This window comes from Zingiber officinale, chromosome 5B (genome assembly GCF_018446385.1).
Source record: "Zingiber officinale cultivar Zhangliang chromosome 5B, Zo_v1.1, whole genome shotgun sequence".
Classification (NCBI taxonomy): domain Eukaryota; kingdom Viridiplantae; phylum Streptophyta; class Magnoliopsida; order Zingiberales; family Zingiberaceae; genus Zingiber; species Zingiber officinale.
The window spans coordinates 127,602,271-127,663,218 of NC_055995.1; the positions used below are offsets into that span (position 1 = coordinate 127,602,271).

Below are 60,948 nucleotides of genomic sequence, written 5' to 3' on the forward strand. Positions count from 1 at the left end.
ATTTAAAAGAGAGAAACATGATACCTAAGTGTTGGTTCCATTCTAATTCTTTTAAGTACAAAAACTATGCATCCACAATTTTATTAAAAAGACAAAAAAAAAAAAAAAAAAAAAAAAAAGTAAGAATAGAACCAAAAAAAAGGCTACTCAAATCCAACAATTCAAAGTCATTTTTAGGTTGTATAAAATTTAAATAATAATAATAATAATAATAATGCATTTTCATCTAAAATCCGAAATGAAAGTTTAAAAACACAAACTAATTTTAAAATTTTGAAAAAGATTGTTGACATATTGTTTGCATCAAAATTATAAAAATTACAAGTATTCATATAAATTTATGAAAAATCTAATATCCTAAATTCTTAATCTTTCAAAATTTAATCAAAGTCACACTAGTTTGAAATCGATATTGTATTTTTTTTTTTTTTAACGAAATTATTACAGTCCATCCGATTATCAATATGGCGTTTTAAATTTTGAATTACAAAACAATCTTATATTTTTTTTTTTCAAAATTCCTTTCGCGTTAAACTAAGATTTTTTTCACATTAAGAATGACGTTTATTTGTTTAATTACTTAAATATTTTATTTAAAAAAGAAATCATTATCAGTGATGTTTTATCTTTCTTCTTAGAAAAAAGAATATACAACTTCTATTCAAATGAGGTTGACGAGGGCATAACTTGAAGCATCAAGTTTATACAAGCTTCATAAAATGAGAGATCATGGCCTTTGCAATGTGCTCGTAGGCCCCAAACCCATCTCCATTTACAAAGGCAAGATCGGGCTCTCTAGTTATGTCGTGTGGATGGTCGCTCGGGCATATCTCTCTTGACAGAAACGCAATGGCATTATCTTATTTCCAAGAGAAAACGAGATCGATCTCATATCCTTTCATGATTTGGTATCCTTATGGACACTTGTGTGATCTTAGGCATGTTTCAATGCCCGCGAGATGAAGAGATGACAAGGTGCTAGTTGGATTCCCTTCATGGTAAACGCTAGATCCTCTTGCCGGACTTGAGAACTATGAGATTGGTCCTTGTTTGCCGGAACCGGTGATGGAGTAGTAGACAAGCTCGAGTTGCTAATCTTTTCAGCTAAGTTTGAAGTTCTGTTTCTACACGTGATCACCAAATTGGAACAAGGTAGCATGCAAAGAGAATGAATCAGAGGCCTAGAAACTTGGAGGTTTTGTGCTATGACATTTCAAAAGGATGTAACAAGAACACTAGCATCCAACATACAATTTTCATATATCAAACAACATGCGATAAAACCGACATCTAAATTTCATAAAGCAAGTTAAAAGAAAGAAACATACTCCATTTGCAGTAGAAATGGATTCATCTTTCGAGTTTGCTGAGCAAAGCTTCTAGTGGTGGTAACTCTTTGACGATCTCTTGCCAATCCGGCATGCCCTGGAGAAAGAAACCGTAGAACCGTGACATAATTTTTCTACCTTATTGCCTTTTCACAAAATAGGGCCTGTTTGGCGGTAAATGATAATCTACTGGACAATCTAGTACGAGAATGAAAATGGTGACTTGTGAAAGCACAATGTTCTTGCTTTGTATCTAAAAGAAATACCTGTCCTGATTTTCGAACACGTCCATCGAGACGTAAAACTATAAAAACATCGTCACCTGGTTCAACTCCTTCAGATTTTTGCTGGTCGCGTATCCACCTGACCATTGGTAAACACGGTTATTACACATGGACTTTGCCAAAAAAACACAAATGATGGTTTCTTGAGATGGTTTGATTACATTTGGTACTGAGAGCATACAGATGAGCAGTTTACATATCAGATGGTAAAGTGAATGGCGCTCGACTTAGATTGCATAACTATCCTATTAGAATCTTAAGTTCATATTCAGATAGCAAAAACTGCATGTAATCTATATAGAAAATCAATATCACTAACCTCTCCCATTCATAAGGTGAAACTATATCAGCCTTGAAGCGCACTTCAGCTTTTAAACGTGACTTCACAGTTACGGATTGAGTTCGCTTATCGAAATCATCCTAAAAGTCATGCACAACATTATGCAACGACCTCTTCTCAGCATTTAGCTTCTAAGCTACATGGTCATGTACTCTGAATTTTAGAAAACACACACAATGAACTAACCCCAATGGAAGGAAGAGATGATGCAGATTTTGCAGGACCACCGAAGCCTTTTTTCTCAACAATACCCTTGCTGTAATCACCCCAAACAACAGGAATTATAAGCACACCTCGCTTAAGCAGTTCAGTTCGGAACCTCTCAGCTTTCTCCATTGCCCTTGAGACAGTCTCCTTCTTCCCTGCCAAAATTACCTAAGCCATTGTTCAATAAGACCTCCAGTTATTTTCTGTCATATGCAACTATATTCATTAGAATGTGAATCTTACTTAAGGTAATCAGTATTCTGACCAAAAGGAAGCTAAAAAGCATGTGATACTGACCGGTCGACAAGTGTCACGGAGCTGCACTAGTTCAACAATCCGATTGGTTGAAAGACGCAACGGCAATCTTGATAGAGTTTCATCACGTGATATTTGGGCAAGTTGTTCCTCTTCTTTCTTGTTGTCCCAGATAAACAATGCCACAAGAATAATGATGCCTAGAAAGTGCTGATTCAAAAGCTTGATAAATTCAAACAGATTATTTACTAATGTCAATAAAAGTGCAAATTTGAAGAATTGAAGGAAATCATAAGAGCTTGACAAGATGAATCCCAACAGAGACTAATCATAAACAATTTACTAAGTAGCAAATTACATTCAATTTCATATTATACATTTGTGGAATGGAACAGTGGCTTTTTAACCTCAATTAATTGCAGTATCGGTAACTTCCAACCGTTCCACAATGGAAAGAGTTCCACAGTGACCTATGAGTAAAACCAAACCTACTATCTAAAGAAATTCCATTTTATATCTCAATCTAACTAGATTTACTTGGTGCAGACTGTACAGGACAAATGGCAATGAACAATTTCTACCAGAATATAGGGTGGTCAAAAAGTGGAATTTGTCTACCAAAGAAATTGCTAAACAGGTCACATTCATAATTGAAACTGTTCAAAAGCTTGTTTCAGGGATTTTAAATAAGTGCAAATAGCATAAGGCTAACAAAGAAGCATCTATGACAACTTCTACTGCATTTATCTTGTATGTTCATTGAATCACACCACGCTGAAAGAAAATGATAAGTGATTCATGATAACGAGCTTATGCCATTTACCGCCAGCATTAATGGAGACATTTCCAGCAGTCTCCCATAGATCAGGAGCACCTTCACCACCATTAATTGCAAGAATAAGCCGTGGAATGGTAAAAAACAATGAAATTCCAGCTGCAGCAGTTAAAGCCACATAAAAGAACCTTCTCACACCACGAAATGGTGCTTGAACTTCACTAATAAGTTTCAGATCCCTTCGAAATCCATAACCAATTTCTTCACCACCCAGCCTGGCCTACAAAACCATGGGAAGAGATGAGTTGTAACCATAGCTGATAAGAGTGAATAGAAGTATGGGGAACTAATGAAGATGACAAACTGAGCAGAGATAATTGTCATCACAGATTGTTCAAAGCAAACCTCTTCTTGCAGTTCTTTGAATTCTGGCAATGCTCTGAATGAGGCCAAGTCAGGATCATCGAGAATAGTGCTGAATTTGAGATTATAATCTCGCAAAGCAGTTCGCAGACATTCTGCTGCTTGCCTACCTTCACCTCTGAAAGTAAAAAAAAATATTAAACAAAAATTACTTGATGGAGAAAATAATGCAGACAATCATAGAAAGGAAGAGTTGGATACTGTGGTTCTAGGAAAAAAAGAAAAGCGCAAGACAGAGAATGCTAGAACAGAGTTCTACCATTTGCTCTCAAGGATTATGTTACATTAGAATAAAGTGAAAAAAACTTTCTATTTAATTTCTCAAATGCAAAAGAAGAAAACAGAGTTTCTACTGAACATATAAGTTCTTCCATCTTAATATAATCCATCTCTCTTTTATCAAACAATTAATCCGTTGACAATGGAACAAAGTTACCACTCTGCAAATTCAACAAAGAAAGTTATGCTGAATTCAAATGTCCTAAGCAGATTTAACACACCTGTATGCATGGCAGCATGCTTTGTTGTACAATGCTGCTTGCGATTCCTTGGGATTTGGATTTAAAGTCAGTGCATTCTCGAACTGCATTAGGGCTTCTTTTACCTATCACATTTCAAGCATGCTAAAAAATTTAGATAAAGATACAAGATTATGCAAGATGACAAAAATGGAATCAAGTTTTTCTTTGAATCAAGGAAACAAAACCTACTCTGAACCTGAAGGCTTGTCCGAGCAGAAACAGGAGAGAACTAAAAAAACCTTTAATTTTATTGGAACCATCAAATACATGGACATAACTTGGGAAATCACAAAATAGAATTAGTGAGTTCCTTCCTTTGTAGTTCTCTTTCTTGAGATAATTTGTATCATTCTATAAACTATTCTTATTGATACAAAAGAAGCCCCTCCTCTATTAGTTTATCCTATAATTCATGAAATTTGTAATCCATCAGGAGGAGCAACTGTAAAGATCGGTGTATATGGCCAGTATTATCATCAGTTAGAAATTTTCTAATGTTCTTTTCTCTTTCTTACAGTTCTATCTATTATCTTCTTTCCTTATTTTCACATACTTGGTCCTCTTTGCTTTAGCTTCACCTGGTCACCCCTATCTTGAAGCTGGTTCCTTCATGCCTCTGGGTTTTGGAATTGTTCAAACCTTCCTTTGAATGGTTCACAGCTTCATCAGATTCTTTGTCATCTTACACACCATAATTCAAGTCTTCCTCTCAGTCGATTATAGAATATAATTAATCTTTCCCCATTCAAAGAAATCCAACTAATCTTTAAATTAATTTAGTCCATTTTATCTACACTATATCTTTCCTATTTGTCACTTTGTTTTTCTCAGTTGCAGACACATCTCATCCTAAACTACAACTCAGAACAAGTCCTTCCCTTTCCTAATGTAGAAAAGGTATTTGAAAATTCCAAATTTTGATAGATTTATTCAACAACTTATCAAATCTATGGTAGACACATTGAATGAAATTAACCAACCGTTTAAATTAAACAACGATTTAACAACAGGGAACTCCACAAAAAAACGACACTTAGAAATATTTCATGCCTCGGTAGTTTTCATGTATGATCCTAGAAAAACCAAAAATGATAACAAAAAAAAGGCATAAAGGAGCTTTAAGTACCCGCCCTTTGGAGAACAGTTCGAGTCCATCATTAACGCACAACTCCGCCGTCTGCGCCGTCTTCTCCGGGGAGGAGGAGGAGGAGGAGGGCGGAGTGGAAGAGGAGGGGGAGGCAGCGATGGGGATAAAGCGACGACGGATTCTAAGATGAGACTTGCGAGAAGTCCAAGAGTTCGACTTGGTGCCGCTGAGGAGATGTTGCTGGAGAGCGAGGGAGGATGCCATGGCGGCCATCGGCTCTCGCCGGAGCTCGAAACAAGACGACGAAAAGGATTAGAATGAATAAAACAAATAAATAAATAAATAAAACAAATAAGAAAAAACATTTTTACAATTATTCTTATCCACATATACGGCGGATGGAATCCAGTCGTCAATATCAGCAGCTCTTTCATGGGCCGTCGATATAGCGATCGTCGGAGAGAACCCCGGAGCTGTCGGCTTTTTGTATTTTACCTTTCAGAATTTTCATAATAACATTTTGCTCCAGCGCGGCGATGGCGGTGGCGGAAGAGGAGGAGAGGCCGGAGTGGTTGGTGTACGGGCTCTCAGCACGGGGGACTATGGTGCTCGCGGAGCACGCCGAGCGCACCGGAAACTGGTCAGAGATACCCTACGCCGATGAGCTCTCTGCCTAGACCTACTGCGGCCACACCTTCGTCTTCCTCGTCCATAAAAGGCTACGGTAATTCCCCAATTTGTTTCATTAGATGGTCGATAGGGAGGCCGTCTTAACCATTCGACTGAAAAAAAAAAAAAAATCTTAATAATTTTTAAAAAATAATTTGATGAGAACTTTTATGGATCTTTTCAAATAAATCTATTAACTTTATTTCCTTTTTAAAATAACTTTTAGACTTTTTCTTTTTTATTTTAGATAAATTTTAATTTGACATTTTCTCATGAAAATGTATTTTTATTTTATTTTTCTTTACACCTTTTCTTTTGAAAAGGTAATTTTATTTTATTTTATTTTTAGACCTTTTCTTTTTGAAAAGATAGTTTGAGTCTCTATTTAAAGAGATGTTATGTAACTTTGGAAGATAAGTAATTTCCCTTTTAATTAATCAATTTCGTTTGATTATTGGAGGCCGATCCCCTCGAAGCGATCACCCTATCCCCTTTTCCCTTTCTCTTTCGATTTTTTCACGTGATAGGCCCCCGGGTTCCTATCAACTTGGTATCAGAGCAGTTCATTTCATCTTCGTCCTATAGTATCTCGCAGCAACTTCAACAAGCGCATGGTCTTAACCCGACTTCAAGAAAAGAAAATTCACTCTGTCATGACGACCGGAGGATCTCATCCTGACGCCAAATGGGCTCTGGAATTTGAAGCTAAGCACGAGACAAGGATGGATAAACTCGAAAAAACTATGGCATCGTTGGTCACAGTAGTGCAAGAATTGAAGGATCGTTTAGAAGCAGATTCCAGCTCAAGCATACTAATCAAAAAGGGAATAAATCAACAATCTCGACAACAACATTATGACCAAGGAGCAAACTCAAATGAAGATCGAGAGCACAACCATCTACGTATGAAGGTGGAATTTCCTTGCTGGGAAAACAACGATCCGATTGGATGGATTTCAAGGGCTGAAAAATATTTTCGCTTCCACGGCACGTCAGACAATGCAAAGGTAGAACTAGCATCTATAAATCTTGAAGGCGATGCCATCCAATGGTATGACTGGCTTGAAGCATGCCATGGGCCTCCAAAATGGGAGGAATTCAAGGAAGAACTCATTAATCGATTTGGTCCCTCCGGTTATGAGAATGTTGATGGAGAATTGGCCAAAATTCGACAGACTTCAACCGTACTAGAGTACCAAGGGTGATTCGAGCGACTCTCTAATCGAACTCGTGATTGGTCAGAAAAGCAACTACTGGGCACTTTTATTGAAGGACTTCGCCTTGATATACGACGAGAAGTAAAAATGAATCAACCCCGCACCATGAAGGCTGCCTTATCCTTTGCACGACTACAAGAAGAGAAGATCAATGAGGAAGGAAGAAGAAATAACAAGGTAATTCGTGAAAACCCATCACATTATTCAACACCTCGTAGATTGACAAAAGAAGAGATCAAGAAAAGGATGGCAAAGGGATTATGTTGGCGTTGCGATGAAAAGTGGCACCGTGGTCATCAATGCAAGCAAAAGAGGATACTGATGATTGAACCAATAGAGAACTCTGAGGAAGAAGATGATTTCTATGAAGGTGAAACACAAGATAATATCAACGAAGTACAAGATGACTCTATGGCAATATCAATACATGCCTTAGAAGGACTACAAACTCCGCAAATAATGAAGGTAAAAGGATTCATTAAAAAGCAACCAGTAATGATACTTATAGATTCAGGAAGCACCAACAATTTTCTAGACTCAACCTTAGCAAGAAGGCTTAAACAAAAAATAGAGCGAGCATCTACATTTGATGTTAAGGTGACGGATGGAAGATCACTTACAAGTCCAGGAAAATGCGAAGGTATTAAAATTATCTTACCAAATTATGAATTAATCACAGATCTTTTTCTTCTACCCCTGGATGGATGCGATGTTGTACTTGGAGCACAATAGTTGAGAACATTAGGAGACATAATATGGAATTTCTCTCAACTAACAATGCGCTTCCAAGATCAAGGAAAAGAAGTTTGCATCAGAGGCAAGAGACAAGATACTATCACATCAATCAGTAGTTATCAGGCAGAGCGGCTATTAAAGAAAGATTGCTCCATTTTTCTCATGCAACTCTCCATCAAAAAGGATCCTAAAGGTACCTCATATACCCCTCCAGAATTAGAGACACTTCTTTCTAAATTTTCTATGATATTTGCTGAGCCAAAGGGACTTCCTCTATCACGTTCACATGATCATCGTATACCTCTAATACCGGGGAGTGCACCAGCAATTGTTAGACCTTATCGCTACCCTTACATACAGAAGGAGGTAATTGAGAAGATTGTACAAGAGATGCTTCAAGCTGGTATTGTTCGCCCAAGTGTAAGCCCATATTCATCTCCAGTATTGCTTGTGCGAAAGAAAGACGGAAGTTGGCGAATGTGTGTAGATTATCGGGTACTCAATAAAATTACGATGAAAGATAAGTATCCCATCCCCATCATTGATGAATTACTTGATGAATTAGGAGGTTCCTCATTCTTCTCAAAATTGGATCTTCGCTCAGGCTTCCATCAGATAAGGATCTATCAGCCGGACATTCCAAAAACAGCCTTTCGGACTCATAATGGTCATTATGAATTTTTAGTCATGCCTTTCGGGTTAACTAATGCACATTCTACATTCCAAAGTTTGATGAACGATATTTTCAGGCCTTATCTCCGCAAGTTTGTTTTGATTTTCTTTGATGATATCCTTGTTTATAGTTCATCATTCGAAGATCATTTGCATCACCTTTATAAAGTACTCACTCTTTTACGTGAGCATTCTCTTTTTGTGAAAAGATCTAAGTGCAGCTTTGGGACAACTAAGGTGGAATACCTTGGTCATATTGTAAGTAAAAAAGGAGTAGCTACTAATCCCTCAAAGGTGCTAGTTATAAAGGAGTGGCCCACCTCAAAGAATATCAAGGCATTACGTGGTTTTCTGGGTCTCACAGGTTATTATCATAAATTTGTAAAAAATTATGGAAAGATTAGCGCTCCACTAACGACTTTGTTAAAGAAAGATGCATTTAGATGGTGTCCTGAAGTGGAAAACGCATTTCAAAATTTAAAGGAGGCTATGACGACAACACCAGTTCTTGCACTACCTAATTTCAATAAGCAATTTGTCATTGAAGCCGATGCATCTGGAGTTGGAATCGGAGCAGTACTTATGCAAGAAGGACAACCATTAGCTTTTACTAGCAAGGCACTATCTCCTCTACATCAACAGATGTCAATTTATGACAAGGAAATGTTGGCTATCATACATGTCGTTACAAAATGGAGACCCTATCTTCTTGGCCGACGCTTTCAAATACCAACTGATCATAAGAGTCTTAAGTTCATCTTGGATCAACGTATCTCAAATATGGATCAACAAAAATGGATCAAGAGACTTTTAGGATATGATTATGAAATCGTTTACAAGAAGGGAACGGAAAATACAGTAGCTGATGCTTTATCTCGCCTTCCTAACCAAATAGAGTTCACTGCTATATCCTTAGTAACTTGCAAAAACTTGGAGAACATAAAAAAAGAGCAAAAGGAAAATTCAGCGGCACAGGCTCTCATCCAAAACATATTACAAAATTCATCGCCAGAACCCCACTATTCTTGGGATGGATAAATTTTACGATATAAAAATAGAATCTTCCTTCCAGCAAACTCAGCTGAAAAGGAAGTAATACTGGAGGAATTTCATTGTTCACCAATTGCAGGGCATTCTGGCTTCCTACGCACGTATAAACAGATTTCAAGAGCTTTCTATTGGAAGGGAATGAAGAAGGATACCAAAAACTTTGTTGCTGAATGTGATATATGTCAAAGAAACAAAGGAGAAAATGTAGCAAGACCAGGTCTTCTTCAACCCCTTCCTATACCTGAATAAATTTGGACAGACATTTCCATGGATTTCATAGATGGGTTACCCACTTCACAAGGACAAAGTACTATCATGGTGGTCGTTGATCGTCTGACAAAGTATGCCCATTTTTGTACATTATCACATCCTTATACTGCTGCCCGTGTTGCTCAAGCATTTGTTGACCATATAATCAAACTACATGGTCTACCAAGATCTATTGTCACTGATAGAGATCCGGTTTTCACAAGTAAATTTTGGAGAGAATTATTCCAATTGCAAGGTACTAAACTTAATTTTAGCACATCCTACCACCCACAGTCTGATGGACAAACAGAGGTTGTTAATCGATGTTTAGAGAATTATTTACGTTGCTTAACTGGTGATAGACCCAAGGAGTGGGTTCGTTGGCTTCCATGGGCAGAATGGTGGTACAATACGACCTACCACTCAGCTACTAAGATTACCCCATTTGAGGCTGTTTATGGATGTATACCACCCTCAGTTAGCTCATACACACGTGGATCAACAAATGTGCATCAAGTCGACCAAAATCTACGCAAAAGGGACCAAATATTGTAACTTTTGAAAAACAACTTATGCGATGCACAAGCAAGAATGAAGCAATTGGCCGACATGCATCGTTCGGAAAGAGAATTTGCAATAGGAGATTGGGTTTTTCTAAAACTACAACCATACAAACAAGTTTCAATTCGGCGTTCAAACTCTATGAAGTTGTCTCCGAAATTTTATGGCCCTTATAAAGTGATAGAACGTATTGGACCTGTTGCTTATCTCTTGGAGCTTCCACAAGATTCTAAAATACACCCTGTATTTCACGTGTCTTGTTTAAAGAAGAAACTAAGCGATAAATTTACTCCTCAACAACATCTTCCTGAAGTGAATTCAGATGGTGAAATTAAATTTCAACCTTATGCTATTTTAGAAAGGAGACTTGTGAAGAAGAACAATCAAGCAACGGTTGAGCTATTAATTCAATGGGACAATTTATCTATCGATGATGCAACATGGGAATTATATGATACCATTCAAGAAAAATTTCCAGAGTTTATTAATAAACAACCTTGAGGACAAGGTTGTTTTGAAGGGCGGTGGAATGATAAGATCCTTTAATGGATCTTTTCAAATAAATCCATTAACTTTATTTCCTTTTTAAAATAACTTTTAGACTTTTTCTTTTTTATTTTAGATAAGTTTTAATCTGACATTTTCTCATGAAAATGTATTTTTATTTTATTTTTCTTTACACCTTTTCTTTTGAAAAGGTAGTTTTATTTTATTTTTTTTTAGACCTTTTCTTTTTGAAAAGGTAGTTTGGATCTTTATTTAAAGAGACGTTATGTAACTTTGGAAGATAAGTAATTTCCCTTTTAATTAATCAATTTCGTTTGATTATTGGAGGCTGATCCCCTCGAAGCGATCACCCTATCCCCTTTTCCCTTTCTCTTTCGATTTTTTCACGTGATAGGTCCCCGGGTTCCTATCATAAATATTAAAAATATTATTAGAGATATTTAATTTTATTAGTAAAATTTAAAAAGATAATTTTAAACATTGCCAATGATTATTTATGCAATAAGAAGAGTGACCAACTAGATTAGCAATAATTTTATCTTATTAAAACCTCACTTTTTTATTAGTAGAATTTATAAAAAATAAAAAACATTTTATGTTAACTAATTTGACCATGATTAATAAATTATTATAATACTATTAATATACATTTTAATTTCTATTTATTTAAAAAATATCAATTAATTTTAATTTCGATGAAGGTAAGTGGTACAAATTATTATTATGTGACCTAAATATAATATGTCTGAGTAATAATCTAGTAGATATAAGCACTGTGTATAATAGACCCTTTCTTAAAATCCTATATTGGTAGGACTTTCGTGAATCAAGCTGTCTTTTATCAATTTTTACTTCAATAAATTATCAATTAAATTTATTTAGTCAAAAATATTTAGCTAGTAAATATCGATGGCAAATTATTAAAAAAATATGCATAATAACTCGTCGAAGAACAACGACATAATAATAATGGTAAAAAATGATAATAAAGGAGCAGAAAGAAAGAAAAACTTTCAAAAGTATTTTTATAAAAAAATATTAATTAAATGTAACCAATAAATATTTTTAATTTATTAATTAAATTTATTTCTGATAATTAAATTAAATTTTTATCAGTAAAAAATTAAAAATTATGAGTCAAATTTTAATAAAAAAATTAAAAATAAATTACAAACTAAATCTAACTTTAATATTAAAAAATTTAAATTATCAATCAAATTTAATAAAGTAAAAAAATGATTAAATTTAATTTTAATCTATAAAAAAAATTAAAAATTATTGGTTATAATTTAGCTAGTAAAAAAATTAAAATAATCAATGAAAATAAATTTTGACTAAAATTTATTTTAGCTATAATTTTAAATATTTAATATCTAAATTAATATATATATATATATATACATATATATAATTTGATGGGCCCCAATATAATAGGGGCCCTAGGCATAGGTCTTAACCTTAGTCGGCCCTAGGCATAGGCTTTAATGGCCTATGCCTTGAGCCAGCCCTGATGTGAGTTGTACTGTGTGAAAATTGATATGATCTCTATCAGAATCCGATTTTTCATCAAATTTAAGGGTGAATCAAATTCAATGGGATCTATAGATACCATATCTTCATCCATGGGATCCCAAGTTCCTGGATCAATTGAAAGTTCAATTCTATCTGAATTACTCATTTTCTAATGATATCCACAAACTTCACAAATATACATTTTTTTCATCAAAAAATTGTTTATAATGTGAAGTTCCATTGTGAATGAGACTTTAGTGTTGAACCCCATGGTAGTTTTGATGTGATCAACCAAGTTTAGGTTAGGTCCTGCTTTACGTTTGATCCCTGTGTCTAAGTGTGCAGGAGCTTAGGAGCGCAGGAAGTCGAGCGGAAGACGCAGCTAGTGAGAAGGACGACACGGGAAGGGAGCCAATAGGCTCGGTGCGTCCGAAGGACGAGAGAGCTGCGGAAGAGTACACCCGGTGGGCGTGAAGAACATGCGCGGTGTTCGAGGGACGTAAAGCAGGGACGGAAGACTGCTCGAGGAGAAGACCGGGAATTGGGTTCGGGTGAGCCCTATTCCGGATGGCCGAAATCACCCAAAGAAGTCGAACCAGAGCAAGTCAACTGGAAGTTGACTTGTCAATGGTTCGGTCGACCAAACACCCTGATCGGTCGACCGAACCCCTTTGCATTAGCTCAGTCGTTGGTGACACGTCAGCATCACATCAGCCAGCGGTGAAGTGATCGGTCGACCGAACCTCATGATCGGTCGACCGAACCCAAGATTATCCGGAGACTTAGTCAAGCAAATTGATCGGGCTAACTCAGCTGGAGACCGTTGGTCGATCGGTCGACCGAACATAAGGATCGGTCGACCAAACCAAAGCTCAATCCTCAGAGACTGCACCTGGATGGAAGACTGGGCAGATACAGTAGGTTTGATCGACCAAACCTGGGGATCGGTCGACCGATCCCGGTTCAGGGTATGTGATAAGCTCTAGAACCCCTATATAAAGGAGGTCTCGAGTAGCTATTAGTAACAACGAATATGAACGAAATAGCAACTCTTGTACTCTCATTCTCTTAGCAACTACTGTACTGTCAAAGTGTAAAAGACTTTTCCGCCTTTAGAGAAAGAGATTTCTTACTGCCCTGGATTAACAACCCTCTTGGTTGTAACCAGGTTAATTTCTGTCTCCTTTTATTTTTGCTATTAATTTTATTATTGTTGCTTTATTTTAAGAGTTGAAAAGCTTTGAGGAGGGTATAATATTTATCGCAGGCAATTCACCCCCTCTTGCCGGTCCCCGCTGCATCAACAAGTGGTATCAGAGCCCAACAGCCTCAGAGGGACTAATCGTCATCTGACGCACAAAGATCAGAACAATGGCCGGCGCGAACATTCATCCCCCGAAGTTCGACGGAGATTTCGCTACATAGAAGCGAAAAATGGAGGTATTCTTTAAAACGAATTTTGATATTCTTATTACAATGAAATATGGTTTTGCAGCGCCGAAAGATAAAGAAGAAAACACGTGGAGCAAGAAGGAGCAAGCCGATTTTGTCGCCAACGGAAAGGCTGAGTTCCACCTGCTCAGCGTTCTGCCACCTCAGGAGGTAAATCGGATCGGAAGCTACGACTCCGCGAAAGATCTCTGGGAAAAATTCTTGGAGCTTCACGAAGGTACTTCCGAGGCGAAGCTAGCAAGGCGCGACATCCTCCGGACCCAGTTGACGAACCTCCGGATGAACCAAGGTGAAAAGGTAGCACAACTCCAAGCAAGGATCAAAGAGCTGATCACGCAACTAACCAATCTTGGAGAAGAAGTAACGAACCGGGACTCGATCTGGTACGCGCTCAACGCCTTCCCGAGAACTCCCGAGTGGGCCTCCTTAGTAGATGCGTACTACATCTCTAAGGATTTCGAGGTAAGTACTCTAGAATATTTGTTTTCTACTTTTGAACTTCACGAATCTCGAGTTGCAGAGCCCAATGGAGTAGAAAAGATTAGTCAGAACATCGTTTTGAAGGCAAGAACAAACTGTTCTGACTCCGAAGCCTCGATCGACGGATTGGAAGCGGCACTATTGGTAAGACGCTTTAATAAATTTTTTAAATCTAATAAATTTATATCGCAGTCGAAAAAGTTCCAGCAAAAGAAAAGAGTGGTTCGTTGCTATAATTGCAACGAAGAAGGACATATCAAAGATCACTACCCAAAACTGAAAAGCAAAAGTAAAGAAAAGAGTAAGAAGCCAGCTCGACCCAAATACAACCTAAAGGCCACATGGGATGATTCATCGTCCTCCGAATCCGAAGTCAAAGAATTCTCGGGACTAGCACTGATGGCCAACCATCAGCTAGAAGAAACGTGTAGCTCAGAAATGAGCATAGATGAAGGGGGAGGAACAACAGAAGAAGAAGAAAGCTATGATGAAGGGGGAGCATCGCAAGACGAGGTAAGTAAGGTATGTACCCTAAACCCTAAATAGTCCTTTCGTTTTATTAAAGCTCTTTCTAAAGAATTAGATAAAGTAGAAAAGGAAAATGAATATTTGAAATCAGAAAATGAAGTTTTAAAATTAAAAATTAAAAAATTGAAACCTTATGCATATTTTAAAAATGTTTTTCCTCATTCAAAATTAAAGTTATATGGAAAATTAATTTGGTGCATAAGAAAGCGTCAGGGTCAACTTAGGAAAATACCAAGAAACTATGTACCCCCTAAGTTTTTGACCAACCCTGTAGGTAGGAACCTTTATTGGGTTCCAAAATCTTTACTGATTTAAATTTCTCTTTTAGTTAAAAGCTTACAGTGAGAAAATTAAACATTGAGGTTCTTTATGGAAACTTTGTCTAAGGAAGTAGTTGTTGCTCCAATAACCAAGAAGGCCTAGTGTCTCGCCACGACCTGGAAGCCGAAATATCAAAATAAAAATGTTTAATTAACTTTCTGATAAAAGCATTAAAATTAGAATTGAATAATGCTTTGAAAAGTTTTTAAACATTTCCTTAGAAATTCTTTAAATTTTTTTTAATTTTCTAGAAAAAATGTTTCTTGAAATTTTTACTTAGAATTTTTTTTTTGAAAATTCTGAAAATTCATTTTAACTTGGAAAATTTTTCAAAACCTAGAAATTTTTGAAATTAAACCTAACTCAGTTTTTTTTTTAATCTTTACTTAGAAATTGTTTAATTTTGAATTTTTTTTGCTGTGATCAAAGGGGGAGAATAAAGATAAGTTCAGTTATTGGGAGTTAGTTAAAAAAAAATTTTAAGTATAAATTTTCATGTTGCAATTTATTTTAAAGTTGCAAATTTATGCTTGAATTGTTAATTTAGTAATTTCTTTAAATTACTATCTGTTTGTTTTAACCCTAACCTGAACTTGGGTTGATGCACATCAAAAAGGGGGAGATTGTTGAACCCCGTGGTTATTTTGATGTGATCAACCAAGTTGGTTAGGTCCTGCTTTGTGTTTGACCCCTGTGTCTGAGTGTGTAGGAGCTTAGGAGTGCAGGAAGACGCAGCTAGCGAGAAGGACGACACTGGAAGGGAGCCGATGGGCTCGGTGCGTCAGAAGGAAGAGAGAGCTGCGGAAGAGTACACCGGTGGGCGTGAAGAACATGCGCGGTGTTCAAGGGACGTAAAGCCGAGACGGAAAACTGCTCGAGGAGAAGGTCGGGAACTGGGTTCGAGTGAGCCCTATTCCAGATGGCCGAAATCACTCAAAGAAGTCGAACCAGAGCAAGTCAACTGGAAGTTGACTTGTCAATGGTTCGGTCGACCGAACACCCTAATCGGTCGACCGAACCCCTTTGCATTAGCACAGCCGTTGGTGACACGTCAGCATCACATCAGCCAGCGGTGAAGTGATCGGTCGACCGAACCCAAGGTTATCCAGAGACTTAGTCGAGAAAATTGATCGGGCCAACTCAGCTGGAGACCGTTGGCCGATCGGTCGACCGAACATAAGGATCGGTCGACCGAACCAAAGCTCAATCCTCAGAGACTGCACCTGGACGGAAGACTGGGCAGGTACAGTAGGTTCAGTCGACCAAACCTGGGGATCGGTCGACCGATCCCTCTCGAGTCAAACCTGATCCCAAAGGTTCAGGGTATGTGATAAGCTCTAGAACCCCTATATAAAGGAGGTCTCGAGTAGCTATTAGTAACAACGAATGCGAACGAAATAGCAACTCTTGTACTCTCATTCTCTTAGCAACTACTATACTGTCAAAGTGTAAAAGGTTTCTCCGCCTTCAGAGAAGGAGCTTTCTTACTGCGTTTTTCTTACTGCCCTGGATTAACAACCCTCTTGGTTGTAACCAGGTTAATTTCTGTCTCCTTTTATTTCTGCTATTAATTTTATTATTGTTGCTTTATTTTAAGAGTTGAAAAGCTTTGAGGAAGGTATAATCTTTATCGCAGGCAATTCACCCTCCTCTTGCCGGTCCCCGCTGTACCAACATTTTGTCCCACATTGAAAATTTTGAGGCATGTTGGTTAGTTTATATTGATTCATATGCATTGAGAATGTGAACAAAAGTATCGTGAGAGGCTCTCTCTCACGCGTGGGTGCGAAGGGGGTGTAAATCTAGGGTCTGAATTGACACTGACACTACAAGAAAAAAGGTTAAAGACAATAATTTTTTACCGTTGTTGTAGGCAATTTAAAATTGTTGTTAAAGACCCTGTTGTTAAAAGCACACACTCAAAGACAACAGTGAAAAACCGTTGTCTTTTCTTTGAGTGTGTGCTTTTAACAACAGTTTTATACTACATATAACAACGGTGAAAAACCATTATCTTTTTTAGATAAAAATAAAAAAAATTAATATATAATTTTCTAGTATTATAAATCATTCAAAATACTAAATTCGAAAATAAAATTTAATATACAATTTTCTAACATTCTAAAATAATATTTACAATACATGAGATTTTTCTGCTTAGATGCTAGTGAAGAGGTGGCACTGTAGCTCCTAGTGTTCCTTGACCTGCTAAAGTCTTTCTATTTTTTCGACTTTTCGACATTCTTCCCAATACTCTTGAGGACACCTGCTCGAATAAAGATATATATATTACAAATTAGAAATCAAAATTGTACACCATATTCTAATTGCACGACCTAAATGTCACATAACCATCAAATAATTGAAATGTAATATTATTACATTTCATTCATCTCAAGATAAGCTTCTAAGAAAAAATAGACCTCAATAGAAGAATAATTGTATGAAAAAAACAGACCTCTTGCAACTCTAAGCAAATTTGAAGGGTATAGGTGATAATAAGAGATAAATTTCACATCAAGATTCAACCTTTAAGAAAGAATCATGTGAATCATGAGCATATGCAATTGTGACGGGAATAAAACATCAAAATTCAAAAATCTGCAAGAAAAAAGTGAAAAAGAGGGACACAATTTGCATTAAGAAGTGATTGATCACACAGTATTAAACATTTATCTATAAGGAATCTGAACTTTTTACACAATTAATAATGAAAACAACCAAACTATTTAGAACTATTATGAACACTATATAAAAGAGTTAAATTATTCAAAGTATACGTGTTTCATAGACATAATGAACTATTATGAACACTGCATCATTTTCCTCAACAACAGAAGCTTGCTGAGATTCATTATGAACGAGAAGTTTGATTTACATAATTGGTAGTAACATGTATGCAAAAATAAAACAACTAAAAATTGTAAAACAATAAATATGAAGGTCAATACTTAGAGTTACTCAAGGAACATGAATACTTGCAATCAAGCAAGAGTTAGCAACTAACATAGAAGCTCAGTAAACTGAGAGAAAAAAAATCCCTAATGACATAGTTCAAAGCCAGAAAAACTGAGACAAAATAGTTTATCAATACAAAACAATATAATACCATGTAGTAGATGAAGTTTGGAATTGGGTGGTCTAAAACATCCAAGTCGGTAGCTTTATCAAAAGCATTGATGAACATCTACAAAATCAATAATTAGGATTCCATGCCAAGTCTCTATAGCATTTACAAATCATGACAATCAAAAAAGGCATTCTTATAGTTAAAAGCCACCATAAATTTAACCAAATCAAAAGGAGCTATAATAATGAAGCATTGTGCATTCATAAGAAAGTACTGTAGCATCATACAAGGGTTCTTTTTCCCTCGAGATGGCTAGAAACATTTTGACACTTTGCATGTTTGGCTAGCTACTAATTTTAGGTTGCCCATAAACTAGGAATTGGATGTGGGTCAAAACCAACAAACATGTAAACACAAAAGACTCGAAAAGCTAAGACCCAAGCCTTGCCTTGGCTAAACTGGATATAGGAGTAACACATGCAAACTAAATAACTAGAGGCCAGAAAATAAGTAGTGCATCTATGACACTAATTAAAATCCCCAAAACATGTTACTGAAAAAATAATGATATATATTTTTTAATATCTCTAGTTCACATAAGACAAAGCGTGTTGATGACACTTAATCTCCAAAACATGTTATAGGGAAAGAATGATGAAAACAAAAAATTGAATATCTCTAGTGCACATCTGTTCACAACTGTGAAAGTGGAAAATGTTTCCATGATACATTAACACTCGTAAAATGGGGAGTTAAAAATACAGTATCAAGCAAACATGCAAAGAATATCTTGGCAACAATGACCATGGCTGGGAGCTTCCACAACAAAACCAACTATAGAGAGATCTGCATACAATTGAAATAAAATGCTATCACTAGAATGCATAAAACTGTGAGATCTTAAAGGAAAAGCTAATGAACAGCTGAAAATCATGAAAAATGAAAAAGGGTAACTATGAATAACACTACATATAAGAGATGAAGAGATCGAGCAGGACAATGAAAGTTACTCTATCTAAAAATTTATCAAAAAACTGGGGTTGTTTAAGAGAACAAAAAAATTGAGGCCTTCAACCTTACAAAATAATGGACCAAGGAGGATCGGAAAAATAAAATCAATGAGCAAAAAAATCATTCACATCAAGGCACACAGTTCCAACAAGTTAAAGAATAGCGCATATAATGATGGTTTTCAAAATCAGTGCTTCATTTAGAGAAAAACCTCAGTGCATAATAAATTTCAGAGTTAAAAAACACGAACCAATTAAATTTAAGCGCATACAAACATAAACCCCTATTTCTGAACATAGGCGCTATTCTCCACAATGCCAATGTCAGTAATCCAACGAAGTCGAATAGGAAAGTTAAGTAATGTTACACATAACATAAAATTTTTGATCACGTAAAGCATTGACTGGATAGCAAGCAACAAAAGTCAGATAAAGTTTCCAACTTCCCTTGTTATTGTTTAATCAAAAGGATTGCGTCCATTTGACAAATAACGACCCCAAAAGCTAAGAAATTTGGTCATCTTTATCACTGGTTCCTTCGATGTAGCCATTTGCAGTAGCATCCTTCGAAAACTTTTTGTCTAACTTATCCTGTATTTGAAATAAAGAGATCAGAATATGATGATGAAGAAAAAAGATGATGATCAAACACAGAAAGAGAGACTAGAAACACCACTTCTGCAGAAGATCTACGAGACTTGCCCATCACCAATGCTGCTGCCAAAATATGCAATTTTTACAATCAATTGCCCAGAAGTTAAATATTTATAACAAGATTAACTATCACCGTATGCACAAGTGCACATGAGAATACCAACATCATTATAGATCACAGGATGTCATTATGTGAACAACAGAGAAACAAAAGCACAAAGGTAGTCAAACAGGACAAACAGAAAGCACAATAAGGTAGGAAAGGATCAAGAAGGAATCAGTTTGTTGAACCAACATTGATCACACTGACAGTACAAAACTGAACACTACAGTTTAACCACCAATTCTCTCCTTGGTCACAACTCAAGCATCTCTATTTTTCTGGCATCTAAACTGGGTACATTGATCATGCAGCCATTCTCATGCAAAAGCACACAAAGTCACAAACCACATAGCGCAACACTCCAAAGCCAAACATTACCCTGACCCACTGAGGCTGTCATTGCAATATGCCATTCGAGAAGGTATTCATGTACACAAATACACTTCAAGTCCACAAGACAAAATCATAATCCAACATATGGATCCATTCGTCCACTAACCTCAATTTATTTATGAGCATCTTATCCCGCCCAATCATCCAACGCATAACTAAAATACAACACCACACCAGTTAATTGTTACTGCAACAATGGGAAACAACGACCATGTGCTAGCCTATGACTAACTCTTGATACGAAGGCATCCAAAGCAAAGAATAGAAGATATGAATCTACCTCGAAAACGCTTCAAGTTCCCTAGGACGTGGGATTGGATAGATTGGTAGGCGAGCTGCTGCCTCGCGAATCTGGCTGAAATCTAGGGTTTCGGAAGGAAGGTAGTGCCCGACGGGAGAAGCGCAGCGTTGCGAGTTATAGTTCGTCGGATATGTCGCACATGCTTCCATGATCCAGACCCTCGCTGTCGCCCTACAATTGCTCTTCCCGACTACTGCTACTCCTACGCTTCTTCGGTGAGCGAGAGATTGTGAGAAAAGAGGGACGGAAATGCTTAGGGATCGAGAAGGTAAAGGGGGAATGCAGCGGCAAAAAAATTTCGGAGAGAGGGAAAGAAAAAACGCGGCGGCAAAAATTGGCGAAGGGGAAAACGACGAAGGGAAAAAACACCAGTATTCAACATCACTTAATAGACAATGGTTTTCAAAAATCGTTGTCGTAATCACAAAAAAAACGTACATAGGAAAACTGTTGCCGTAGCCTTTAAAAACCGTTGTCGTAGTCTAAAAAAAACATAAATAGACAACAGTTTTTAAAAACCGTTGTCGTAGGCCAAAAAAACTGCTAAAAGACAATGATTTTTGTTAAAATCGTTGTTAAAAGGCAAAACAACAACAATTTGGCATAAAACCGTTGTTGTTTGAGTGTTGTTAAATGAGGATTTTCTTGTAGTGTGATTTGGAGAAGTAGCCATACTTTTTATTGTTTCTATTGTAAAACTTCCTAATGCTTGGAGAAGCTTCGGAAATTTCATTTCATCTTCTATAATTTTGAAAACCCTATCATTTGACCCTCCTTTTGGACGTAAGCGCAAGCGACTGCAATCTACTTTTACCAGAAAACTAGCGAAATGCAGAAGGGAACCCTAATAATGAAAGAGCTAAAGAGGAAAGGAGAAGGGGAAAAGGAAGTTTACACCAGCGACGCTGTCCTCGTCGACAGCCGGGAGGCTTCGGATTTGAAGAGATTGGAGACGGTGCTCTTCCAGGAGCCAACGCCGCAGGTCAATCCTGCCACCGTCATCTCTCCTTGATCAGGAGCGGAAAGGGGGAGCAATCGTTAATGGCGTCGGCGGTGTTTGTGCTTTTGTTTGTGTTCGTTGTCTCAGTGTTGGTGGTTAATTTATGCTGTCCGGAAATAGATGAGATGGAAAGTTGGGAACGTGGAAGAAATCTACCTTGTAAGATAGGTGACGTCAGTTTCGAGTCAAGGAAAGAGTCCTTGGCGTTAGCCCTCCGACGCTCAAATCAATCACCGGTGATGATGTAGAAGGCTGAACAACAAGAATGAAGATTGTAGTGCAAATAGTGTATATCGCATACCTCCATGAAGGGAAATTAAAAGATAAATTTTTATTTTAAGAATTTCCGGAAACAAATAAGGAAGTTTTAATTTTGTGTTTAAAACTTTCCTTATTTGTGGAGCTAGAGGTGGTCAGCCATGATAAAGGATTAAAGGAAATTTTAATTAAATTTTCCTTTTTATTTAATGGCAAGGAAAATAAGGAAGTTTTAATTATGTCTAAAACTTTCCTTATTTGCGATGACCAAGGATTATAAAAGAGATGGAGGGTTGCCCCATGAGATACAACTCTCTTCCATTCTTCTCCTTTTCTTCCTTGGTGTGGTCGGCCGTTAGTCTTCCCTTTCTCTTCTTCTTTAGTGGTCGGCGGCATCCTCTCTTGGAGTTCTTATGATAGCCGGATCTTGCTTGGAAAAGAAGGAGAGAAAGGAGACTTTGTTCTAGCATCCCTTGGAGCTTGGAGGTTGGTGGTTGAAACTTGCAAAGAGGAAGAAGTCTTGGTGGTTCTCATCTCGGTAGATCGTCGCCCACACGACGTCCGAGATAAGGAGAGGAATACGATAGAAGATCAAGAGGTTGTTGCTTACAAAGAAAGGTATAACTAGTAATTTTATTCCGCATCATACTAGTTTTCTTTGTATGGATTTTGAAATACCAAACACAAGAGACTAGTGATTCTAGATTTTCGGATTTGTGATTCAAAGTTGTGTTTCTTTGTTTTTCGATCTTGTGATTCGATTGTTCTTTTTTTGTTAAACCTAGGGTTACTATAAGGAGATTAAATATTAAAGTTCTTTAAAAGGCTTTGTCGAGGCAGTGGTGGATGATCTCATACCCAAGAAGGCCAAGTGCCTCGCCATGTTTGACCTGGGAGCCGATCTCTGAAATAACTATTTAATCGAATTTGTAGCATAGGCAGATTTGGATCAATAATGTTAAGCATCGTTTGCGATCAAAGTCTAAACCCCTAAGAACAGATAAGTTAATTTGGAATCAATAATGTTAAGTTCTGTTTACGATTCCTAATTTAATTTCTAAAGAACACAATAGGTTGTTAAGAAAGGTTCAGGATTTGTACAAAATTTTTGTATAGGGAAACCGATATGATATTTCGAGTAGCAACCAACAATTAGTATCAGAGCTAGGGTTTGCCTGTGTGTTTGGTTTTCAATTTAATTATGCACATGTCATACATATTTTAGGCAGGATAATAATAGGATGTGCAAATAGATTTAACTCTATGGTTGCAAGCATCCTAGATCCAACTATTATGTCCCTAATGTGATTGTGTGTGATTGGACCCTCGGATATATCGAGAGCATTTTATGTGTGTGTATGATTGTATGTATTAAATACAGCAGGAGCTGTATTAGTTTTAGGATTTTATATTTTTGTTTCGATCTAGATTACATGTACATTCCTTCGTGAAATATAGGATCGATAAATGTAAAATTCTATTTTTGTCGCGGAATGTATCCTTGTGAGGCGTGGTGTTGTTTGAGGACCAGAGATGCCGCGGAAAAAGAAGCAAGATAGATGCGGCGACTAAACCCGATTGCGGTGGCTAAAGATGGCAGCGACTAGAGTTGGCAACACACGAAGGACAGTGATGGAAGAGGCCATAATAGTTGGAAAATTATTTTCCCATATTTATTGCTTTTTATTTGTTGTGATGTGTGCTTGCATGATAAAATCCTCATCTTAAAAAACTAAGTGGGAGAGGGATTAATAAATAAATTCCATGGTCTTCATTACTGGTTTGTGAATGATCCAACAAACTTGTGTATTGGCTCTGAGTGCCTTCCTCCACAACGGATGAGTTTGTTTGCGGATCACTAGATCAAACTTCCTTTATGAATGATTACTGGTTTGTAGGTGATGCATTCAAACTTGCGTGTTGGCTCTGAGTGCCTTCCTTCACAACGGATGAGTTTGTTTGCGGATCACTAGATTAAACTTCCTTTATAATTACTGGTTTGTAGGTGTTGCATTCAAATTTGCGTGTTGGCTCTGAGTGCCTTCCTCCACAACGGATGAGTTTGATTGCGGATCACTAGATCAAACTTCCTTTATGGGTAATTATAGGAAATTGTTTAGGTTTGTGTGATCTTCTCTAGGTGAAGGAGCACAATCCTATAATTAATCAAGTAATGGTATACACTTAGGCACATCTAATAGTATCCTCCCCAACGGAGTCATTTCTATTATTTGTGTGACCAAAGGAAAACCAACTATTAATTTTTTTTGTCATAAAGTTAGGTTAACGAGATAAAATTAAAAGATAAAATCTTCTCTTAAAGTTTGAATTTGTATATGTCCACACTAACGTGGCATACAAAATTCATGAGGATTTTGAGGTGTTGGTCTTGACCAAATATTTTTTTTGTGATTTATAGGATTTCAAATGCTTGTCAATCCCCTAGCTATTATACTATAGAATAGACTTATTAGTCCCAATTATAATGATTGGAAACAAAACTTGGACACTAAGGTGGCCAGTCCTCTCAGAACTGAGAATAATAAAGGTGTATTTTATTCATTAGTTGTTGAAACATACTTAGTGATGTTATCTACCGGTACCTAGTGTGTAGATACAGGAGCCACTGATCATGTCTGTAATTCATTGTAGGGGTTCCAGGAAACCCGACAACTATATAAAGGGGAAATCGCCGTCTGCATGGGTACTGCTACAAAAGTAACAGTTGTTGCAGTGGGAGATATTTATAGGAATTGATTTAGAGAAATTGTCATTACATACCAAGTTTTAGAAAGAACTTGATTTCGGTTTCTAAACTATTAAAGAATAGATATTCTGTCTATTTTGATAACAAAGTTGTTATCAAGAAAAATAGGGAAGTTATCTGTTCTGGTACGTTGGTTGATAATTTATAAATTTAATAACTCGCACGATGCAACAAAATTAATAACACATCTTCTAACTCTAATAAGAGAAAGTAACCTTCGGAAATGAACCAAACATATCTTTGGCATCTAAGACTAGGTCATATTAACTTGAGTAGGATTCAAAGGTAAATAGCCAATGGACTTTTGGGCTCATTGATAGTGGAAAATTTTCCAAACATGCGAGTCTTGCTTGAAAGGGAAAATGACCAAGAGACTTTTTAAGGCCAAGGGGTATAGAGCCAAAGATGTGTTAGAATTGGTTCATTCTGATTTGTACCTATGACTATCCAGACGAGAGGTGATTTCGAATATTTCATCTCTTTAATAGATGACTATTCGAGATACGGGTACTTTTACTTAATGCGCCACAAGTCTAAGTGCTTTGATAAGTTCAAAGAGTACAAGGCTGATGTGGAGAAACGTCATGGTAAAAGTATCAAGACACTATGGTGAGATCGTAGTGGCGAGTACCTCTTAGGAAAGTTTAAGAGTCAATTATCAGAAGTTGGGATTCAATCCCAACTGACTGCACCTGGTACACCCCAACAGAATGGTGTGGCAGAACGAAGGTATAGGACTCTTATGGAAATTGTTAGATCAATAATGAGTTATTAAGAATTACCTAATTTGTTTTGGGGATATACTCTTAAAGCGGCAGTGAACTTAGTACCTTCTAAGTCAGTATCCTCTACTCCCATAGAATTGTAGAATGGGTGTAAGTCTAATCTGAAGCATATTCGGATTTGGGGTAGTCCAACACTTGTGCTGAAGGGAGACACTGAATTACGAACAGAAGTTTGCTTGTTTGTGGGATATCCTAGAGAAACGAAAGGAGGTTTAGTCCTAAAAATTAGAAGGTCATTGTTAACACCAATGCCCGATTTTTAGAAAAGGACTATGTAATGAATCACAAGCCCATAAGTAAAATTATTCTTGAGGAAATAAGAAAAGACACGTCTAAATCTAGTACCAATAGTACAAGATGAAATATCACAAGAAACTGCAACACGTATCACAAATGATATACAATTATAGACAGTGCCTCGTCGTAGTGGGAGGGTTGTGAGACAACCTGAAAAATTCATATTTTTGGGAGAGTCATCGGACTTGATCCTAGGTAAACATGAACCTGATCCCTGAATATATGACGAAGCACTCCAAGATAAAGATGCAATATCTTAGCAAATAACAATGAATTCAAAAAAAAAAATAGAATCTATGTATTCTAACAAAGTCTGGGAGCTAGTAGAACCATTAAATAGTATAAAAGCTATTGGATGAAAATGGATCTACAAAAGGAAAAGAAGGACGGACGGGAAGGTGGAAACCTTTAAAGCAAGTCTTGTTGCGAAGGGGTATACTCAGAAAGAGAGAATCAATTATGAGGAAATATTTTCGCCAGTAGCTATGCTTAAGTCTATTCAGATACTCTTATCTATTGCTGCTCATATGGATTATGAGGTTTGATAAATGGATGTCAAGACAGCTTTCCTTAATGGAAGTCTTGAAGAAAACATCCATATGAAGTAACCAGAGGGGTTTATTGCAAAGGGAAAAGAGCATCTAGTATATAAGCTCAATTGGTCTATTTATGGACTGAAGTAAGCTTCAAGGTCTTGGAACATCCGGATTAATGAAGTAATCCAATCCTATGGATTCATTCAGTGTCTGGATGAGTCTTGTGTATACAAGAAGTGTGATGGAAACGTGGTGGTATTTCTTGTACTATACGTAGATGACATTTTGTTAGTTGGAAACAATATCAAAGTGTTGTTGGAAGTAAGAGTATGGTTGTCCAAGAAATTCGATATGAAGGACTTGGGAGTATGTGCATATATTCTTGGGATCAAGAGATCACAAGAAAAGAATGTTGTGTTTATCCCAAGCTTCATATATCGATACGATCCTAGCTCGTTTTAGCATGCAAGACCCCAAGAAAGGTTTTCTAGCTTTTAGGCATGGAGTATCTTTATCTAAAGAGATGTCTCCGAAGACATCAAAAGAGATAGAAGAAGTAAAAGCAGTTCCTTATGCTGTAGGAAGTCTAATGTATGCTATGTTGTACATGAGATAGGATATCTATTTTGCCATGGACATGGTTAGCAGATATCAAAATAATCCAGGACAGAGACATTGGACTGTCGTAAAACATAAATTAAAGAACCTGAGAAGGACTAGAGATTATATGCTGGTTTACCAAGCAGATGATTTGCTCCCTATGGGTTACACGGATTTTGACTTCCAATCAGATTGGGACAATAGTAAGTCTACCTCGGGGTTTGTGTTTACTTTAGGAGGTGGAGTCATAACTATGGAGGAGTGTTAAGCATAGATGCTTTTTCGGACTCCACCATGGAAGCTGAGTATATGACAGCCTCTGAGGCAGCCATAGAAGTTATATGGCTTAGAAACTTCATGATGGACTTAGATGTGATTCCTAGTTTGCCCAAAAATTATTACAGTGTATTGTGATAATAAGTGGTACAGTAGCAAACTCGAAGGAACCACGAGCCCATAAGGCAAGTAAACACATAGAGCGCAAGTACCACCCAATATGAGACATCGTATAACGAGGAAAAGTTGTTGCCACCTAGATTGCAGCAGATGATAACCTGAGAGATCTTTTCACTAAGGCCCTTAAGGCAAGAGCTTTTGATGGACATGTTGAGGGGTTGGGAATCAGATGTATGGAAGGGTATATGGCAGCATAGTCTTTTAGTATAAATGGAAGATTGTTAGAGTGTATACTAAAAGCCTAGCTTTTTGTATAGACATTTATCTAGAAATAAGAATCACATTAGTCAAATGTCTACATTTATATGCTAAGTGTAGTTGTTCAATTAATTTATATTGTAGATAACATAGTGTGTGATGTCACACACGGAAGATCATGTTATTAGTTCCTTATAAGTTATAAATAGTAGCTCACAACCGAGATGGAATGGGACAAACCATTGGAATGGTTGTAGTGTAATTAGGTATTAGTTTATCTTGACTAATAAACTACACTAGTACACTATAAGTGTATTGAGCAGGACCATTTGAGGTAGTTTCTTTTTATATTGACTGCATAAAAGAACAAGACCTTTGTTATTATGGAAGTGTGTGCTCTTAATCCTGATATAATAACAAGCACATATATTTAATATTTATTTCTTTAATTTATCAAAGCGTGTGATTTAGTTCGATAAATCAATAGGCCCGATAAGTTGAGAAATAATATTATTTATAGTGTGTGTTGTTGATTATAGAAGGAAACTGTGTCCTAGAAATCTAGGTTGATGATGTCCCCAAGAGGAGCTCATAAGGATTGTCATATAAACCCTGCAGGTGGACTTAGTCCGACATGACAATAAGGTTGAGTGGTACTACTCTTGGAGTTAGATATTAATTAAGTGAGTTGTCAGTAACTCATTTAATTAGTGGACATTCGATATCTTAAACACAGGGAGACTAACACACTCATGCTAAGAAGGAGCCCAAAATGTAATTCGGGATTGGTGCGTGTTGGATCATGAAACGTCGATAGAGGGGGGGGTGAGTATCGATTCGAAAAACAACGAGTATAAAAGAGTTAAGCGCAGCGGAAATAAAACAGCTTAGACAGATGAACACAATGTTTTTTACTTCGTTCGGAGCTTGTGACGACTCCTACTCGAAGGCCCGTACTCCGTGAGTACTTTCGTTGGGCAATTCACTAGCAATTCGAAATAATGATTACAAAGACAGTACAAGGAATGCTAATGAAAATTAAAATAAAGCTATACCGACAGAAAGAAAACCACAAGGACAAGAGAACGTTGTCGGAGCTTCGTTAGCATCGTTGGAGCGCAGAGCAGCAGAGCAAGCAGTCTAAGAGTTCTGAGTTGATTCTGGTCTCTGCCTCCGCCCCATCTTTTATATGAAGCTCGGGGCGCCCTGGATCCCTTCCAGGCGCCCTGGTGAGACGTGGCAAGTCCAACCAGCGAGCTCCAAGTGGCGACGCGCGGTCAGGATAATTTTTGCCTCCAGGGCGCCCGGGTGCCTCCCGGGCGCCCGGACCACCTTTTTCCAGCGAACAACTTTCCTGCAAAACAAGGTTAGTCCGAGACAAAATAGATCCTGCAAAACAAAGTGTTAGCATAATTAAAGTTCAACAAAGTAATAGCAAAGAGTATGACTTAGATTCCGTCTTTCCGAGACCGGAATCTAGTCACGATCTCGACTTAGATATCCGAAATGGATCTAAGCCGGATCGACGCCTAATGTTCCCTTCCCGGGAACGCGTCCTCGCAGTCACTCCCCTCCAGTGACTTACCTCACTTACCTGCCAGACGTCCGGTCAGCCCTTCGACCCGTCTGGACTTCTCGCCAGCTATCCGGTCAGCCCGTCGACCTAGCTGGACTTCTCGCCAAGCGTCCGGTCAGCCCGTCGACCCGTTTGGACTTCTCGCCAGCTATCCAGTCAGCTCGTCGACCTAGCTGGACTTCTCCTGCACACTCGATCAGAGTGTTTAGACAACAACAGGCTAACTTAACCTGATTTGTCATTCATCAAAACTTGGGTTAAATCGTTAGTGCAAACCGCACCAACAATCTCCCCCTTTTTGATGGAATGACAACCTGGTTAAGTTAGTGTAAACATATGCATAAAACAACATGCATTTAATGTGGTTTTTAAGTTAGTTTGTATTTTTAAATGGGTTTAGCTAACTTAACCACCTAACCCTCCCCCTTTGGCATTCATCAAAATAAATATGGATTAAGTAAGCATCAACATAGACTTCAGACAAAGTAAGAAATAATGTCAAGTTAATCTGGGGGAGTTAAACTTTTGAAAATTTGTTTAAAGCATTAGCTGTTTAGAAAAATAGCTAAGTTTAGATAGTCTGATTTTCAAACATAATTGTATAAGTTCTAAATTTCAATATCAAGTTTAAATTTTCAAAACAAGTTTCAACTTTGAAACGCTTTTCAAACATAAGTTTACAAATTCAAAATTCTAAAACTAAGTTTTAGATTTAAGGAAACAATCAGTTTTAAAACTTTGAAATTTATTTTTCAACAAAAAGATTCAATTTTCAAAATTAAGGAAAAATGATTTTGTAAACTTAAAAAAAATCTAATTTTCACAATTTTCAATATCAACGCAATTTTTACAACTAATTTAAATCAAATTGTCAAAATTAAGTAAAATCAAATTTTAAGAACTAGATTTTTAAATTCAATTTTCAACACTAAGTTAAATCTAATTTTCAAAATCAATTTTCAATAAAAAGTAAAACCCAATTCTTATAAACAACTGAGTTTTATAAGAGTTAGTTTTCAAAAATGGGTTTAAGAAAAAAAATTTAAGAAAACATTTTTCAATACGAACATAAAAAGTATTTGCTAAAAATACTCAAAGTAGAATAATTTTTAAAACAAAGGAGTTTTCAAAATAATTTTGTAAAATTCTTTTTCAGAAATTTTCAAAAATAAGTTGAGTTTAAACTTTTGATGAAAAAATAAGTTTAAAATTCAATTTGAAAAACTGAAGTAGTTTTATATCTCCCCCTGAATCTGACATTAAGTCAAATGTCTAACCAGTTTGTTACTGACTGACTTATCATAAGATAGCAGCTTGCACTTGGTTAGCCAAGTTAAGTTCAACCTTAACTTGATTAATGTATATTTTGTATTTAACGCCTAGACTTATGTCGATGCACTGAAATAAGCATCTTAAGTTTTAGGCAAGTGGCCTATACATCTCACCCCTTTTTATGTTCATCAAACACAAGCAAGGTAAGCCTAGGGTTTTGGTGAGATGCTCAAAACTAGTCCTATGGGTACATGCTTTCTAAGGATTTTGAACTAGTCTAAGTCTAAAAATATGTTTAAAAATCTAAAAATAGGAAAGTTTTGAAAATGAAATATGTTTTAACCTATAATTTGAGAATAACCATTTTTGAAAATATTTTTGAAATTTGAAACTCCTAGTCTATTAGACACATTCCTAGTTTTCTACGTAAATGGCTAAATTCATTTTCAGGGAGTGGTTTAGTGAATATGTCAGCTAAGTTTGACTTGGACTCAACGTATTTGAGCTCAATGTCACCCTTAGTAACATGATCCCTGATAAAGTGGTGTCTGATTTCAATGTGTTTGGTTCTTGAATGATGCACTGGATTTTTTGTTAAATTTATTGAACTAATATTGTCAATTAAAACTTTTACATTTGTGATTTTTAAGTTGAAATCTTTTAAGGTGTGCATCATCCATAATAATTGGGCTACACATTCTCCTATGGCTATGTATTCTGACTCAGTTGTAGATAGTGCAACACAATGTTGCTTTCTACTAAACCAGTTAACAAGTGATGGGTCTAGTAGTTGACATCCACCACTTGTGCTTTTGCGGTCTAATTTGCATCCAGCATAATCTGAATCAGAATATCCTATTAATTCAAAGTCACTGGTCCTAGGATACCAAATTCCTACGTTTGTTGTTCCCTTAAGATATCTAAAAATCCTTTTGACTTGAGTCAAATGGGATTCTTTAGCACAGGTTTGGTATCTTGCACACATACTAACTGCAAATAAGATATCAGGTCGGTTTGCAGTTAAGTAGAGTAGACTGCCTATTGAACTTCTATAATACTTTAGATCTGCTGGTTTTCCATTTGGGTCATTGTCTAAGATTGTGTTTACTGCCATGGGTGTTTTTATTTCTTTTGTATTTTCCATTCCGAATTTTTTAAGTAATTCTTTAGTGTATTTATGTTGATAAATGTAATTTCCTTCATTTGTTTGTTTAATTTGCAATCCTAGAAAATATGTCAATTTTCCTACTAAACTCATTTCAAATTCTTGTTCCATTAGGTTGATAAATTCTTCTAAAAAGTCTGAGTTAGTTGAACCAAATATTATATCATCTACATATATTTGTGTTATAAATATGTCATTTTTTAGTAATTTAACAAACAAGGTTGGGTTAATTTGACCTTGGTTGAATCCTTTGGATGTTAAGTAAGATGTCAGCCTTTCATACCATGCCCTAGGTGCTTGTTTAAGTCCATATAATGCTTTCTTTAATTTAAAAACATAATTAGGATGTTCTAGATTTTCAAATCCAGGAGGCTGACCTACATAAACTTCTTCTTTTATTAGTCCATTGAGAAAGACTGATTTAACATCCATTTGATATAGTTTGAATCCCTTATGGGCTGCATAACTTAGTAACATTCTAATGGATTCTAATCTGGCTACTGGGGTATAGGTTTCATCGTAGTCAAGTCCTTCAACTTGACTGAACCCTTTGGCAACTAGCCTAGCTTTATTCCTAGTAATTTCCCCAGATTCACGTAATTTGTTTCTAAATACCCATTTTGTTTCTATTATTTTCTTATCTTTAGGTGGTGGTACTAGATCCCAAACTTCATTACGCTCAAATTGAGCTAGTTCCTCTTGCATAGCGATGATCCAATCTGGATCAAGTAGGGATTCAGCTACAGTTTTGGGTTCAATTTTTGAAATCAAGGAAATTTGACTTAGGTTCCTAAAGGATGATCTGGTCTGAACCCTTAGGTCTGGGTCACCAATTATTTGATCAGTTGGATGGTTAGGGTTGATTCTTATAGTTCTAGGAGGTTGATTTGCTTGAGTGTGTTCATCTTCTTCATGATCTAGGGATTGATTGGTTTCTTCAGAATTATTATTTTCAACAGGTTGAAGTTGAGTTTGTTCTTGGGTTTCTTCAAATTTTACATTTGTGGTTTCCTCGATTTTTAGCGTAATTTTATTATATATTCTGTAACCCCTACTATTTAGAGAATATCCTACAAAAATTCCATTTTCTACTTTAGAGGTAAATTTTCCTAAGTGTTCTCTAGTATTTAAGATGTAGGCTGGACACCCAAATACTTTAAAATATTTTATGTTGGGTTGTTTGTTATAAAATATTTCAAAGAAAGTTTTATTATGTCTTTTATTTAATGTTGTTCTATTTTGCACATAGCAGGCTGTACTTACCAAAAATATTTAGGTAGGTTATATTCATTTAACATAGTTCTAGAGGCTTCTAGTAAAGTTCTATTTTTTCTTTCTACAATTCCATTTTGTTGGGGGGTTTTAGGACACGAAAATTTGTGATGGTAGCCATTCTCAAGACAGAACTTGTTGAAATTATGATTTTTAAATTCTCCCCGATTGTCACTCCTAATTCTTTTAATTTTAATATCTTTTTCGTTTTCAATTTGTTTGCAAAAGTTCGCAAAGATTTCAAAAGTTTCGTCTTTGTGTTTTAAGAATTTAACCCACGTAAACCTAGAATAGTCATCTATTATTACTAAGCAGTATAAGTTTCCATTTATGGATTTGACCCCATGGGAGTCAAAAAGGTCTAAATGTAGAAGTTCTAATATCGAGTAGGTTTGTGGTTGATTGGTTGGTTTGTGAGTGGATTTTGTTTGTTTACCTTGTTGACAAGCATTACATATGGTTGAATCTAGGTTAGGTAATTTCGGTAAGCCTCTCACTAGTCCATTTAATTTGCTTATATTTCTAAAGTTGGTGTGAGACATTCTCCTATGTCATAACCAAGTCTCTTCTTTTTGTGTTAAATAACACTTAATTGAAGAGGTGGTTAAGTTGATAGCATAGATGTTGTCTTTTCTAAAACCTTTTAGGCTTATAGTAGGATTATCTAGATGTTTGATTAAACACTCTGTGGATAGAAATTTAACCTTATACCTAGTATCACACAATTGACTTATACTCAGGAGATTGTATTTAAAATTCTCGACAAGTAGAACATTTGTAATTATGAAATCTATTTTTAGTTCAATATTACCTATTCCGATCACCTTGAGTTTGCCGTTGTTTCCAAAGGCAACTATTCCTAAGTTTTTGTAGGTGAGTTGAGTGAACTTGGTGTGATCTCCAGTCATGTGTTTGGAGCAACCACTGTCCAAAATCCACTTGGTTTCCTACAATGAGTAGGATTTAAGGTTAGTCTTAAAAATAGTTTTTCAGGTTAATTTGGTTTTAAAATTAAAAATAAATTAATCATAATTCGTTTTAGTTATTTAATTCAAAATTTGATTAGTTCAAAATTTAACTAATTCAATTCAAAATTTAATTTGATTAATTTAATCTAAAATTTAATTTAATTAACTTAATTTGAAATTTATTTAATTCGAAATTTAATTTGAATTTTAATTCGAAGTTTAATTTAATTTGAATTTTAATTCGAAGTTTAATTTAATTTGAATTTGAATTTTAATTAATTTGATTTGAATTTGATTTTGATCCTTAGTCATCTCACCCGATCTAAGTTTTCAATCAGGGAATCCTATAATTTTGTGAGATGAATTGGATTTTTAATTATGGAGTTTTGGTTTAACTTGTGTTAGATTCAGGTTTAGCTTTGGTATCTACAAACAGGAATTCTTCGGATAAACTTCTAAGCTTGGTGAGTCACATGGACGTCATTAGAAGTAACCAACCTTTCGAGGTTTTCCGAATAGTCCTATCCACGGAGCTTAGTACTAAATCTTGGTCTAACTAGTTAGGATCCATTTAAGGGTAGCTTCGGTCAGTTCCACTTGGCCAAATGCACCAGATCGAAACCATATCTTTCTAGACATGCGATGCCCAAGCTTCCCTAACGTACTATCATCCAAAAACTTCACCAGTACCATGATTCAAGTTAAACTTGATCTCTTTTTAACTAATCATAATTACCCTGCCGGGTTAGTTTGTTTAGGTTACCCTGTCGGGTAAGTTAGTTTTGGAGCCTCCCCCTGAATTATTGGCCTTTAAATTTTCGTTTTAGGTTTGTGTCGATTCCTTTTATAGTTATAATTAACTTGGTGATAATTTATATTTTGTTGAGTTTTAATATTCTTAAATTTTGATTTGTGTTTTGGTTTTTGATTTAGTTTATTCGAGTTTATATAATATATTTTTTCTTTAGGTATGTAATATTGATTAATTCCTACTTGCGTGGTCAAACACGCCTTCGGAACCCAAGCTTGATTAGTTGATTTGTATTGGGTTATTAATGACTTAAAGGTTTTATTTGAGTTCGACTTGTATCCAAGTCCGGTTTTATTATAACATGCTTTTTGATTGTTCAGGATTAAGTCTAGATTTTTTGATCTTGTAGTGAATTTCTCTAGTATTTCTTTTAAGTTATTAATTTCTATTTTTAATGATGAGTTCTCTTCAAGTATTAGATCTTGAGTTGGATTTAAATTTTTTATTTGTTCCTTGAGGTCTTGATTTTCCTCAAGGAGTGATTTGTTTTCATTTTCTATTTTAATTAACTTACTATTTAAGCAAGAAATAATTTTAAAGAATTTTTTGTTTAAATTAAAATGTACCTCATCCGGGCCTTCGGAAACGAGTACGGACTCGTGGCTTGATTCGGGTTCAGACTCGTCTTCATCTTCCGACTCGTCTTCCGTTTCAGCTTCGCGGGCCATCAGCGCGAGATGGCTCTGGTGTTTCTGCTCTTCTACCTCCGATTCGTCCGAGGAGTCGTCCCACGTTGCTTTGAGAGCCTTCTTTTTGGTTGGCTTCGGTTTGTCAAACTTCAGTCTTGGGCATTCGTTCTTGTAGTGCCCCTTTTTGTTGCATCCGAAGCACGTCACGTTCTTTTGTTCTGAGGGAGAACTGATCTTTTGAAGGTTCTTCTTGCTGAAGCTTCTTTTTCTCCTGGTGAACATTTTTCTTACCAGGTTCACCAGGTGTTCTTCGTCTTCGGTATCTTGATCAGAATCTTCTTCAGATTCAGGCTTGTTCTTCTTTTCTTTGGATGAGCCTGCAAATAAAGCAATACCTTTCTCGGCTCCAGCATTAGTTTGTTCATGTAATTCTAACTCACAAAAAAGCTCGTCTAATTTTAACTTAGATAAATTTTTCGAAATTTTGTAGGCATCTACGATTGATGCCCACAAGCTATTACGAGGAAAAGCATTTAGTGTGTACCTTATTAAATCTCTGTTTTCCATCTGGTGGCCTATCGCGTGGAGTCCGTTGAGGACGTCCTTGATTCTTGCATGCAGTTGACTTACCGTTTCCCCTTCCTGCATTTTTATATTAAATATTTTATTTAAAAGTAGGTCTCTTTTTGTTACCTTCGCGTCGCTTGTTCCTTCGTGCAACTCAATCAGTTTGTCCCACAATTCTTTAGCATTCTGATGTGGTCCGACGCGATTCAGCTCTTCTCGTGTTAGTCTGCAATGCAGCGTGTTGATTTCCTTGTTTTCTGTTGATGCCTTTTTCCTCATGTCCGGAGTCCACTGTTCCGTGTCTAGTGGTTTTCCGGAGTTGTCGGTTGGAGCTTGGTAGGTCTTTATAACGCTGAACCATTGATCGTAATCCGTCTTTAGGTACACCTCCATTCTTTTCTTCCAGTACGAGAAGTCATCCCCGTTGAATAGGGGAGGACGTACTGTGCTGAAGCCTTCTAGTTGAGACATTCTGCACACAAGTAAACAACGGAAAAAATATCCCAAGACTTGGTCTTGGATTAGTAGTGCAGAAAAAGATTATAGCAGTATCTAGTTTAGTGTTGCACCAATATAGATTTAATTGCGATGACAAAAATTCCCAAATTAACAATAATATCAATTTAGAATTAAGCGTAAAGAGAAAAAATATTTTCACCCCCTGTCTGATTGGTGGTTGCACCAAATCAGAGCGGTACCTGCTCTGATACCACTTGTTGGATCGTGAAACGTCGATAGAGGGGGGGTGAATATCGATTCGAAAAACAACGAGTATAAAAGAGTTAAGCGCAGCGGAAATAAAACAGCTTAGACAGATGAACACAATATTTTTTACTTCGTTCGGAGCCTGTGACGACTCCTACTCGTAGGCCCGTACTCCGTGAGTACTTTCGTTGGGCAATTCACTAGCAATTCGAAATAATGATTACAAAGACAGTATAAGGAATGCTAATTAAAATTAAAACAAAGCTATACCGACAGAAAGAAAACCACAAGGACAAGAGAACGTTGTCGGAGCTTCGTTAGCGTCGTTGGAGCGTAGAGCAGCAGAGCAAGCAGTCTAAGAGTTCTGAGTTGATTCTGGTCTCTGCCTCCGCCCCATCTTTTATATGAAGCTCGGGGTGCCCTGGATTCCTTCCAGGCGCCCTGGTGAGACGTGGCAAGTCCAACCAGCGAGCTCCAAGTGGCGACGCGCGGTCAGGATAATTTTTGCCTCCAGGGCGCCCGGGTGCCTCCCGGGCGCCCGGACCACCTTTTTCCAGTGAACAACTTTCCTGCAAAACAAGGTTAGTCCGAGACAAAATAGATCCTACAAAACAAAGTGTTAGCATAATTAAAGTTCAACAAAGTAATAGCAAAGAGTATGACTTAGATTCTGTCTTTCCGAGACCGGAATCTAGTCACGATCTCGACTTAGATATCCAAAATGGATCTAAGCCGGATCGACGCCTAATGTTCCCTTCCCGGGAACGCGTCCTCACAGTCACTCCCCTCCAGTGACTTACCTCACTTACCTGCCAGACGTCCGGTCAGCCCTTCGACCCGTCTGGACTTCTCGCCAGCTATCCGGTCAGCCCGTCGACCTAGCTGGACTTCTCGCCAAACGTCCGGTCAGCCCGTCGACCCGTTTGGACTTCTCGCCAGCTATCCGATCAGCCCGTCGACCTAGCTGGACTTCTCCTGCACACTCGATCAGAGTGTTTAGACAACAACAGGCTAACTTAACCTGATTTGTCATTCATCAAAACTTGGGTTAAATCGTTAGTGCAAACCGCACCAACAGTGCGGTAGTTCAATAATAATTCTTTAGTGGTATGAATTATTATTGATGAAATTAAGTTGGGTGTTCGGGGCGAGCACCGGAAGCTTAATTTCATCGGGAGACCAAAACCAATTTCTCCTCTCGGTCCCTATCGTAGCCTCTTATTTATAAAGTCTTATATCCACCAAATACCCAACTTCTTACCCACCCTTAGGTGGTCGGCCAAGCCAAGCTTGGAGCTCAAGCTTGGGCCGGCCAAGCCAAAGGGTTGAGCCAAGTGGGTGGCCGGCCAAAGCTTGGAGCCCAAGTTTAGGTGGCCGACCATAATTAAATAAAAGAATTTTTATTTTAAAATCTTTCATTATGTGGAATTCATAGTTTTAAAAGAGAATTTAAAATTTAAATATTTCCTTTTATAGCTTTCTACAAAGGATTAAGAGAAATGTTTGATATCTTTCCTTATTTGTAGTTAAAATGAAGATTTTAATTTTTGATAAAACTTTCCTTTTTTGTAACCATTCTCATGATTTAAAAGAGAGTTTTAAAAATTATAAATCTTTCCGTTTATAGCTTTCTACAAAGGATTAAGAGAAAGATTTGATATCTTCTCTTATTTGTAGATGAAAAGAAAGATTTTAATTTTGGAGAAAACTTTTCTTTTTGTAATTATCCACATGTTTTAATAGAGAGATTTTAATTTATAAAAGTTTCCTTTTATAACCAACCATGAAGGGAATTTAAAAGAGAAATTTTTATTTTAAAAATTTTCGGAAACAAATAAGGAAGTTTTAATTTTGTGTTTAAAACTTTCCTTATTTGTGGAGCTAGAGGTGGTCGGCTATGATAAAGGATTAAAGGAAATTTTAATTAAATTTTCCTTTTTATTCAATGGCAAGGAAAATAAGGAAGTTTTAATTATGTCTAAAACTTTCCTTATTTTCCATGACCAAGGATTATAAAAGAGAGGGAGGGGTTTCCTTATGAGATACAACTCTCTTCTATTCTTCTCTTTTCTTCCTTGGTGTGGTCGGCCCTTAGTCTTCCCTTTCTCTTCTTCTTTAGTGGCCGGCGGCATCCTCTCTTGGAGTTCTTATGATAGCCGGATCTTGCTTGGAAAAGAAGGAGAGAAAGGAGACTTTGTTCTAGCATCCCTTGGAGCTTGGAGGTTGGTGGCCAAAACTTGCAAAGAGGAAGGAGTCTTGGTGGTTCTCATCTCGGTATATCGTCACCCACACGACGTCCGAGATAAGGAGAGGAATACAATAGAAGATCAAGAGGTTGTTGCTTACAAAGAATGATATAACTAGTAATTCTATTCCGCATCATACTAGTTTTCTTTGTATGGATTTTGAAATACCAAACACAAGAGGCTAGTGATTCTATATTTTCAGATTTGTGATTCGAAGTTGTGTTTCTTTGTTTTTCGATCTTGTGATTCGATTATTTTTTTTTTGGTTAAACCTAGGGTTACTATAAGGAGATTAAATATTAAACTTCTTTGAAAGGCTTTGTCAAGGCAGTGATGGATGATCTCATACCAAAGAAGGCTAAGTGCCTCGCCATGTTTGACCTGGGAGCCGATCTCTGAAATAAATATTTAATCGAATTTGTAACATAGGCGGATTTGGATCAATAATGTTAAGCATCGTTTGTGATCCAAGTCTAAACCTCTAAGAACAGATAAGTTAAATTTGGAATCAATAATGTTAAGTTCTGTTTGCGATTCCTAATTTAATTTCTAAAGAACACAATAGATTGTTAGTAAAGGTTCAGGACTTGTACAAAATTTTTGTACAGGGGAACAGGTACGATATTCCGAGTAGCAACCAACATTAGCTACTTTCCCTGTCGATCGACCTGTTGAAGATTGTCGTTCGGCGATACGCATGCTCCCTTATGCTGATCAGCATGAGCAAGATCCATCCTTAAGTCTCTTCTCTTGCGCTTCCTTGGGTGGGCGCGATTTGGGTTTACGTCACCCATATTTCTAGAAGATCGTGCAAATCCCTGCTCATCATGGCTAAGCGCGCCTCCATGCCTCTTAATTGCCTTCATTAGATGTCATCCCATGGCCAAGCGCCATGTGCCCCTCCTACTACCGCCGCATGCTTGATGTGACAGGTGGATAGCCATTGGTGATGTGACTTTTGGCGCTTTTGAATTCAACGGCCAGATTTCTGCTTAGGTTTTCACGACCATAGATCGGATGGCCCCGATCGACCGACCCTAGGATTTATAAACTCGTGCGCGTCGCCTTCTTCTTTTGTGCATCTCCGTCCTCGAGCTCCTTGGCGATAAGCCCGTGTGTTTCTCAGTGATTTCCTTCCTCTTCTGTTCCTCCGGCGACATTCCAGTAAGCTTTCCTTCCCTTCAATCGAATCTTTTCATCACCTTCTTTACTTTTTGCAATGGCCAGTTCTTCACAACCTCTCATCGCCGCCCCTGGGCCTTGGTACACTCTACTAAGTCCAGGTTTGACGTCAGCGACGCTGAGAGATTGACAACCGCCTTTGAGTTTCCATCCGATTACCAAGTTCTTTTTCCTTCTCCTTCCGATTGACCAAATGCTCCACCGCCCTACTGTCTTTGTTTCTTTAGGGATCAGTTTACTACCAATTTACGATTTCCAATTCACCCCTTCTTTCTTGCCGTATGTAAATATTTTCGCATCTCTCTTCATCAACTAGTGTCAAACTTCTTTCGGCTGCTGTGTGTGGTGGTGATTCTGTTCCACCTGCACGACATTTCTCTCACACCTCGCCTCACTACAAGAAAAACCCTCATAGACATCGGTGGAACAACAACGGTTTTAAGCAAAAACCGATGTCTTTGAGTATTTTACACCAGTTTTTCCAAAAATCGATGTCTATGAGCGCAGATTTTCGCTCATAAACATCGGTTTTTTAGCCGATGTCTATGAGCGCCTTTTTTTCGTTAATAGACACCGATTTTAACAGCGGTTTTTAAAACCCGGTGTCTATGATAAATAAAATAATTTAATTTTTCCACCAATACTTAGCCAAAATTTACAACACTTCACTCTTCCCTCCAAACCTAAACCTTCCTCATCCTAGATCGCGCCGTCCATCCCCTTCCTAGATCGACGCCCCTTCCTCTCCCGATCAGGATCAACACACGACTCCCTCCCTTGTGAGGTCTGCGGAATGCCCCGCTTTCCCAAACGACCACATCCATATCCTCTTTCCCGGCCCCTTCTCTTCTCCTCTCCCTTCCGTCTTTGCCCTCTCGCGGGTTGCTCCATCTCTTAGGGTTTCTTCTCCTCATGCTTTCTGGTTTTTCCGTTGATTCGTCGGTGGCCTTTTCCCCGGAAATCATCTTGATTCTGTTGCTGTTTTCGCTGCTGGTGCTCAGATTTGGCTCCTCGGGGCTGCTCCTTCGTCGTCTACACTCATGGCGGCTCTCGTCAAATGCGGAGGTGATCCCTCTTTGATCCTTGTATGCTTAGCTTGTTTCTTAGTGTTTTCTTGGAGGAAATCGGTCGGCTCTGGGCTAGATCTATTGAGATTTTTGAGTTCCTTGTTGGAATTTCTTCGCGCTGGTTGTTTTGATGGCTAGACTTTCTTTTGAGGGGTTTAAAGCTTGTTAAATTAAGGTGATGGTGTAGATCTATTAATATTTTTTAGTATTTACTTTTATTCTTGGTTTTGACTTCGCTTCTCAGGTCAGAGGTACAAATCTTTGATTGGTTTTGCTTTTGCTTCATTTTTTTTTGGAGGGACAATTAGGGTTCTTTGTCCAGGAGTAGATTTTTTGCTATGCTTTTAAGGATATTGAACATAAGTTCATGTGTTTCGACTATAACTTCATAAGAAAAAGTGAAATAAGAAATTACACCATAGTGTCTTGTCTGTTTGTAGTGTGCTATGCTAATTACATAAATACTCTCACCTCCCTGGACTGAAAATCACCCTCTTGTCTTCATTGTCTCTGCAGACGTATGTGATAGAACATCCAGTGAATGCTTGTGCAATATCTCCACTTCTTGATCATGTAAGCAACTATTTGCTACAAAATATTTTATGCTTACCTTCTCATTTGATTGATTCTGCTTTGTTAATTTCCAGTAGATGAAAGCAACCAAGCATGCAAGAAATGTGGAATTAAAAGTATCTACTTTACATAAACAAAGATATTTTCCTTTGTTTTGGTAGATTTGCCTTTTTTTTAAAGCTCCTCCCTATTGGTTTTATTTAGGTGGTTATTGAATTTTAGCAATTCATGCTTACAAAGATTTCACGATGAAGATTACTTAAATGATTATTTGTATTATATGCAGTACTGGATAAACTTGAATTGGTTTGGACCTTTTAATGTGATTAACAATTCAATTTTAATTATTGTTCCTATTTTCCTGTGTTTGTAAGAATTCTATTGTAATGCTTATTCCTATTTTTCTGCATTTGTAAGAATTCTGTTTAATTTTTACCAAGATTGTAGTTATATCTAAGAGGTCAAGGAATATGCAGGCTAAGGTTCTAGGTGCTCTCTAGCCCACATTTTGCACCTCCTTTGAGCTGGAGCATTATTTTTTTTTGGAAGAATTCATGTTCCTTTTCAATCTCATGTTTAATGAACCTTTCAATAAATTAGTGTTAATGTATTCGGATCACAAAATGTGAATTCACATATATTGATTATGTGGAAGTTTAATTATAATCATGCCTCCTCCATGCTGCTTAGATTTATGAGGTTTAAGAATGAAGGAAGAATCTTTCATTTTATTCTTTTGAAAATTTATTATGTTAATATAAGTAGAATCTTTTTGAAGATAGTGTGAATAAATTATTTTATATATTCCAAGAAAAATCATAATAATCTACTATACACCATGCATCACTATATTTAGCTTCTTTCAAATCAGTTGTCGTATAACAGATTATTTCAAATTTGCAGATCAAAAAAGCTGAGCAAATAAGTAAAATTATGGTAAATGGTTTATTTTTGTAAAGCATTTGATCCCATGTATCTAAATTATTGGCTTATTCTTGTTTTCAGTGTTTTGGTTCTTGGTCATTTATGTTTTGATAAATTATGCAATTATATGGAATGATAGCAGAAAAAGTAGTGAGGAACTGATTTAAACAATACATTAACCTTGACTATTGGATTGAGGAATTGTTCTTTCTTTTAGTACACAGAACTCTGGTATTGCATTTTTAGGCAGCAGAGTTTTTTGAAAATCTCATTTATCATTGTTCTATTGAAATTTGTTTTTGGAAATTGAATGTAACTAAGCACAGCACAGCATGCTAGCCATATTGAGAAAGATACTAGAATGGCAAAGTGGAGGTGACTGGATGTAGTTTGAAGTGGTTGCATACTGAAATTGTATATCTTTCCATTGAATGCCCTCAGTACTCATTAAGTTCTTTTTACTAAATGATCTGTTGTTTCTTTTCTTTTTTGCTTTAATGAGCTCTACTTATGTTCTCCAACTAGTTGCGTGTTTCATCTTATCACATATCCATGCTAATGATTATTTGCTAGCATGTTTAATCCTAACCACGGGATCAATAATTATTTTCATATGTTCCTTTGTTTGACATTGAGATACTAATTTTGGGTGTTGGTGCACCAAATGTAGTTTCTTATAATCGATGAAGCCGACCGAATATTAGAGGCTAACTTTGAGGAAGACATGGAGCAAATATTTAAGCGGCTGCCAAAGGTATGCTATTTAGTTCCCTTCGGTTTATAATTATTACAGGAGTGTTGCAAAGTCAGCATCATGTTTTATAATTATCACATTCACTCCCTAATACGCAGACAAGGCAAACTGCTCTATTTACAGCTACCCAAACTAAGCAGGTTTCTATTTCTTTCTAACTACTATTCATAATCATTTTGGTTTTCATTTTCTTTAACTTATAAAAAAAATTGCAGGTTGAGGATTTTGCGAACTTGTCATTTAAGGAAAAGCCTGTATATGTAGGTGTTGATGATGGAAGGTCGAAGGTAATCTCCATATTTATTTTATCATTGTTTTTACTCGGTTGTTTCGTCAATAGCAAGGTTGACACGAATTCATCTTTCTCAGGTGACCGTTGAAGGGTTGCAGCAGGGCTATTGTGTCGTGCCTAGCAATAAAAGGTTTCTGGTCTTGTATGCTTTTCTTAAGAGGAACCTTTTGAAGAAGATAATGGTCTTCTTCTCCTCATGCAATTCAGTCAAGTACCATTCTGAGCTTCTCAAATACATTCATGTCGATTGTCTCGATATCCATGGAAAACAGGAGCAGCAGAAACGAACTAGTACATTCTTTGAGTTCTACAAAGCTGAAAAGGGTATATACTGCTCTGCACTGATGTTGCTGCTTGTGGACTTGATATTCCTGCTGTGGTAAGTTAAACTTTGCTTTTATATTCATGCATTGTCTAATCTTAATGCCACATCTTGTTGATTGGCCATAGGACTGGATTGGCCAATATGATCCTCCTGATGAACCAAAGGTGCGAGTTTAACCAAATGGCATGGTACCCTTTAAGATGTCTTATAACAGATTATTTTGTTTTATTTTATTTAGGTAAGAGAACTGGAGAATCAATTAAATGGTGAGAGGACAACCAAGAAGGATGTTGCAAAGTTCCCAAAGCCTCCAGTGGCTCCTTTAAGATAGAAGCCTCCTTTACAAAGAATCACCAATCAGTTGTCACCCTCAGGAAGAATAGTTATGTGTAATTTGTGGATACTGACTTGATGTGCACAATATCTATTATCTTTTTATGTTGTAAGAAGAATATTTATGTGTTGGTTATATAGATATTGACTTAGTGTGTTTAGATACATCGGTGCATTTTTATTTGTGATTTTCTTAGTGAATTAATAATATTAACTTAATTTTATGATTTGCTTGGTGATAATATTGGTTTTTCACTATTTCGGAAATCGAATTTGTGTCATTAAATAATACTGATATTACATCGGTTTTCCACCGCTGCAAAACCGGTGTCATTAACTAATATTACATCGATCGTATACCGCTGCCAAAACTGATGTTATTAACATATAATATTACATCGGTTTTACACCCGATGTCGTTAAGCGATACTACACTGGTTTTAACCCGATGTCTAAAATGGCAGACCTTTTACATCACCTTCATAGACATTGGTCGAAAATGTAATAGACATCGGTGGAAAACCGATGTCTATGAGGGTTTTTGTTGTAGTGCCTTTTCCATTATTCTTATTATCCCAAATTGTCCAAGCCGGGGATTTTTCTTTTCCAAGCCTGAGTGTGCCTAGTTTTTTCAATAAAATGTCGACCTCCAACAAGCATTGGAGGGAGTACTTTTTTGTGCGTTTTCCCGAGCGGCCAAACTTCCCGACTAACTGGCAGCTTGAAGTAGCGAGTTAGCCTCCACTAAAAAAGTACAAGAGCCAATTGGACTACTGTTAGTGTCGTCGACCTCTAGGGTTTCGATGTTTGACAATATACCTAAGTCTGGTCAGACCAAGGGTTGATCCAAACAAGATGGCAAAAGGCGAATACGCTCACCCTCAGCGCCCCCGCCAACCCGTCCCAGGGCCAACACGGAGGAGGTAAATCACGGAGGGTTGATCCAAACAAGACTTGATGTTTGGAAGAGAGAAGTCTAGTCAGGACTAGATGACTAGCAAATGTAAGTCCTAACCAAAGGATAGACGGGTGAAAAGTTTACTGAGTGACTAGTCCTAACTGGAGGTTAAGCAAGGTGGAAGTCCTAGTGAGTGAAGTCAGGTCCTAGTGAGTGAAGCTAGGTGGTGGAAGTCCTGGTGAGTGAAGCTAGACCCTAGTGAGTGAAGCTAGGTGGTGGAAGTGCAGATAAGTGAAGCCAGACCCTAGGAAGTGAAGCTAGGTGGTGGAAGTCCTGGTAAGTGAAGTCAGACCCTACTGAGTGAAGTTAGGTGGTAGAAGTCCTGGTGAGTGAAGTCGGACCCTATTGAGTGAAGCTAGGTGGAGGAAGTCCTGGTGAGTGAAGGCAGGTGATGGAAGTCCTAGTGAGTGAAGTTAGGAAACCCTAGGTTATACTTGAATTCTGTTAACACTGTTTTGCCTTATCTATTGTGCTAGCTCAGTGTTGCAAGGGAGTTCAGCTAGGTCGACAAGCTGATCAGGTAGCTGGCACGAAGTCCAAACAAATCGACGAGCTGACCGGACGTCTGGCAGGTAAGTTAAAGTGAGTTAATGGAGGGGAGTGACATGGTGAGGACGCGTTCCCCATTCGAGAAAATAGTAGGCGTCGATCCAACTTAGAACCATTTCGGAAATCTAAGTTGAGATCGTGACTAGATTTCGGTCTCAGTGAGACGAAATCTAATTATTACCCTGTTTTATTATATTTGTGATAACTTTTATTTTGCAGGGTAGTTTAATCTTTATATTTCCTTGGACTAACATTTTCTTGCAGAAAAAGGAATTTCTGGAAAATGGTGGTCCGGACGCCCGGGAGGCAAAAGTTATCTCGTCGTAGATATGGAGCACGCTGATTGGCCGAACCTACGTCACGGTCCGGGCGCCCGAAAGGGATCCGGGTGCCCGGAGCACTGCTATATAAGGAGACTACCTCCAGAGCTGAAACACAACAACTACTTCCTACGACTGCTCTGTTGTGCTCTGCTCCTACGACGCAACGACGCTTCTCCGATAACTTGCGGTTCAAGTTATTTTTAATTATTTTCAGTATATTTTCTTTTTAAATGAGTTCTTGTACTTTCATTTGTAAACACTTTTCGAACTGCTAATGAATTGCCCAACGAAAGCACTCAATGAGTGTGAGCCTTGGAGTAGGAGTCGACGAAGGCTCCAAACCAAGTAAAACTGATTCGTGTTAGCATTGTAATTTTTATTTTCCGCTGCATACTCGCTACGAATTTTCGATCGCTATTCACCCCCCCCCTCTAGCGACTTCTACGATCCAACAACTACCTCAATGCAGCTTCAATGCTGGCCGATCAGAAATACGACATCCACAAGTTGTTACTGGAGGGTGTTCTCTACGTTTTCGGCTTAAGTTCGATCTGCACAAAGTTTCCGTCTAGCCTAGGTATACAGCTTCTTCACTTCTTACTTTGATTCTAACTAATTTCCCTTCTTCTTTTGCAGTTGACATCATATTGCATGCGCGTCTGGCCGGAAAGGCCAAGCTTGTCGATGCTGAGATCAATGCAACGACCGTAATCGAGTTGGAGAGTCACGGTCTAAAGCTGATCAGCTCACAGGAAGACCCATATGGTGAAAGCGAAGGAGCTCCAGCCTTAGTGAGCGAAGGGATAGCCAGCCGAACGCCCAATGGTGGAGCGGTTGGTGCATCGAACCCTCCCTCTGAACGGCTACCAGTGATTTCGATGGAGCAGGCATCGGATTCGGCCTCCTCTGGGGAACCACTAACATAGCGCAAGAGGTGTCGAGCGGAGACTTCATCACGATCCGTTTCCTCAGTGGTGTGAACCCCCCCCCCCTTCCTCAACGAACTAGCCCATGCGCTTCCGACGAACGGGTTGGAACCTCGACACCAGCTCTAGCTCCGGCGATTGTTCCCCCTACATCGTCTGATCGGACACCATCCCTGTCTGGTTTGCCACATGGAGCCATTTGCGCACCACAGTTGCCTTCATGCCACCGCCACCAAAGGTTCAAAAATCTGGCATTCGTCCGACGTTCGGTAGAGTGACCTCGACCTAGTCAGCCCTGAGCGGCCAAGGCCACATAACAACGGTTCTCCATCTTCTGACTAAGGAATGGCGTGAGTCAGATGGCGCTGAATCCCGAGCCCCCGAGCACCAGATAATCATTCAGGGTCCGCTAGCATGGATATGGGCTGACGCCCAAGCTCGCACAACGGTCATGCCTCCCGAGGCGCTCGCGCACAGCCACACTCAGATGTCCACTGGGGTAAGTGTTATATTTTCTTAATTTATCTCTGATCGACACTTATATTTTCCTGGTTATTCGCGATATTGGGTAGAGAGTCTGGTCATGTGTTAAAGGCTCACTTTTTTGGAGCAGGAGGTTAAGCAACTGAAGGCGCCAAATGGCCAATCATCTGCTTCTCAGGAGCCGCTAGAGCATATGAACACTGAGATGGCTCAGCTAAGAGCCAATATGGATAAGAGCACCGAGCTGCTGGAGGATGAGAAAGGAAAAAACGCCGAGCAGACCACCCAAATAGCTCGGCTTAATAAACAAACCAACACCTTTGAATCAAAAATCTATTCGGCTAACACCAGGAAACTCCGAGCTATCGATGATCTGGAGATCAAGAATAAAGAGACTCAGGCTCTCGTCTAGAAACTCAAAGAAGCAGAGGATTTTTCTGATTGTCGAACGGGAGAGCCGGTCAGCCGTAGAAGCTGCCCTTCGAAACCAACTTTCTGTAAAAAAATGATGAGTTGGCTGCCACGAAGGACAAGCTGGAGGCATCTCGGGCAGCTCTGAAAACTTATCAAGATGCCGAGGCTGACCGATTTGAGGCTATGAAGAAAAAATATCTCTGAAAACTTATCAAGATGTCTTCAATGATCGGCTTTCTGACCGGGCGCTCCGCCTCTTCAACTTGGCCATCGACGGGACAATCGACCAGCTCAGAGAGGAAGACTATTTATCGGCTGCTCTAACCAGCAACGTCATTAGTCAGGACAAACTCATCGAGTTGTTGCCTAACAATGTGCTTGGTTGTCTGGAGTGATTTTGTATTCACCTTTATTTGTAATCCTCATGCTTAGTCTTAATGAATGATGGCCCGTCCGACGATCTTTTCTTTTTCGTTCATTCCCTTGCCGCCATTCGACATCTTTCGATTTGACTCGCAATTTAGTTGCTTGTGTTGTCGCGTAAAACCCTGAGCGAGATTGCGAGTTGCTTACTGTGGCTTTGTGACCTTCCGATCGGTGACGAGAAGTCATAGCAGAATAATCTCGAACGGTCCCTATATTTTGAAGACTTGGAGCTTTTGCGTAGTACGTATTCACGGTCGATCGTTCATCATTCTTAAGTTATAAGATTAGCGCTTGACCGCTTATCGAGACAAGGGTTTAAGGTCGTTTCTCGACCGTTGATGACGATAGGGGTTTAAGGTCGCCGCTCGACCGTTGGTGAAGACTAGGGTTTAAGGTTGCCGCTCAACCGTTGGTGAATACGAGGGTTTAAGGTTGCCGCTCGATCGTTGGTGAAGACGAGGGTTTAAGGTTGCCACTCGACCATTGGTGAAGACTAGGGTTTAAGGTCGTCGCTCGACCATTGGTGAAGACGAGGGTTTAAGGTCGCCACTCGACCGTTGGTGAGGATGAGGGTTTAAGGTCGTCGCTCGACCGTTGGTGAAGACTAGGGTTTAAGGTCGCCTCTTGACCGTTGGTGAAGACCATGGTTTAAGGTCGTCGCTCGACCATTGATGAAGACTAGGGTTTAAGGTCGCCGCTCGACCGTTGATGAAGACTAGGGTTTAAGGTCGCCGCTCGACCGTTAATGAAGACTAGAGTTTAAGGTCGTCGCTCGACCGTTGACTCAGCTCAAAAACTGGCATACTTCGCTTTTATTTATATTTTTCCTGCATCCATGAAGCAATATACAAGTACATCCATGTTCACTTGCGCACCTCTCACCCCGCCCTGTAGGGTTGGAGATGGTTCGCGCTCCATGGCCGCTCGAGTTACCTTCCGCTCGCATCCTCCAAGTAGTAGGTGTCCGAGCGACGCCTTTGTATGACCTTAAAAGGTCCCACCCATGGGGCTTCGAGCTTGGCGACGTTGTCAACTGACTTTACTTTCTTTAACACGAGATCGCCGACCTAGAAAGACCTCGGGATCACCCTCCGGTTGTAGTTCTGCTTCATTCGCTATCAGTACACCATTACCGAATGACTGTTTTAGCCCGCGTCTTGTCCGCCAAGTCGGGCTCCATGAATCTCTGTCCGGCGTTTCCTTCATCGTAGAACCGCACCCGATCGAATTCCACTTCAACCTCTATAGGGACGACTGCTTCGCCGCCGTATACTAAGTGGAAAGGAGTTACGCCGGTCCCCTCCTTTGGGGTCGTACGAAGGTCCCACAACACACTGGGGAGTTCATCAACCCAACTGCCTCCGGTGTGGTTGAGTCAAGCCCGTAGCCCTCTAAGGATTCCCCTATTGGCGACTTCCGCTTGCCCGTTACTCTGGGGGTAGGCTACAGAGGTGAAGGTCTGCTAGATGGCATAGCCCTCGCACCACTCCCTAAGCTTCTAACCGGTGAATTGTCTCCCATTATCTGATGTGAGCCGACATGGGATGTCGAACCGGCATATGATGTTCTGCCAAACGAACTTAATGACCATATACTCGGTTATTCTCGCGAGCGGCTCAGCTTCCACCCACTTCGAGAAGTAATCCACCGCAATGATCAGGAATCTCTGCTGACCTGTCGCCATGGGGAATGACCCAACGATGTCCATGCCCCATTGGTCGAACGGGCATGACACTGTGAACATCTTTATCTCCTCGATTGGTTGGTGTGGAATATTTTGATATCTTTGGCAGGACAGGCAAGTGCCTACTGTCCGAGCGGAGTCCTCTTGAAGAGTGGGCCAAAAATATCCGGCCAGGAGTATCTTCCGGGCCAGCGAGCGACTGCCCGGGTGGCCTTCACAAGAGCCTTGATGTACTTCCTTCAAGATGTACTCAACATCTTCTGGCCCGACGCATTTGAGCAGGGGCTTGGAGAAGACTCTTTTATACAACTGATCTCCGACAAGGGTGAACCGTCCGACTCTCTTTTTCAGTAGACGGTCTTCCTCCTGATCGGTCGGTGTGACTCCTAATCGGAGGAACTCTATCAGTGTCATTCTCCAGTCACTCGGGCGGGTTATCCCTTTTGTCCTATCGATATGCACCACTAATGAGACTTGCTCGATTGGATATTCTATGACGATTGGCATCAAGGAGCTGGCTAATCTTGCCAACTCATTTACTGTTTGGTTCTCCGATCGGGGGATCTTCTGTATGACGATCTCCTTAAAGTTGGCCTTCAGCTTCTCAAAGGCTTCCACGTAGAGCTTGAGCTGGGCATTGTTTATCTTGAATGCCCCTGAGAGCTACTGAGCAGCCAACTGAGAGTCTGAGTGGATTAGGACTTTAACGACTCCCACATGCCAGGCCGTCTATAAGCCGACTATCAATGCTTCATACTCAACTTCATTATTGGTGGCTCTGTAGTCCAGCCGCACGGACAAGTACATACAGTCTTTTTGTGGTGAGCTTAACATTATGCTAATCCCGCTACCTTGCCGAGTGGACGAACCATCCATATATATCTTCCAGGTTGGCTCAACATTCAGGACCTCTGTGACGAAATTAGCCAAGACTTGGGCCTTGATTGCCATTCGGGGTTGATATTCTATGTCGAATTTGCTTAGCTCGGTCGTCCATTTGATTAGCCTCCTAGATGCCTCGGTGTTGAAAAGGACCCGCCCCAAGGCGCTGTTAGTTAGCACGATGATTGAGTGTACTAGAAAGTATGGATGAAGTCTCTAAGCGGCGAGTATCAATGCATAAGCTAATTTTTCCAGATCGGTGTAGCGAGACTCTGCAACCTTCAATATATGACTTAAAAAGTATACAGGCTATTGTTCCTGGCCGTTCTGCCTTAGTAAAGCTGACCCAACCACATGTTCGTTGGATGATAGATAGATCCAGAGTGGCTCACCCACAAGTAGTTTGGCTAATACAGGTAAAGAATTAAGATACTCCTTGAGCTCTCCTAACGCCCGATCAAACTCGGCGCCCCACTGGAACTTTGTAGCCCGGCGAAGAACCTTAAAGAATGGCAAGCTCCGGTCGGATGACTTGGATATGAATCTGGATAGTGCTGTGATCCGACTTGTCAGCCGTTGGGCTTCCTTTAAGCTTCGGGGCGGAGGCATGTCTTGTAGCGCCTTAACCCTGCTTGGATTGGCCTTGATGTCCCGCTCGGTGACGATGTAACCCATGAAACGACCACTTTTCACGCCGAACAGACATTTAGTCGAGTTCAATTTTATCCCGTAAGCCCTCAGAGTTTGGCAGGTCTCGTCAATATCTATGCATGGGTCAGCAGCCCAGAAAGATTTTATCAATATGTCGTCCACATATACCTCTATGTTATGGTCGATCTGCCTCTCGAACACCTTGTTCATGAGTCACTGGTAAGTGGCACCCGCGTTCTTGAGTCCGAACGACATGACGTTGTAGCAGAACGTTCCGTCAGCAATGATAAAGATGACCTTCTCCTGGTCTTCTCGGGCGAGCGACACTTGATGATAGCCCTGATAATCATCAAACATGCAGATTAGCTCGCAGCCCACAGTTGTAATGTCCCAAACTTCTAATTACTTAAAGTCATTTCTGACTTTATTATATGCATTATTATTATGTTTCTATATAATAAAAATAAAACGCATGCTTTATATTTAATAAATAAATGCATAAGTAAAAATATTAATAAAAGAATATTTAAACATACACACCATTATAATGATTTAAACTACTGTTAGAATATCTCGAAATTATAAACATAAAAAAAAAACAGTAAGACTTCATCCAACCCAGGTCTAACAAACTAAAATAGATTAGCATCAATAATATAATAATGTATTTTTCCTCTCCAAAACCATTCTTAAGCATATATAGTATAAATAATAAAAAGAGAATCATTTGATTCGTCAAATCTGTAGAAGCTTGTAAGGTCCTTGGTATGTATACTGCCTATCCAGTCCATTCAAGCGTCCGAGCCTCCAATCTCATCAATGTTATTTTCACCTGCACCATTCAAACTAAGTGAGTCTAATGACTCAGCATGTCCTAACCATCATAGCAAATAATGCATATTCATATTACAGTGAATAACAATATCTTTACATAAAATAACATGAGCATAATAATATGAGTAAATCTTCCACAATATCATAATCATAGCATAAACATAATCAAGAATCATTTATCATAGCATTTAGCATTCATTGTAAAGATTCTTAAGATGAAGTTTGATCATTGAAAGTGACTAACTAATTGGGGGAAAGGGGTCGATTGATCAATCTCAGTTGTAAAACCATGGTACCAGGCGGCGGGGCATTAGTAACTCTCGTCACTGGGCCGTGGCCTAAAATAATGGAAATCCGATATTGGGCTCCCTCTGGGGCCTTCTCCCATAAACGGGCTCCCTCTGGGGCCTTCTCCCGTAAACGGGTTCCCTCGGGGGCCTTCTCCCGTGAACGGGCTCCCTCTGGGGCCTTCTCCCTCACAGAAAATCCACATATCATAATTTATCAAAGTCAACTCACATACTTCAAGATAATTTTTCATCTTATCATCACCTGTATAAATAACATACATTATATCTTTTTTTTCTCTCCCTCTTAAAGTCACGCATAAATTGTATTAACAGCATATATCATTAAATTTCCTAAAATATTCATAATCATTTAAATTAAATATTTTTATCCTACCCAACCCTTCCTAGACCAGCAGCCGCCTTGCAACATCAAACCATGCATTTACATGCAAGGAATGTCAAGTTTTCATGCAAAATTCAATAAAATGAAAAATAAACGTCATTTTCATGCATTAATCTGTAAAACGAAAATATACATCATGCTATTAACTTTCCCTCATGAAATAAATCAAAGCACACATATATATAGCTTGAATGATGAGAGGGACGAATGATTGAACATGCCTTTATGTGATCCACACACGATTATTCTAATCCAGACACGTAGGAGAGTTGCTGGAAGGATAGGAAAATGGCTTGGCTTCGATTTATCCTTGAAACTTGATCAAAAAATCATTTGATATGAAACAACGACCTTGCGGCTGCCACCAGACTCCTCGCCCTCAATTTTGCCGTGAAGCTTTGTGGGAGATCATATGCTTGGGAGATAAGGTTTTTGGCTTTAAATATTTAGGTCAAGATTAGGCCCACTAATCCTAGGTAACTAGGCCCAATAAAATCAATAAAAACCTATATATGAGCAAAAATCACTACTCATATAATTAATATTCATGTGACTACTATTCACGCAGTAGTATTCATCGAGAATATTTATATATTTGAAATCTGTTTTGGTTTAATATTAATGAAAAAGTAAACTTGCCCAACATCTAATATTAAAAAAAAGAAAAACAAAATCCTAATTATGTAGTCATGCGAAACTACCCAATTAAACCTTTAATCGTGCCTAGCAGATGACATAATGCATTTAAAATCATTAAATTAAATTATTATTTTTCTACATTGCATGCATTTTACGTTTGCAGATTTTGGATCTTACAACAGTAGAGTCCACCTTTTGGTCTATCCGAGGTAACGGATAGAAATCCTTTGGGCATGCCTTATTCAGGTCATGGAAGTTGATGCAGACCTGCCATTTATTTCCCGGCTTGGAGAGTAACACTATGTTAGCGAGCCAGCTCGGGAATTGAACTTCTCGTATATGACCGGCCTCCAACAGTTTTTCTATTTCCACCCGGATGATCAAGTTTTGCTCCGTGCTGAAATCTCTTTTTCTTTGCTTTACCGGTCAAGTGTTTAGTCGGACGTGAAGCTCATACTGGGAGACACTCTGTGAGATTCCAAGAAGCTCGTGTGTCAACCATGTGAACACATCGTGATTTTGTCTGAGGTAGGCGACCAACTCTGCCTTCTTCTCCCCCTCTAGGTCGGCGGCGAAAAAGGTGGTGGCCTCTGTCCAACTTGAGTGGATCTAAACCTCCTCCTTTTCTTCGAATATCAATGTAGGAGGTTTCTCAGTGATTGTGTTTGCCTCCAGGCGTGGATTCTTCTGAGCGTTCTTGGCTTCCGACTTGACCATTTCGACGTAGCATTGTCGAGTAGCAAGTTGGTCGTCTTTGACTTCTCCCACCCGGTCGTCCATTGGGAATTTGATCTTTTGGCAGTATGTAGACACCACTGGTCGAAATTCGTTGAGGGTCGGTCGACCCAAGATGACGTTGTAGGTCGATGGTGCGTCCACCACAATGAACTTTGAGGTTCTGGTTCTCCTCAGCGGCTCTTCTCCGAGCGAGATGGCCAGCCTGGCCTGTCCGAGCGGCAATACCTCATTACCTGTGAAACCGTAGAGTGAGGTTGTCATAGGCAGCAACTCGGTTCGATCGATTTACAATTGATCAAACGTCTTCTTGAAGATGATGTTCACCGAACATCCTGTGTCAATAAAAGTTCGGTGAATAGTATAATTGGCAATTTCCGCTTGGATGATCAGTGTGTCATCGTGAAGGATCTCCACTCCCTCCAAATCTCTGGGACCGAAGCTGATCTCGGGCCCTTTGGCCCTCTCCCTGCTACACCCCACGACGTGGATTTCCAGCCAACGGGTGTGCGTTTTCCTAGCTCTGTTAGAGTCATCGTCGGTCGGCCCTCGGCAATTATGCCTATTTCTCCTCGGGCAACATTGCTTCTGTTTTCTTCTTTCTGAGCTGAGGGTCTATTCTGCTCGGCAGAGAGTCAAGAGGGACCCGCGTTATCCCTCCGCTAGTGTTGTGGATCGCGTCGCTCGGGCGTCCTTCTTTCGTCCTCCCGCCGCCCCGTGGATCTGTGTCTATGGCGGTGATCGAGTGATGGAGATCAACGGTGGTATCCTCTCGGTGCCGGTCGGCTAACGATCGGTGTCAGATCGTAGCAGTCGCGCGTGTTGTGTCGTCGATTGATGAAAAGAGCAGAACATAGGCGCCCATATATATACCTTGCCTTTTGCAACCTTGTGACGACTGGAGGCCACATGCTGCACGACATGTGTCTTGGCCTCCTAGTGTGGTCGCGCTCCCTCTGCCCTTGGCCCTTTGGGCGGTTGGTGGTTGCTCGACGGTTAGCGCTCGGACATCACCAGGGGTTCGGCCTGTTGGTTGCTACTCGGAATATCGTACTGGTTCCCCTATATAAAAATTTTGTACAAGTCCTGAACCATTCCTAACAACCTATTGTAATCTTTAGAAATTAAATTTGGAATCGCAAACAGAACTTAACATTATTGATTCCAAATTCAACTTATCTGTTCTTAGTGGTTTAGACTTAGATCACAAACGATGCTTAACATCATTGATTCAAATCCACCTATGTTACAAATTCAATTAAATATTAATTTCAGAGATCGGCTTCCAGGTTAAACATGGCGAGGCACTAGGTCTTCTTGGGTATGAGAGCATCCACCACTTCCTAGACAAAGCCTTTCAACAAAATTTAATATTTAATTTCCTTATAGTAACCCTAAGTTTAACCAAAAGGAACAATCGAATCACAAATTCGAAAAACAAAAGAAACACAAAATCAAAAAACATAAATTCGATTACCTAGATTCATTAGCCTCTTGTGTTTGGTATTTCAAGATCTAAATAAAAGGATGAACTAGTTATGATGCGGAAACTAATAACTAGTTATACCTTTTATAGCTTATAGACCTCACGATCTTCTGCCGTATTCTTCTTCTTATCTCGGGCATCATGTGGGTGACGATCTAGCGAGATGAGAATCCACCCAAGCTTCCTTCTTCTCCTTACAAATTTCGGCCACCAAGAATCTCCTAGAGATGAAGGTCTTCGGCCACCAACCAAGCTCCAAGGGATGCAAAGAAACAAAGTCTCCTTTCTCTACTTCTTCTCCAAGCAAAATTCGGCCACCAAGGGTCTCCTAGAGAGTTGATGCCACTGGCCAAGGAAGAAGAAAAGGGGAAGAAGAAGAAGAGAGGGAGGGTCGGCCACCACAAGGAAGAGAAGAGAGAAATACTAGATGTATATTGTTATGAGGTGAGGCACCTCTACCCTCTTTTTTATATTCCTTAATCTTAGCAAATAAGGAAAGTTTTAATAAAAACTTCCTTATTTTCTTTGCCATAGAAAGGAAAATTTAATTGATTAAAAAAATTTCCTTTTCTTTATCAATGTGGCCAGCCACCTCAATTCCTCCAAACAAGAAAAGTTTAAACACAAAATTAAAACTTCCTAATTTGTTTCCGGAAATTTTTAAAATAAAAATTTTTCTTTAAAAATTCCCTTCATGGTTGGTTATAAAAGGAAACTTTTATAAATTAAAATCACTCTATTAAAACATGTGGATGATTTACAAAAAGGAAAGTTTTCTTTAAAATTAAAATCTTCCTTTTAACTACAAATAAGAAAAGATATCAAATCTTTCTCTTAATCTTTTGTAGAAAGCTATAAAAGGAAAGATTTAATTTTAAAACTCTCTTTTTAAAATCATGAAGATGGTTACAAAAAAGAAAAGTTTTATCAAAAATTAAAATCTTCCTTTTAACTACAAATAAGGAAAGATATCAAACCTTTCTCTTAATCTTTTGTAGAAAACTATAAAAAGAAAGATTTAAATTTTAAACTCTCTTTTAAAAACATGGATTTTACATAAGAAAAGATTTTAAAAATAAAATCCTTTTAATTTATTTTTGGCCGGCCACCTAAGCTTGGGTTCAAGCTAGGGTCGGCCACCAACTCACCTTGGTTTGGCCAACCCCAGCTTGGGCTCCAAGCTAGGCTTGGCCGGCCACCTTAAGGTGGGTATGAGTGGGTATAAGACTTTATAAATAAGAGGCTACGACAGAGACCGAGAGGAGAAATTGATTTTGGTCTCCCGATGAACTTGAGCTTCCCGTGTTTGCCCCGAACACCCAACTCGAGTTCATCAATAATATCTCATTCCACTAAAGAGTTATTATTGAACTACCGTACTAATCCCATATTACTATATGGGGGGCTCCTTCTTATCATGAGTGTGTTAGTCTCCCTGTGTTTAAGATATAGAATGTCCACTAATTAAATGAGTTACTGGCAACTCACTTAATTAATATCTAGCTCCAAGAGTAATACCACTCAACTTTATTGTCATGTCGAACTAAGTCCACCTGCAGGGTTTACATGACAATCCTTATGAGATCCTCTTGGGGGCATCATCAACCTAGATTACTAGGACACAGTTTCATTCTATAATCAACAACACACCATATAAATAATATCATTTCCCAACTTATCGGGCATATTGATTTATCGAACTAAATCTCACCCTTTGATAAATTAAAGAAATGAATATTGAGTATATGTGTTTGTTATTATATCATGATTAAGAGCACACATTTCCATAATAACAAAGGTTTTATTTTTTTTATACAGTCAGTATAAAAGAACTTACCTTAAATGGTCATTCTCAATACACTCAGAGTGTACTAGTGTAATTTTATAGTTAAGATAAACTAATACCAAATTACACTACGACTATTCCAATGGTTTGTTCCTTTCCATCTTAGTCATGAGCTACTGTTTATAATTTATAAGGAATTGATAACATGATCTTCTGTATGTGACACCACACACCATGTTATCTACAATATAAATTAATTGAATAACTACACTTAGCATATAAATGTAGACATTTGACCAAAGTGATTCTTTATTTCAAAATAAATGTTTACAAAAAGCTAGGCTTTTAGTATACACTCTAACATGGTCGACGTTTCCTTTTTCCTTGCCGCTAGAGCTTCTTCCACATTTATGTATTCAGTGGCCTTCTTGAGCAGGTGGTCAAAGTCCCTAGGCGACTTTCTGATGAGTGACCGGAAGAACTCTCCTTCGACGAGCCCCTGGGTGAAAACGTTCATTAGCATCTTCGAAGAGACTGATGGAATGCCCATGACCACCTGGTTAAAACGCCTGATGTATGCTCTGAGTGCTTCCTTGGGCTCTTGCTTTAGGGCAAAGAGGTTGACGCTCATCTTCTGATAGCATCAACTGCTGGCAAAATGGTGCAGGAATGCAGCTCAGAAGTCCTTGAAGCTGTATATTGATCCATTCGACAATCTTCTAAACCAGCGTCATGTCGATCCAGAGATAGTGGCGAGAAAGACTCGACACTTCACCCCATTTGTGTACTGATGCAACGTGGCTTCATTATCAAACCTATCTAGATGATCATCTAGATCAGTCGATCCGTTGTATTCCTCGATCGCCAGCGGGGTATAGTGTTTGGGTAGAGGGTCATGCAAGACCTGAGAGAACTGTTGATTGATCCGTTCGGGTGAAGCGTGGCCTCCGGGCGCCTTGCCTTTTCGTGCATCCCGAACGGGTGAGTCATTTGAAGATGATCCCCGTTCTTGGTTCACCTGGGTTAGTTCTGAGGGGGTTTGGAACAAGGCACGATGGAAGGGGATTGGCACGGATGACGCTTCCCCCTGCGTGTCGGTTGTTGGTTAGTCCTAGGAAGATCGTACCGGTTCCACTGTACAAAAATTTTGTACAAGTGTTGAACCTATCCTAATAACCTATTGTGTTATTTAGAAATTAAATTCGGAATCACAAATGGAACTTAACATTATTGATTCCAAATTTAACTTATCTGTTCTTAATGGTTTAGACTTTGATCGCAAACGATGCTTAACATTATTGATCCAAATCCACCTATGTTATAAATTCAATTAAGTATTAATTTCAGAAATCGACTTCCAGGTTAAACATGGCAAGGCACTAGGCCTTCTTAGATATGGGAGCAACCACCACTTCCTAGACAAAGTCTTTCAATGAAATCTAATATTTAATTTTCTTATATAACTCTAGGTTTAACCAAAAGGAACAATCTAATCACAAATTCGAAAAACAAAAGAAAATGCAAACTCGAATCACAAATTTAAAACCTAGAATTATATGCCTCTTGTGTTTGGAATTCATACAAAGAAAAAACTAGTATGATGCGGAAAACAATTACTAGTTATACCTTTCTTTGTAAGCAACAACCTCTTGATCTTCTACCGTATTCCTCTCCCCCAACTAGTACCCAATTCCTTTCGTCTACTGTGCGACGTTGTCGCACTATTCCGGCTGCACAACATCCCTTTAACCCCTCAAGTTTTTCATTATTTCTACTACCCCAAGCAATCCGAGCTGGGGACCTATCTCTTTCAATCTCGGATCAGTCTATTATTTTTTGATAAGATGCCTACTTCGAATAAACACTGGAAGGAGTATTTCTTTTTCATGCGGCTTCCCGAATGGCCAAGCTTCCAGACCCAATGGTAGGTCGGACTACCACCTCAGTCGGACCTGAAGAAGTATAAGAACCGACCGGATTATCTTCATGCAGCGAACATGCTGGCCGATCAGAAGTACGACATCCATAAGCTATTGTTGGAGAGTGGCATGTACATCTTTGGGCTGAGTCCGATCCGCACGAGACTCCCGAGCGACTTAGGTATGAAATTTCTTGGCTCCTTTCTTTTTGGAGTCTAATTGATTTGCTTTTTTCTTTTTGCATCCAAAATCATGATGCGAGCACGCACGGTTGGCCTGACGAAGCTGAATGATGCTGAGATCGAAGCGGCCGCTGCCAAGGAAATAGCGAGCCTTGGCTTGACATCGATCGGTTCCCACGAAGGCACACAAGCCGAGAGCGGGGAGACCCCCACCATCGTTCAGACAGCCAGCATCGAAGGAGTTGCTAAAGTGGTTGGTGATCTGCTTCCAACCCCTGACACACAACATGCTGATAGGACCGAAGGCTTCGAGTCTTCCGATGGAGTGCTCCTCCTTAGGCGCAAGAGGCGCCACACAAAAAACACCTCCCGATCTGCCACCTCGGTCGTGGGTACCGCCGAGCGGGTTGACACTTCTTCCCCTATGGCTGTCCCCACGGTGGAGGCCACTTCGTCCGATCGGACGCCATCTCTGGTCGGACTGCCATCTGAGGCCATCGCCGCTCCTCCGGTCTCATTTTTTGTGGCCGCCCCGAACCCTACGAAGACCCCTGGTGTCCATGATCGATTCGGCGTCGACTGCCACTCTAGGTTCGGTGGTTTCCTCCTCGTCAGACCCGAGCGGCTGGCGATCGGTGGCAGCGACTATCAACCTTCTGACGGAGGACTATCTTGAGCAATGTGCCCATCCGACCATCCCCGAACACAAGATCCTGATCCGCAAGTCGCTTGCTGGTGTTTGGGAGGAGGCGAGGGCCCAAGCGACCATGATGTCTCCCAGGCAGCTCAGCAACAACCATGTGTGAATGTATGTGGGAGTATGTTTTTCAGTTATCAATGTACGCCCTACCTTTGATCGGTGCTTGACCTTTGTCTTTTTATCTACGGTACTGGGTGGAGAGTGTGTCCATGTGCCAATGACTCGCTTTTATGGAGGAGGAGTTGAAGAAGCTCAAGGTTTCTGGTGATGCGTCTTCCTCCCAGGGGCCATTGGTCGCCCAGCTGCAGGCTGATCTAGAGAAGGCCCAACAACTCCTCGAGGCCAAATTGAGACACAGTTGAAGACCAACGACAGGAAGCTAGAGTTGGCCTCCACAAGGAAACAACGAGCTATCG

General features: G+C 38.8%; 1 protein-coding gene and 1 long non-coding RNA gene across 5 annotated transcripts; one reads left to right on the forward strand and one right to left on the reverse strand.

Annotated features, from left to right (window-relative positions):
- Positions 1-666: 666 nt before the first annotated feature.
- Positions 667-5,958, reverse strand: LOC121985920 (protein LOW PSII ACCUMULATION 1, chloroplastic-like). 4 transcript variants are annotated; one of them, XM_042539637.1, is made up of 11 exons: positions 5,592-5,958; positions 5,260-5,508; positions 4,113-4,216; positions 3,595-3,730; positions 3,238-3,469; positions 2,457-2,614; positions 2,139-2,327; positions 1,932-2,032; positions 1,595-1,691; positions 1,329-1,425; positions 667-1,118 (listed from the first exon to the last, which is right to left on the reverse strand). In XM_042539637.1, the coding sequence occupies exons 1-10, from the start codon at positions 5,652-5,654 to the stop codon at positions 1,351-1,353; spliced, it is 1,404 nt and encodes a 467-aa protein (XP_042395571.1). In that variant the 5' UTR covers positions 5,655-5,958; the 3' UTR covers positions 667-1,118; positions 1,329-1,350. The 4 variants fall into 4 exon arrangements, 3 of the variants coding, with proteins under 3 accessions (XP_042395571.1, XP_042395570.1, XP_042395569.1); XM_042539636.1 differs by having other exon boundaries at positions 667-1,124; XM_042539635.1 differs by lacking the exon at positions 667-1,118 and having other exon boundaries at positions 1,183-1,425.
- Positions 5,959-43,271: 37,313 nt separating this feature from the next.
- LOC121987853 lies at positions 43,272-43,581 on the forward strand. The gene is made up of 3 exons (XR_006113738.1): positions 43,272-43,312; positions 43,411-43,452; positions 43,528-43,581. It is a non-coding gene; the product is annotated as an uncharacterized LOC121987853 (long non-coding RNA).
- The last annotated feature ends 17,367 nt before the right edge of the window (positions 43,582-60,948 follow it).

What these genes read in the sequence shown, in the direction of transcription:
- LOC121985920 (XM_042539637.1), bottom strand. Translation starts at nt 5,654, where the DNA reads ATGAAAGAGCTGCTGATATTGACGACTGGATTCCATCCGCCGTATATG. An exon ending in ATATGTGGATAAGAATAATT is followed by an intron (nt 5,509 to 5,591) that starts GTAAAAATGTTT and finishes TCTTGTTTCGAG; the next exon opens with CTCCGGCGAGAGCCGATGGC. An exon ending in CATCTCTTCCTTCCATTGGG is followed by an intron (nt 2,033 to 2,138) that starts GTTAGTTCATTG and finishes CATGACTTTTAG; the next exon opens with GATGATTTCGATAAGCGAAC.